Here is a 70,007-nt window from a genome sequence, read left to right on the forward strand (position 1 = left end):
TCGCCGTCGCCATTGCTTATCGCTGTCACCGCTGCTCGTCACCGTCGCCGCTGCCGTGCCGCCCAGCCAGCCAGCCAGGCCACTCGCCCAGAACGCCTGGCCGCCGTTGCCCGGCCGTGCCCGAGCCCATTGCCTGCGCCCAGCTGCTTGCCCAGGCCGTGGCTGAGTCGCCCAGCCCGTTTTCCAAGCGTCCCGGCTGCTTGCCCATTGCCCAGCCCGCGGCTGAGTCGCCCAAGCCGTTGCCCAGCCCGCGGCCAAGTCGCCCAAGCCGTTGCCCGCTCCTGGCCGAGCGCCACGCCGAGCGCCCTGGCCGTGGCCGAGCGCCTTACCGGCCATTTTTCCCATCGCACCCTCGCCGAGTTGTCACTGTTCACCCGGGCAATTTTGAGCACGTGTGGATTTTTCCCGAACCAAATTTAGGTAAGTGAGTTCCTAAAACCTACTTAGTATAATGAGTATTTTTAGACTTGTTTAGGGTGTGATTAGTACCGATTTAGTGATTAAACTTGGGTTAGGGCCAATTTATGAATGTGATTAATTGGTAGATTGAATTGCAATGATTATGTGGCATGTTTAGTGGCTAATTTATGTGGGTGTAATGATCGGATTGTCGTGGCGTTTATGGGTGAAATTGACGTGTGATTGGGCCGACTTGAGTGTTGAATTGGTAGGCTAATGTGATGAGTTTGTGATTGGAATTGGATTTGTACGACGTGTGAGAATTGTGAATTGTGATGTGGTGTATGTGCATGCGAAATGTCCAGTCAGGGACGAAGCCCAGATTGATTGGAGGGCTGACCTGAGGCATGTTGACGCGGATCGTGTGAAAGTGTGAAATGTCCAGTGAGGGACGGAGCCCGGATTGATCGGAGGGCTGACCTGAGGCGTGTTGACGCGGGTCGTGGGAAAGTGTGAAAGGTCCAGTGACGGACGGAGCCCGGCTTGATCGGAGGGCTAACCTGTGGAGTGTTGACCCGGGTCGTGGAAAGTTGCTCGGCCATGAATGCGAATTGAGTGTGATTGAATTGATTGAATATACGTGTGAGAATGGCGAATTGTGATGTGGTGTATGTGCATGCGAAATGTCCAGTGAGGGACGGAACCCGGATTGATCGGAGGGCTATCCTGAGGTGTGTTGATGCTGGTCGTGTGAAAGTGTGAAAGGTCCAGTGAGGGACGGAGCCTGGATTGATCGGAGGGTTGACCTGAGGCGTGTTGACGCGGGTCGTGTGAAAGTGTGAAAGGTTCAGTGAGGGACGGAGCCCGGCTTGATTGGAGGGCTGACCTGTGGAGTGTTGACCCGGGTCGTGGAAAGTTGCTCGGCCACGCATGCGAATTGAGTGTGATTGAATTGATTGAATATACGTAGTCATGGTGTTTGAGTGGCGATGTTGTATTCTTGAATTATTATTGCTTTATGGTGAATTGACTAATATGCAGAGTTGGCATGCAATTCGAGACGAGGTAAGTATGTTGTGTGAAAATTGATTGTGTTGGCTGGTGGATTGTATGTTAGACTCGTCTGGGTACGCATTGGCCTACGTGGGGTTTAGGTTGTCTACTTATTGAGATTTATCTCATCCCCCGTTGTTAAATATTTTCAGGTTTGGAGTGACGAACAGTCGTCACGTACGAGTTGGAGACCGGGAATGGTGTTGAATATTGATGCTTTATCCCTTTTGTGGATGTCCCCTTTTTGTATAGTGAAGTAGGCTACCCAATCACCGCCCCTTTTGATGAACGTGATTTAATGCTATGTTTATGGATGTTATAAGCAACCGTTTGATTTATGCAAGTGCTATCCCTTTGTCATTGTTGTTTGTCTGGGTTGATTTAAATTTGCTTCCGCTCGTGATTTAATTTGAGTGTTTTGTTTGGGTCGGCGACGCGTCCTGGGACGTCGCGTTCAATACGACCGTTGAAGGGGTGTCGCGAGCCCGTCGAGGTTCGGGGCGTGACATCCCTGTTGATTTGGTATCAGAGCAAGGTCAGCTCGATCCAAGTTGGTCGAAGCCCGAAGTGATAAGGAGCGATGACTTTGGGGTAGCCAGTTAGGGAGACTCGTGTGCCATGCGTACCCCAGACTGTGTGATTGTGGCTGCTGATTGATTTTATGCAATAATATGTGAGGTGCAGGTGCGTCAGGACTTGAGGTAAGTGCACGAACTCTGTTGGTTGTTATTGGGTGTTGTTTGTGATTGGCTGCCTGCTTAGTGAATTGTTGTTGTGATTCACTGCCTAGGGCTTTAGACTGGTATAGTTGGCCTAGGTTTATAATTCCTGTGTGGAATTTAGCAGGTGAGCATTTGTGAGAACCGGTAAGATGAGCAGCCGAGGTCGAGGTAGAGGTCGAGGTCACGTAACCCCGCTAACTGGAGTTATAGGGGATCCTAGGGTGGATGAAATCTGGAGGGTGCTGGAGGAAGCGGGAATATTATCGGGTAGACAGACGGGGAAAAGAAGCACTACTGTCGCCGCTGCAGCTGCCAGCGAGATTGTTGGGAATAATGGAGATCAGGGGAATAATGTGATTGGTGGAAATCCTGGTCCAGTGCGAGTAAAAGCGATTAGACCAATGTCCAAGCTAGTCGAACAATTTCTGAGGTTGAAACCCCCGAAGTTTGATGGGAGAGGCGATTTTAAGGTTGCACCAAGATGGGTAGAAGAGCTAGAGAAAGCTTTTGAGGTGCTGGGATGCACTGAAGAGGAGAAAGTAACCCTAGCAGTCTACCAGCTTCAGGAAAATGCAAGCGATTGGTGGAGAGCCACCATAGGTCAAGTGTTCCCCGCTAGTATTGCCCCGAATTGGACTGTTTTTACCGAGACCTTCAATGGCAAGTCTTTCTCGGAAAGTGCTCGAGAACAGAAATTGGCTGAATTCATGAGACTTCGCCAGGGTCAGAGGTTGGTGGATCAGTATGAAGCCGAGTTTGCAAGGCTGTCCAAATTTGCCCCCAGAATGGTGGAGGACCTAGTGGACAAAGCTAGGAGGTTCCGGGATGGGCTGAAGCCTGACCTTCGAAGTTAGATGATCTCATTGAACTTGAGGGGCTATCATGAGATCTATGAAAGGGCTCAGGCAATTGAGCGAGATCAAACGAATCGGGCAGCTGCTTCTGGATCGCGGTATGCCCTGGCTAGGGACAACCGTCAATTTGGGAAAAGACCTATGGCGGGAAATAGTCGTTTTGTCCCTCCCGTTCGGAGGAATATTGGGAAGCCAAACCGTTGTCAGAACACCCCGTGTAGGCTATGTGGAGGAAGACACGGAAATCGACATTGCCCGAATAGGGGTGGAGCATGGTTTACATGTGGTGGAAGGGGCCATCAGATGAAGGACTGTCCTAACAACAGGCAGGCCAGGCCACCTGCACTACTGCCACCGCCGCCCCGAAATGGAAATCAAATTAGAGCTATCCAACCGGCCAATCAGAATAGGCCACCGGCCCAAGGACGAGTGTATGCAATGGCAAGGAGGGAAGCTGAGGACGCGCCTGGCGTGGTCACAGGTACGGTCTCTCTCTGTGATCATACTGCATATGCCTTGTTTGATCCGGTGGCGTCGCATTCGTTTATATCTGAATAGTTCGTTAAATTATCTGGGATTGAGCCAAAGCCGCTTGAAGTTATGCTGTGTGTGACTACGCCGTTGAATGATAAAGTGTTGATTGCGTTTGGATGCCCTGATTGTAAGATAGTGATTGGCGATAGGAAAGAGAGGATAGATTTGGCAGTTTTAACCATGCATGACTTTGACGTGATTATTGGGATAGACTGGCTAGTCAAATAGAGAGCTATTATGGACTGTAGTAACAGGATGATCCAATTTAATCCGGTTGGACATCCTAGATTCGAGTTTGTGGGAAACCGAGGAGGAACCTCCATCCCTTGGATTTCGTCACTTGAGGTGACAAAGTTGTTAGATGAAGGGTGCCAAGGATTTCTGGCGTCCGTAGTTGACTCAACGGCCAGAGAGCCAAGGCTAGAAGACATAGCCGTTGTGTGCAATTTCCCCAATGTCTTTTCCCAGGAATTGCCAGGATTGCCACTTGATAGATAATTGGAGTTCGTGATTGAGTTAGCCCTAGGGACGGAACCGATCTCCAAGGCACCCTATAGGATGTCGTTGTCGGAGTTGAAGGAATTGAAGGTTCAAATGCAAGAGTTATTGGATAAAGGCTTCATTCGCCCGAGTGCATCTCCATGGGGAGCGCTAGTGTTATTCGTGAGGAAAAAGGATGGATCATTGAGGTTGTGTATTGACTACAGACAACTGAATCAGGTGACCATTAAGAACAAGTACCCACTACCAAGGATAGACGACCTGTTTGATCAGTTGCAAGGAGCATCGATATTTTCTAAGATTGACTTGAGGACGGGGTACCACCAATTAAGAATTAGGAGGAGGATATACCAAAAACGGCATTCAAGACAAGATATGGACACTATGAGTTTACAGTAATGCCGTTCGGATTGACTAATGCCCCTACTGCCTTTATGGATTTGATGAATAGGGTATTCAAAGAATTTCTGGATCAGTTTGTAATCGTGTTCATAGACGATATCCTAGTGTATTTGAAGAGTTTCGCCGAGCACGAGTTACATTTGGAAAAAGTCCTTCGGACCCTAAGGGAACACGCACTCTACGCTAAGTTCAGCAAGTGCGAAGTCTGGCTCTATCGAGTGGCATTCTTAAGACATGTGGTATCCAGAGAAGGAATTGCAGTGGACTCGACAAAGATTGAAGCCATCACGAATTGGCCGAGGCCAACAACAGTGACCGAGGTTCGAAGCTTCTTAGGTCTAGCGGGTTATTACAGATGCTTCGTGGAAAGATTTTCGGCATTAGCGACACCGTTGACACGGTTATTAAAGAAAGAAACGAGGTTTGAATGGACGGATAAGTGCGAAAGGAGCTTCCAAGAGTTAAAACAGAGGTTAAGGACCGCACTAGTGTTGACAATACCGTCAGGTCCCGGGGGATATGAAATCTACGGTGATGCGTCGCTGAGAGAACTGGGGTGCGTGCTAATGCAACACGGAAGAGTGGTGGCATACGCATCGCGACAATTGAGACCGCATGAGCAGAATTACTCGACGCATGACTTGGAATTGGCCGCGATTATTTTTGCTCTTAAGATTTGGAGACGCCACCTGTGTAGGGAGAAATTTCAGATTTATACGGACCATCAAAGTTTAAGGTACTTATTCTCCCAAAAGGAATTGAACATGAGACAACGTCGTTGGATGGAACTCTTTAAGGACTATGACTGCGAGATTATGTATCATCCCGGAAAAGCTAACAAAGTAGCGGATGCACTGAGCCGGAAATCGAGCATCGAGCATATGATGGTCAAGGAATGGACTCTGTTGGAGGGAGTTCGGGATTCAGAATTTAAGTTTGAAGTGAGTCATGTCTCAAGTCTTCTTGCAGCATTAAGGATTGAGCCGGAGATCCAAACTAAGATTAAGGTTTTACAGTCGACGAACCCGGAGATTCAGAAGATTCTGAGTATGGATGTCACAAAAAGGAAATCGGATTTTCAGGTATCTGAGGATGGGATTCTGAAGTTCCGTGGACGGTTGTGTGTACCCGGTGATGCAGAATTGAAGGAAGAAATTTTGTCAGAAGCTCACCGAAGCAATTACAGTATTCACCCGGGTAGTACAAAGATGTATTAGAACTTGCGACAACATTATTGGTGGAACGACATGAAAGTGGATGTAGCCAAGCACGTGGCCAAGTGTTTAACATGTCAGCAAGTGAAAGCGCAACATTGCAAGCCGGGTGGAATGTTGCAGCCATTGGAAATCCCTGAATTGAAGTGGAAACACATCACGATGGACTTTGTAATAGGATTACCAAGGAGTCAGAGGGATCATGATTCGATTTGGATGGTAGTCGACCGATTGACAAAGTCTACACATTTTCTGCCAGTGCGAAAGGACTTCGCCTTGGAAAAATATGCCGAGATTTATGTGCGACAAATAGTCCGTATGCACGGAGTAGTAGTGATGATCACTTCAGACCGTGATCCTAAGTTTACTGCCGCCTTTTGGAAAAGTCTTCATACGGCATTAGGAACGAAGTTACAATTTAGCACGGCCTATCACCCCCAAACGGATGACCAGTTTGAGAGGACAATTCAGACTTTGGAAGATATGTTGCGGGCATGTGTATTGGATTTTAAAGGTAGTTGGGAGGAACAGTTGCATTTGGTTGAATTTGCCTACAACAATAACTACCAGTAGAGTATCAAAATGGCACCGTTTGAAGCGCTGTATGGCAGAGCTTGCAGAACACCGGTTTGTTGGGATGAAGTTGATGAGAGGAGCATCACGGGTCCCGAGTTGGTTCAGCAGTCAATCGAGACAGTCAAGGTGATTCGGGACAGGCTTAAACCCGTTTAGAGCCGCCAAAAGAATTATGCAGACCGGAGACGTAGACCTTTGGAATTTCAAGTGGGGGACCACGTTTTCCTCAAGGTATTTCTTATGAGAGGATTGTCACGGTTTGGCAAAAAAGGGAAGTTGAGCCCGAGGTACGTGGGTCCATTCGAAGTCTTGGAGAGAATTGGCACTTTGGCCTATCGTCTCGCACTACTGCCGAATTTGTCACAAATCCACAACGTGTTCCACGTGTCTATGTTAAGGAAGTACGAGCCGGATCCGACCCACGTGCTGAATTATGAAGAAATAGATGTGGACGACAGAGTGTCGTACGTGGAAAGGCCAGTAAGGATCGAGGACAGAATGGAACGAGTGCTGCGGAACAAGACAATTCCGATTGTCAAAGTAATTTGGGAGCACCATGGAATCGAAGGTGCGACGTGGGAAAGCGAAAAGCTGATGCGACACCAATACCCCCATTTGTTCGAATGATTCAGTTGGGTTGTAAATTTCGAGGACGAAATTTTTGTAAAGGGGGAAGAGTTGTAACATTCCGAATTTCGACCCATTTTCGGGAATTATAAAACGTGTATTTCGTCAGTGTGCTTATAACAAAATCTCGCCCGGAACTGATCACTCTTGGGTTATTTCTTTTTAAATTAGAGATTTCGCTAGAATCACACTCGATCGAATTTGGCCATTATTTAGAGCCCGAAATTTGGTGTCAAATTTCTCGGAGTTTCGTGATGAATTTAATTGGACGGTGTCGATATTATTGTGGCCAGTGTCAATATTGCCTGGGATAAGTGAAAAGTGAAATTTGGATCGGGTGGATTTGGACTAGTAGACCTTCCTCGTAGTGTGTTTTATTTGATTATCTTTGGTCCTTTTTCCTAATTTATAATTAGGATTTTCGTAGACCGTCAGATCATTTTCGGATTCGAACGTGAGCTGTTGAATCGCGATCATTGCGTTGACTTTCTTTTTCTCTCTCTCCTTTCCCCCCTCTGCCACGCCACCTCACGCACGTTTCCTCCCCTACGCCTGTCCTTTCTCTCTCTCTCTCTCTTTCCCCATGCAATGTCCCCTCGCACATGTCCCCTCCTGCCCATGCAGGACCTACCCCCCGCCCCCTCTCTCTCCTCCTTTTCTCTTCTTCTTCATTTTCTTCTTCTTCCTCTCTTCTTCTTCTTCACTGGTCTCCCGCCCCGACTGTTTCTGCTTTTGCTCTGGCTTCCTGCTTGCTGCTCGCCCGGCGTTGCCCGACCGTCTCCCCAGCCCAGCCACCGCCTCCACCGTCGCTCTAGCGGAGCCGCACCAACCCCCGTCGCCCCTGCGACTGCCAGCCCGCAACCGCACCAACAGCTCGCTCAGCCGCTCGCCGGCCGGTCCTGCGTCGCCCAGCCACCAATCGCCGTGCCGCCCCGACCACCGTGCAACCTCCCCTCCCCCCGTTTTTCTCTTCTCCAGCCTCTCCCTGTTTTGGCCGAGCTCATCGCCGAGCTCGTTGCCGCCACCGTCGCCCGTCCCGCCGCCGTAGCTCATCGCCACCACCCAGCTTTCTTCCCCCCGAGCCACCGTCGCCGCTGCCTTGGCCGAACTGCTCATGCCTTGGCCGAGATAGTCATCGCCAACTCGTCAACCCACTAGCTTGCCGCCGTGTCGCCGTCGCCACTGCTCGTCGCCGTTGCCGTTGCTCGTCGCCGCCGCCGTGCCGCCCAGCCAGCCAGCTCGCTGGCTAGCCAGGCCACTCGCCCAACACGCCTGACCGCCGTTGCCAGGTCGTGGCCGAGCCCATTGCCTGCGCCCAGCCGCTCGCCTAGGCCATGGCCGGACTGCCCAGGCCGTGGCTGAGTCGCCCAGTCGCTCACCCAGCCCGTTGCCCGCCCGTCCCGGCCGCTTGCCTGTTGCCCAGCCTGCGGCCGAGTCACCAAAACGGTTGCCCGCCCGTGGCCGAGCGCCGTGCCGAGCGCCTTGCCAGCTATTTTGCCCGTCGCGCCCTCGCCCGCGCCAAATCGTCACTGTTCACCCGGGCCATTTTGAGCCAGTGTGGATTTTTCCCTGACCAAATTTAGGTAAGTGACTTCTTAAATCCTACTTAGTATAATGGGTATTTTTAGACTTGTTTAGGGTGTGATTAGTACCGATTTAGTGGTTAAACTTGGGTTAGGGCCAAATTATGAATGTGATTAATTGGTGGATTGAATTGCAATGATTATGTGGCATGTTTAGTGGCTAATTTATGTGGGTGTGACGATCGGATTGTCGTGGCGTTTATGGGTGAAATTGACGTGTGATTGGGCCGACTTGAGTGTTGAATTGGTGGGCTAGTGTGATGAGTTTGTGATTGGAATTGGATTTGTACGACGTGTGAGAATGGTGAATTGTGATGTGGTGTATGTGCATGCGAAATGTCCAATGAGGACGAAGCCCGGATTGATTGGAGGGCTAACCTGAGGTGTGTTGACGCGGGTCGTGTGAAAGTGTGAAATGTCTAGTGAGGGACAGAGCCCGGATTGATCGAAGGGCTGACCTGAGGCGTGTTGACGCGGGTCGTGGAAAAGTGTGAAAGGTCCAGTGAGGGACGGAGCCCGGCTTGATCGGAGGGCTGACCTGTGGGGTGTTGACCTGGGTCGTGGAAAGTTGCTCGGCCACGAATGCAAATTGAGTGTGATTGAATTGATTGAATATACGTGTGAGAATGGCGAATTGTGATGTGGTGTATGTGCATGCGAAATGTCCAGTGAGGGACGGAGCCCGGATTGATCGGAGGACTGACCTGAGGCGTGTTGATGCTGGTCGTGTGAAAGTGTGAAAGGTCCAGTGAGGGACGGAGCCTGGATTGATCGGAGGGTTGACCTGAGGCGTGTTGACGCGGGTCGTGTGAAAGTGTGAAAGGTTCAGTGAGGGACGGAGCCCGGCTTGATCGGAGGGCTGACCTGTGGGGTGTTGACCCAGGTCTTGGAAAGTTGCTCTGCCACGCATGCGAATTGAGTGTGATTGAATTGATTGAATATACGTGGTCATGGTGTTTGAGTGGCGATGTTGTATTCTTGAATTATTATTACTTTATGGTGAATTGACTAATATGCAGAGTTCGCATGCAGTTCGAGACGAGGTAAGTATGTTGTGTGAAAATTGATTGTGTTGGCTGGTGGATTGCATGTTAGACTCGTCTGGGTACGCATTGGCCTACGTGGGGTTTAGGTTGTCTACTTATTGAGGTTTATCTCATCCCCCGTTGTTAAATATTATCAGGTTTGGAGTGACGAACAGTCGTCACGTGCGAGTCGGAGACCGGGAGTGGTGTTGAATATTAATGCTTTATCCCTTTTGTGGATGTCCCCTTTTTGTATAGTGAAGTAGGCTACCCAACCACTGCCCCTTTTGATGAACGTGATTTAATGCTATGTTTATGGATGTTATAAGCAACTGTTTGATTCATGCAAGTGCTATCCCGTCGTCATTGGTTATTGTTTGGGTTGATTTAAATTTGCTTCCGCTCGTGATTTAATTTGAGTGTTTCGTTTGGGTCGGCGACGCGTCCTGGGACATCGCGTTCAATACAGCCATCGAAGGAGTGTCGCGAGCCCGTTAGGGTTCGGGGCGTGACATAAGTGGTGGAAAATGGTATTGCATTTTTCTTTCTTTTTTTTTTGTTGCTCCAATGGAGCTTTTGTGAGGAATGTTTTTTGTGTACTTTTATGTTTCCGAAGGGTCTGCTGTTTGTGTGTAAGGTCATTTCACAATAAAACTTGGAAGACAATTCAGCGATCCATTAAATTAGATTGCGCTTGCTTGGATTTTCCCCTGAAAGATGATCACCCCTTTGTCGTAATCAAGGTTTAATATTGCTCCACTTATACGAGAGTTGCTTCAAATATCCTAAATTTTCCACTTATGATTATCAAGAAGTCTCTAGTGAGGAGACAAATAATTGATATATGTAAGGCCGACGTGACTATGGTTGGTTATGGCATCTTGGTTTAGATGCCCATTGTGGGCCAACCATCCTAGTGCATATAAGTCCCGGGGTTAATTAGAATAGAAGCCAAAAATACATTTCTTAATAGGTTGAGTGTGTTAATGATGCTATTGTGCCTCTTCAAAGTCCCAAATCAGGTTATTAGTGTGGTCCAACTAAATATGTTGATGGGCTCAAACTTGAATTCCTTCTTGGTGATCTCCCTAAATTAAGGTATTGAGTTTCTTTTCTGTGCTCCCAATAAATGGTATCAAATCAAATGGTTGATTGGTGGCACTCGCAATGTGTTTTGGTGTTCAGTGAATATTTCAAGAAAGAAATATGACCAATGTAGTTTTGGGCAGCCTTCATGGTGCAGTCTAATGGAAGAGACCTATAGTGGAGGTGGGTGTTGTAGTGTAATAACTCGGTCCCGATTATAACCTTCAGGATTTGATCTATTGGAATGAAGGTGGGTGTTGGAGATATGAATTGGGACATGTTGCTGCAGAAGGATATATGAATTAAGGAGGGATGGACCTTAATACTAAGCTTGCACATGAGTGGGAGATTATTGAGATGCGCATGCGAGTAGTGTTAGAAAAGGCATATATTATAGAATTGTTATGGTGTGGAGCAGTTAATATATAAAATTGGCATATAACTCAAGAAATGGAACCGAGTCCAATTGGATATGTTGATGGATTCGGACTTGAGCTTTCTCTTGGCGATCTCCCTTAATGAATGTATCTAATTTCTATTGGGCGCTCCCAACAATACCCGTGATTGTAGCCACACTCAAGAGAAAGTCCACAGAAATGGTGATTTAGAAATTCAAAAGTCAATGATAGTTCAATCCAAACTAGTCACTTCAATAAAAAAAAATCCATAAATTTTAATTTTTATGTAATTTAATTGTAAATTGAATTGGGTTTGTTTCCTCACTCTACCTGCCATTATTTTAATGTTTTTTACTTGAAAGCTTAGTTGTTTATTTTTCTTATTTTTTTTATTTTTTTGCTTTCTTCAAACTTTTCTTTCACATTGTTTTGTAATCTTTGATATATTTATTAATGTGGTGCCACTTCAATGCCAACTATGCGAAATAATATTTAAAAATGCCGCGTCGGATTCCGGCATGTCATATCATCAAATTTGACTGCCACCTTGCAAAAAAGATCAAATTGCTCCCAATAAAAGACATTTATGATTTGATTGCACAAATTCAAGTGTTTAGAACTTCATTATATATTTGGACAAATGTTTACTACTGTTGCTGCCACTTTTCCAAATTTATATGTTGTGACTGTTGTTGGTGTTTTAGATAAATAAAAGTCAAATTGTGTTCACCGCAAGATTTATATTAAATGAAAGTTAATTTTAATAGTTTTAGAATTCTAGTTGTACCTCAGTGCATATTAACACGAAAACTTCTTTTAATGCAATACTGGAAAATAATATCATAGCCGCCTAACTTTTATGTCGATAAATCCAATTATGTGAATAGTTCGAACATCTACATAATTGAGCATACAGTAGACAACATGATTAAATGTTTGGAGAATCTTAAATGATGAGTTCGAACATCTATATAATTGAGTAACTAATATATAGAAGAATTCATTGTGGGCATGCTAAATAATCTATGAGATTCAATCTACATGTGAAGTTTATATCTCTATTAATATCGCCATTTTAAATTGTAGTCCGCCCGCCAAATTGGTGAACCCGACAGGGACAAAGAATTATAGTCCTTTATGTTTGATCTATAATGAACTTGTCCTTTTCCGTGAACTTCTAGATTCCTGGTGGCTCTGCCCCATGAAAAAGCTAGAAAGGCTTAAAAAGCAAGGCTGATTGGTCCAGTTCGGAGTGCTTTGAATTTTGAATGCTTATGGACTGCTAAACACCTAACTAGCCTATAAATACCAACTGGTTCTCTTCATCATTTCATCAGCTCAAGCCTTCTTCAACAGCAATCACACCAAACTCTTCCATTTCCTACTTGAGTTCATTTCTCTTTGCTTCTTACCAGGCAGACATGGGTGTCATCACTTACTCTCAAGAGTTCACATCTGCCGTCGCTCCATCAAGGATGTTCAAGGCTTTGGTCCTAGACTCGCACAACGTCATTCCCAAGATTGTCCCCGGGGGCATTAAGAGTGTCGAGTTCATTGAGGGAGATGGTGGAGTTGGCAGTATTAAGCAGACCAACTTTGGCGAAAGTAAGTCGGATAATAGATGTTTATCTACCATGTTAAGTTCATTGATAAACTGCAGAGCTAAGAATTAATCTTTTCACTTTGAATTCATGTAACAGGTGCTCACATCAAATACACAAAGCACAAGATTGATGCTCTTGATGTCGATAACTTTTACTGCAAATATACTTTGATCGAAAGTGATATCAAGTTCGACAAAATTGACTTCATTGTCTATGACGTGAAGTTCACACCAGCTGATGATGGATGCGTCTGCAAGATGACTAGCGACTATCATGTTAAGGAAGGTGGAGATCTCAAGGAAGATGACATCAAGCAGGGCAAAGACAGGGCTATGGGATTGTTCAAGACAGTTGAAGAGTACCTCTTGGCCAATCCCGGTGTTTGTGCTTAAATTGTCTTTTCAAAATCCTTTGGAGTGATAATTATTGGAAATTGAGGTGATTTGTTCTGTATGCTTCTTTCTGGCTCTAGCTTGGAGCTTTTGTGTGAGAAATGGCCTTTCTAGTGTCTTTCTATGTTCTAAAGGATTTGTTGGTTAAGTATAAGGTCGTGTCAGAATAAAACTTGAAAGAGCAATGAGCGATTGATGCATTGCCTCGAATTTTTCTCTAAAGTAGATCTCCCTTTGTGATTATCATTCATCAAGTCGAATTTGCTTGCGAATTTATTCTATTCCCACGTCAGTTGCCAAATTTTCTTCTAGCCCTAAAAGAAAAGTTATCCTGAACTTCTCTATCCAAATTATGATGCTCGAACATTTCGAATTATGGGACTGTTATTTTCATTGACTATAACTTCATTTCCAATCCCATCTAATCAAATTGGAAATTTATTGCAGCTTGAAAACTCAGAAATTTAACTGAATTGATGCGAATGAGTTGCTTGCGGCTTCCAAAAAGCAAAGCATTTGAGCCGAAAGGCAGGCAAAAAGAATTTTGGAGAGCATCAGAGAAACAGAGGACTCTGTTTTGGTGGTGTTACTTGGTCGGAGAGTGTGAACAAAGCACCCAATAAAAGTGAGATAAGATATCACCTGCTTAAGGATATGAAAAGCTAGGTTGATTCAAATCCATCAAATCATAAAAATCTAGTCTGTTAATAATATAATATTGGTTTGACGGGGACATATATTTCAATTTTCGTTTAGAGATTTTCATTTATCAATCTCAATGAATGTGGATTGTAGAGTCGTTTCAAGACAGGGACTTTTGTGCAATTGCCTCCCATGGCTAAATCCTAACACCAACAGCGAAAACTATTTGTACGGACGATAATTTCTTTTTCATGAAATATAACTTTACCTCAATGATTAGAAAGAAAAAAATTACCACCCTGAAAAACTAGTTTTTCATCATTCATCAACAAGGAAAATCTTTACATAAGCGTTTCTTTTTGCATAGTATTGAGATAAATATATAGGTAATTAAGCTGTTTTGAAGAACTAATTTTTAAACCAAGTTGTTAAATATATGCTAGTCGTGGAGCACTATCCACCATTATTTTCAATTGGTCAGCACATACTATCAAAGCAAGTACGCCCTTCGGTGTAAAAATTGTGATTCCAGATGAATCGAGACTGGTCTAAAAAAGGCAAGGATCGGAATTATTGCAAAGGGTAAGAGGACACAAGCAAAATATTGCTCTCCTCACTATTTTCACATATGTTCACCTTCTTTTGATTTCTCACATATTACCATTTCTTTTGAATTTTATTTCTCTATGTTAGATAGGAAAATAGGTTGTCTTCAGAGTAATTAAGAGCAGTTATAGCATATACAAATGTCGAGAAAATTTTATAATAAGCTGTATTATTTATTCTTGATTCGAAGGTTCTTACTATCACTCTCCCACTGACTATCAAATCGAGAATGGCCAAGGCCGTATGAGCATAAGTTGAACTTGAGAGTTGATGAGCATAAGTTGAACTTGAGAGTTGATAAGCTTGAGCACCGGTAGTCATGATCCTGAGATGACAATCATTCTTACAAATCCGTGTGAGAAGATCGCCCCTAAGCTTCACTTTTGTAAGTGAATTCAAATAGAAAAATAGTAACATAAAACTTTATTATCATTTCTCAAAGTAATCCATTTATTTCAATGTGCGAAACTGATGGACTTAGATCTCCCAAAGCAAATCCAATACATCATGCCCCGAAAGAAAAGATTACTGAAAAATCCTCACACAATGTTTTCTAGAAAACAAAAGGTCTAATTAGAATGCACATCAAGCATAAGCATCGGGATTGGCAGAAAGGTACTCCTCGACGACCTTGTACAACCCCATAGCCTTTTCTTTGCCTTGTTTGATGTCCTCTTCCTTAAGCTCCACACCAGCCTTTGCGTGATACTCACTGGACATCTTGCAGACACATCCACCATTGCTTGAAGCCTCAAATTTGACCTCGTAGACAACGAACTCAATTTTATCAAAGATCACATCGCCTTCAATCAAGGTGTACTTGCATACTAGGTTGTCACAGTCGAGAGTATCAATCTTATGTTTCAAACACTTCAAGTGACCACCTGGCATAAATTGAAGCTCTTGCTTAGAATCACTACAATAGGAATTAACAAGAACGACAAATTCAAGTATACGTATCACGGATTAAGGACGATAGTTACCATCGGCAAAGTTAGTCTGCTTGATGCTTCCAACTCCTCCATCTCCTTCAATGAACTCAATACTCTTGATGCCCTGGGGGGCAATCTTGGGGATGAGATTGTGGGAATCGAGAATCAAGGCCTTAAACATTCTTGATGGGGCAATTGGGGCTGTGAATTCTTGGGTAAAGGTAGTGATGTCCATGTTTGGTTTTGAGACTGAAGATCTGAAAATGGAGTAATGTGAAAAAGATTGGCTTGAAGGAAGAAGAAGACTGCTGAGTTTGCTGTGGAGATGTTAAGCAACAACTTGATGGGTATTTATAGACTCTAGGAAATGTGTGTGTAATGGTTTAGTTGTTTTCGCTGACGAAGAATTCGAGTTCAATCTATTCGTAGCACTCCTCTTTGGACTGGCCCCACTTCTAGATGGAAAAACCTATATAATCACACTTATGAGATGGACCAAAGTCTAAAATTCTAGAAATAATAGGCCTTCAAATGAGCCATCCTTGTCATTGACCGCCGTTGTACGGAAAATTCTATATGATAGCGAGATGGATGGAACACCATTGTTCTCCAGAAAACGGTGTTCTTTTCTTCTCTCTCTATCTTTCTCTCTCTCTCTCTTCACGATTAATTTAAAATATGGCTGGGTGACCGACATATGAGTTGAACAATCTTAAGTATATGCGATTTAGCTTTTGTTTGCTCGTTCGGTCAAGACATTCCATAATTATCAATTTTCTTTTGCATCCAACTTTTAGGATGATTTAACATGCATATATTCTGCGTTTTATGTACTATTATAATAGGGGCAAACAAAGAATTTTCCAGAAGAACCTAGCTATGATAGTAGAGATAAACCGGCTCAATTCATTCTCTACAAATCTAATAATCTTATATCAGCTAGTATTTAAGCATTACCATTTAGCATTAGGTTAAGTTACTCTCAAAGGTTCTTATATTGTTTCTATTACCGTTAATTGACAAAAAAAAAAAGTAGCTATCACCGACAAATATGACAGACACGGAGTTTGAAGTGGAAAAATTATTCACTACCTCATTAACAAACTATAATTTTATGCACTCGAAAACGGTTTGTTTTTTGTCTGATTAGAAAACTAGTCTAGCTTGGAGCTTTTGTGTGAGGAATGGTTTTGGATTTGTTGGTTTTGTGTATGGTCATGTCGCAATAAAACTTGAAAGAGCAATTGATCAACTCGACAATTGTTGCATTACCTTGGATTTTGCCCTCCCGTAGATCTCCTTTTGTGATTATCATTGCTTAAGTTGAAATTGTACGTGAATTTGTTCTATTTATACATCAGTTGCTTAAGCTATCATAAATTTCCTATGGCCCTAAAAGAAAGTTATCCCAACACCTCCAAGGTTATCCCTTCATGAACCTTGAATCCCGAAAGACCAAGTGGCCCAAAACTATCCTTGATGCACACTTATTTTGAGCTATATTGCCTTTCGCGGAGGACCTCTGGTGCCATATGTAGCTGGAGCAATATAATGCGGACATCGAGACATCTCTAGTCACTTTCCAAATCTATTATCCGATGAGTGATGCCCTGTTGATTGATATATAAGCTAACACCTACATTAAATAGTCGACAACTTATGTGATTATTTAGAATACTTCTTTAAAGGCTTGGCCCATGCGGACCGGCTCAAGTTGTTATGGTCGATATAAGAGGTGTGGTTTGAGGACAAACTAAACCCGTTATGGATCCAACAAGGCTATGTTCAGTGATACATAAGGAGGCCATCATCACACAAGTACTTCTAGGACTTGACCCATATGAATGGGATTGAGTCGCTCCATCACCCAGCTGACCACTACCGACTAGCAACGACTCTTGCCGGCGCCCGAGACCATTTTTGGTGTTAACCAGAAAAAAGGCCATTCCACAAATTGCAATACACAAAAATTTATGAATTCATGCATAGTTGTATTATTATTTTTAATTCAAAAGATATATCTGATCTGTATCTTAATATTCGAACGTGATGACTTGGAAGTCGACCAATTTCATTGTTCAGCGTTTACAATCTTTAATAGTTTTACTATTCTAGTAGTGCCTCAGGTAATATTATGTAAGGACTTCATGTAGTACAACAGTCTAATGTTGGTAGTCCTATTTAATCACGAGAATTGTTGCTTGAGAATGTAGTAGTTAGGATGATGAATGCCTTTAGATTCCTAGATAACAAACTGGGCATCTTATAAATTAACAAGTTTATAAGAAGATTATAACAGGTTAACTTACAATACAAGGTTGATTTTCATCGTGTTTGAAAAATGAAGTCTTCCTTCTTCATCTTCTAGATAACCGGTGGCTCCGCCCAATAGGAAATGCAGAAACGCTTTAAGCAAGTCACAATGGTCCAATTTGGAGTGCTTTGAACTTTGGATGATGATGGACTGCTGAACTATCAACTTGCCTATAAATGTAAAGTAATTCTCTTCACCATCTTCATCAGCTCAAGCTTCTTCCATAGCAATCACTCCAATCCCTTCTATTTCCCAGTTGAGTTAATTTCTCTTTGCTTCTTACAAGGCAAACATGGGTGTTGTCACTTACTCTCAAGAGTTCACATCTGCTGTTGCTCCATCGAGGATGTTCAAGGCTTTGGTCCTTGACTCTCACAACATCATTCCCAAGATTGTTCCCGGGGGCATCAAGAGCGTCCAGTTTATTGAGGGAGATGGTGGAGTTGGCAGTATTAAGCAGACCAACTTTGGCGAAAGTAAGTCGAATAATAGATCTTTAAATACCATGTTAAGTTCATTTATAGACTGCAGAATACATAATTAATCTTTTTACTTTTGTGAATTCATGTAACAGGTGCTCACATCAAGTACACGAAGCACAAGATTGATGCTCTTGATGTTGAGAACTTTTACTGCAAATATACTTTGATTGAAAGTGATATCAAGTTCGACAAAATTGACATCATTGTTTATGAGGTGAAGTTCACATCTGCTGATGGTGGTTGCATCTGCAAAATGAGTAGCGACTATCATGTTAAGGAAGGTGCGGAGCTCAAGGAAGATGACATCAAGCAGGGTAAAGACAGGGCTATAGGATTGTTCAAGACAGTTGAAGAGTACCTCTTGGCAAACCCCGCTGTTTGCGCTTAAATTGTCTTTTCAAAAATCCTTTGAGTGATAATCACTGGAACTTGAGTGAATTATTTTTATATGTTTCTTTTTGGCTCTAGCTTGGAGCTTTTGCGAGAGCAATGGTTATTCTAGTGTCTTTCTATGTCCAAAAGGATCTGTTGGTTATGCATAAGGTTATGTCAGAATAAAACCCGAAAGAGCAATGAGCAATTCAATAATTTATGCATCGTCAAACCGTTATTTTCACTGACAATGACTTCATTTCCCATCCTCGAATTTGAAATTTTTGGGGCTTGAAAACTTAGAAATTTGACGGCATTGATGCGAATGCTTGTGGCTTCCGAAAAGCATACAAAAGAATTTTCATGCGCATAAGAAAAACAGGGCACTCTATTTTAGAGAAGCTGAATACATATTTTGACAATTAATCCACTGAATAACATGGTGTGTTAGCACTTCCTTCAAATTGTTTCTTGACATCGAGAAAATGCTTCATGAGACAATTATTTCGCATCTTTAGTACTAAGAGCGATAGTGCTAATTTGTTTGTAGACCTTTTTGACTCGAACTTGATGTTTAAGCCTCTTTAAAGTAATAACGTTTGGACTAATTCTTTTTACAATTTGTTATTAACCCGTTAGGATTGGCACCTCATAGGATTTTTAGCTCGAAATTGTAGGTCATCTGTTCAAATTCTATCAATTGTGAGTAAATTGCTCTGTGTTAGAGCCACTTCCACTAGTGAAAAATTTACATGGGACTTTCAGGATGTTTCATAGGCCTTCATATATTCATATCTCTGTGCTCCTGCCTCTTAATTATTATAGGAAAGGAAGTACTTTTTTCCTAATAAATAATTGGTTTGCCAAACCTAATATCGATAGTTGCCATTCACACTTGGCAATCATGATGATTTGCGGTATTCATTCCTTGACATAACGAGCAATATAAATTAGGGGATTATCCAATCAATTATTGGATCCGGTGCAACCTGTTAGGATGAACATGAAATATCCAATAATTTATTATCGAGAGATTGTCAAAAGGGAACCAAAATTTGAACCCCACATGCCTAATTGGACCAAGTTTCAATTTAGAAAGTAAAGCCAATGAATTGTAAGCCTAATAGATATACCAACTACTCGATGATTCAACTGTTCGATGCATAATTTTATTGCACTGGTACCCATCTAGACTAGATGCACCTCAACATCGTCGATTAGCATCATTTTGTTGATTTTTTACATAAAAGAGCTTTTCTTTGGTTCCCACTCAACCTGGAGACAAGTTTAAAGTTGGAAGGGTTGAACAACGAATTCCAAAGTCTCCACTACACGGTCAAAGGATTAAACTACCGATGATGTTTTCATTGTGTATGATCTAAAATTAATCACTCACATTTTTAAGGCTGGTGGGACAAAAATTTAATAAAGATAATTATCCTCTCTTGACCCCATTCATGGGATATCCTCCAAATTTGACGACTACTGTTCAAGAGCTACTTGAACTGAAAGGTCGGTCGTCTTTGACTTTTTTGCCTCTTTTGTAAGTCAAGTACTTTTCATGATCTTCTAGATTAATGACGGTCCGTACAGTGTAGAAAGCGACAAGAGTTTGGAAAGTGGCTGCTTGTAGTCCAATGTGGAGCGCTCCTATGAATTCTGAATAGTACCAACAAGAGTGACAAAAATTTGCTTTCAAAATCAATAGGTCAATTTTAGATGACCAGTACAATCTTCACATTTGAATTTGTCTTTTTCAATCACCAAAATGACAAATTTTTTACCAGTGGAGAAATCAACACGTACAGAGGTCAAAGTCTATCCTCAGTCATTGTGTAAACTACTAATAGGGTTAACAAAATCACAGAAGTCAATCCCATAGATGTGGGGGTCCATCCAAATTAAATAAGCAGGTGTCATTGTATGACTTTAGTCAAATTTATCGGATAGCGAAATTGATGGGCGTTGCAACTAATTCATGGGTCCTCTTACCTATTTTAGGATTCTCAACCATTTCCATAAATTTGTATTTACACAATCGTGGGTCCATATACTATTTGGAAAGGAAGAAAAGTATAGGATGGTGGCTAACCTCTGACGAGTCGGTTTTGGAGCGCTCTCAGTATGAACTCTTGATAGTGTGAGATGAGTAGCAAAATCAATAAAGCCATTCATCTATAAATACCCATCAGATGAATACTCTTCTCGACATCAACAAGAACTCAAGCTTCTGCACTAAGCTGAGCATCACTGATAATCCTTTCAAATCCTTCATACTGCTGTTTCTTCTATTTTATCAGGAAAAGAAATGGTGGTCACTAGCTACACCCAGGAGCTCATAACTCCAATTGCTCCATCTAGGATGTTCAAGGCTTTGATTCTTGATTCGCACAATCTTATGCCCAAGGTTGTTCCTCAAGGGATCAAGAGCATCGAGTTCATCCAAGGTGATGACGGGGCGGGAAGCATTAAGCAAACCAGCGAAGCATTAAGCAAACCAGCTTCACTGAAGGTTAGTCTTTATGTGAATTAAAGTTGGTACCAAACATAAAAATATGTTTGCTGTTGATTGAATGTCAATTAGTGTGTTAACTAAAGCAGTTGAAATTTCAGGTGGTCATTTGAAGCAATTGAAGCACAGGATTGATGCCATGGATGCTGAGAACCTTGTGTGCAAGTATACTTTGATTGAGGGCGATGTACTTTTCGACAAGATCGAGTCTATTTCCTTACGAGGTAAAGTTTGAACTTCAAGTGATGGCGGATGTGTCTGCAAGATGACTAGTGAGTACCACACTAAGGCAGGTGCGGAGCTCAAAGAAGAGGACATCAAACAAGGCAAAGACAAGGCAATGGGATTGTACAAAGTTGTCGAGGAATACCTTTTGGCGAAGCCAAATGTCTATGCTTAAAACGTTTTCTTTGTGCTTCAAATGAATTGTACTTCACATATTTTGGCTATGGTGTTTGTCTCGTTCCTCTGCAGTTGCAAGACCGATACTTGAGTCATGAAAGATTTCTTGTATTCCCATATTATATTTATAAAGAAACGATTGTCATTTGATTTGAGATTCAGCTAAAACAAATCATGTAAGTGCAACTGACTGTCACTATCCAAATATGTGGTTAGGGTTGATTTTTTAAAGAGCTGAAGGACGGATAGGCGATCCATAGTTATCGGTAGCGGCACAAGTAGAGTTGACGGGCAAGGACTTGCTGCTGATGATCATTAGGGATGGTCTAACTGTCTTTAAGGACGACTTTGTTTGTCGCCTGTAGCCATTTTTCTTGCAGTCATATCAATCGTGTCTGAAGCCTGAACTAGTTTTCGCATACCATATATTAAAAAGGAGTAATTGGATTTTACACTTGGGAGGAATCTATCCCTCTGACATATACGTGCAGAAAAGAGGTTTCCTCAAAAGTTTTTTTTTGGTAAGGAAAAAAAAATATATAAGGTTTTATAGAACTTAATTAAGTTACGATATCTGTAAGGACCAACTGGTAAGTAAACCTATTGATGTGTTTCTAGTATGGGGCATGAATCTCCTGTCTCCAAATCGAACAGGAGCTTACCACTTAATTTCTTCGTAGATGAAAAAATGAAGAATTTTCTTATAATTTCAGCAGTAGCTAATTATATGTTATCTGCAGAAAGAGGTTCGAAACATTACTTTTAAAACATCAATAGACTGCGCTATATCAAAAGGACAGGTGTTTTAAACATGGGCGTCACTACCTTTATCCAAGAATTCACAACCCCAATTGCTTTTGTCAAGAATGTTCGAGGCTTTGATTCTGGATTCACTCAAGCTCATCCCCAAAGGCCCCTCAGAGCATCAAGAGCATTGAGTTCATTGAAATACATGGAGGAGTTGGAAGCATCAAGCAGACTAACTTTGCCGAAGGTATCTATCGTCCTTAATCAATGGTGCACGTACTTGAATTCATCTTTCTTATTGATTCCTATTGTAGTGATTCTAAGCACAATTTGGTGACTTATTTTGTGATAAATTCTCCCTTGACGAAGTTTAGGATTGTGCTTTCCCTTAGAATCACTACAATACGATTCAATAAGGAGGATGAATACGAGTATGCGCATCACTGATTAAGGACAATAAGAACCTTCAGTAAAGTTAGTCTGCATGATGCTTCCAACTCGTCCTTCTCTTTCAATGAACTCAATGCTCTTGATGCCCTGGGGGGCAATCTTTGGGATGAGATCGTGGGAATTGAGAAATCAAAGCCTTGAACATTATTGATGGAGCAATTGGGGTTGTGCATTTTTGGATAAGGTAGTGACGCCCATGTTTGTTTCCGAGAGTAAAGATCTGAAAATGAAGAAGTAATTTGAAATAGACTTGCTTGACGGTAGAAGAAGACTGTTGAGTTTACTGTGGAGATCTTGAGCAACAACGGATGGGTATTTATAGATTCCGGGAAAGTGCGTGTAATGATTTAGTTGTTTTAGCTGACAAAGAATTCAAGTTCAATCTATTCGTAGCACTCCACTTTGGACTGGTCCTAATTCTAGATGAAAAAACTTATACAATACATTTTGAGGCATTGAGTAAAGTCTAAAATTTCAAATATAATAGCCTGCAAATGAGGCATACATTGACGGCACAATAAATAATTTCTATGAGATTCTATGCACATGTGAAGTTGATATCTCTGATTATATCACCAATTTAGATTGTACTACACCCACCATTTCGGTGAACACGACATGAACAAAAGAAATCTAATCCTTCATTTTTGCTCTGTAATGAGCTTGTCCTTATCCTTAATCATCTAGATTACTGGTGGCTCTGCCCCAATGAGAAAGGAAGAAAGGCTTAAAGCAAGGCTGATCAGTCCAATTTAGAGTGCTTCGAACTTTGAATGCTTATGGACTGCTAAACAACTAACTTGCCTATAAATACCAAGTGCTTCTCTTCATCATCTTCATCAGCTCAAGCCTACTTCAATAGCAATCACACCATATCCTTCCACTACCTTCTCGAGTTCATTTCTCTTTGATTGCAAAATGGGGGTCATCACCTACTCTCAAGAGTTCACATCTGCTGTTGCTCCATCGAGGATGTTCAAGGCTTTGGTCCTTGAGTCGCACAACGTTATTCCCAAGATTGTCCCCGGGGGCATTAAGAGCGTCGAGTTCATTGAGGGAGATGGTGGAGTTGGCAGCATTAAGCAGACTAACTTCGGCGAAAGTAAGTGGGATCGCTTGCGTAGCTTTACCATGTCAAGTTCATCAATAGTATGTAGAACTTAGAATTAAACCATCTACTTTCATGAATTTGTGCAATAGGTGCCCATATCAAGTACACCAAGCACAAGATCGATGCTCTTGATGCAGAGAACTTCTACTGCAAATACACTTTGATTGAAAGTGATATCAAGTTCGAAAAAATCAACTTTGTCGTCTACGAGGTGAAATTCATTGCGTCGGACAACGGCGGATGTGTTTGCAAGATGACTAGTGAGTACAATTCCATTGACGGCACGGAGCTCAAGGAAGATGATATCAAGCAGGGAAAGGACAAGGCTATGGGGCTATACAAGACCGTTGAGGAGTACCTTTTGGCAAATCCTGATGTTTGTGCTTAAATGGCCCTTCCAAAATTCTATCGAGTGATGTGAGTTAAGTGGTGGAAATTTGTATTATGTTGTCTTTGTCCTTTCTCTTGCTCTATTGGAGCTTTTGTGTGGAATGTCTATTTCTATGTTTCTAAAGGGTTTGGTGACAATAAAATTTGAAAGATAAATGAGCAATCCATCAAATGGATTGCACTTCTTTGGATTTTCCCCTAAAGATGAGCACCCCTTTGTCGTAACAAGGTTAAATATTGCTCGACTTATAAGTGAGCTGCTTCAAATATACTAAATTTCCCATTCATCATTGTCAATAACTCTCTGGCTATGACTAATGAGACATAAATTCACGGAGGTCATAATTTCCTCTGACTTTTTTAAGGTTGAGATTATGAAATGAAATGGATATGAAGAAAAGATGGTGGTCTAGTGCGTACTTTTACCAGCAAGCATGGTAAAAACCAATGGCTAGACTAGAGAAAAATCATTTATGATCAGAGGAACTAAATGCTTGAAATGGTATCTGAAAAGAACAGAGCACGGCTAATTAAGCACGGGGAAAAAGGTGGGCACTTCAACAGGTTTAGTCATAATAGTTAGATTTGTTTCAAATTAGTACCCAAATAAAGTGGTAAATGTTAGCGCTGTCACTGTCATTAGAGAATTTATTCTCGCTGGACTACAGAAGTCAAATTTTATGAGAATAATTACTTAATATGATCATAAAAAAAATCATGTCCATAAAAATGTCGTTCAACGAAATAGAACTGATAAAACTGACTCACAAAGACAAAAAGGGGGTCAATAGGTCTATCAAAACCTTTTCGTGGAAGATTTGAATATATTCTTTCGTAGAATGAAAACAATTGTGCAAATGCAAATACTTCTATCAAATAGTGAATAACAAAGTTTAAGAGATAGAAGATTGGGCAAACAGATATATAGTTGTTTGACTCTAACCTTTTGTTTACATCTACTCTTCCAGACTAATAGCCACAAACTAGTAATCTCAAGAGGTTGCAGATTGTAGAAGGTGCTGCTTTTGCTCAAAGTTAAGTAGATAACTCTACAATAACAAACACCTCTAACACTATAAATACTCTCTTTTCAAACACTACGGCAACCATAATCCTTCAAAATGTTTCCTTTTACTAGCCTTCCAATGTTAATGAAACCGGTGGAAACTATTTCTCGGTCAAAAGATCCATTGGATTCATTCATCGCGGAGGACCACTGGTGACATATTTTGTTGATGAGAGATGCATTGTTGAGTGATATATAAGCTAACACTTGCCACAAATGGTCTACATCTTGTGCGATTACTTCGACTACTTCTTTTAAGGGCTTGATAGATGTGGACCGGATCAAGTCGTTATGGATTGTATTAGAGGAGGAGCCCTCTAATAGATGTGTGGCTTGAGGATAGACTAAACCCATACTGGATCCGACGACATTATGTTGAGTGATATATATATAAGTAGGTCAGGCCATCATCCCACAAGTACTTCTTTTGAGGCTTTGATCTGTTGGAATGGGGTTCGAATCGCAACATTACCCATCGGCTAGTACCGACTGTTTCCCCAGCTTTGGTGACTACTCTTGCCGGCCCCTGAGACCACTTTTAGTGAGAACCAGAAAAAGACAATTCCACAATTGCCGTAGAAAAAAATTTATGAACTCATGCTGTCAAAATAATTGATATACATTTAAAACCTTACGCATTTCTGATCTATATCTTAATATATGCTTTTGGAAAGCTCACCAGTGTCATTGTTCATCATCTACAAATTTTATAAACGTTTAATTATTCTATATATCTTTAGATTCCTACATAACAAACTGGGCATAAGAATATTATAACATAATAACTTATAATACAAGGTTTATTTTCAACGTGCTTGAATAATTAAGTCTTCCTTCTTCATCTTCTAGATGATCGGTGGCTCGGCCCAATAAGAAACGAAGAAACGCTTAAAGCAAGGCCGAATGGTCCAACTCGGAGTGCTTTGAAGTTTGAATGATTACGGACTGCTGAGCTATCAACTTGCCTATAAATATAATGTAATTCCCTTCACTATCTTCATCAGCTCAAGCTTCTTCTATTGCAATCACTCCAATCCCTTCCATTTCCTACTTGAGTTCATTTCTCTTTGCTTCTTACAAGGCAAACATGGGTGTCATCACTTACTCTCAAGAGTTCACATCTGCGGTCGCTCCATCGAGGATGTTCAAGGCTTTGGTCCTTGACTCGCACAACATCATTCCCAAGATTGTCCCCGGTGGCATCAAGAGCGTTGAGTTCATTGAGGGAGATGGTGGAGTTGGCAGTATTAAGCAGACCAACTTTGGCGAAAGTAAGTCGGATAATAGATGTTTATCTGCCATGTCAAGTTCATTTATAGATCACGCAACTCAAAAATTAATCTTTTCACTTACGTGATTTCATGTAACAGGTGCTCACATCAAGTACACAAAGCACAAGATTGACGCTCTTGATGTTGAGAACTTTTACTGCAAATATACTTTGATTGAAAGTGATATCAAGTTCGACAAAATTGACTACATTGTCTATGAGGTGAAGTTGACATCAGCTGATGGTGGATGTGTCTGCAAGATGACTAGCGACTATCATGTTCAGGAAGGTGCGGAGCTTAAGGAAGATGATATCAAGCAGGGAAAAGATAGGGCTATGGGATTGTTCAAGACAGTTGAAGAGTACCTCTTGGCAAACCCCGGTGTTTGTGCTTAAATTGTCTTTTCAAATCATTTGGAGTGATAATTATTGGAACTTGGGGGGGATTTCTTTTGTATGCTTCAGCTCTAGCTTGAAGCTCGTGTGAGGAATGCCTTTTCAATTGTCTTTCTATGTTCTAAAGGATTTGTTGGTCAAATATAAGGTCATGTCAGAATAAAGCTTGAAAGAGCAATGAGCAATTCAATGATTGGTGCGCATTACGAGGCAGTTATTTTCACTGACTACGACTTCATTTCCCATCCTAATGAATTTGCAAATTTTCGGCGTCTGAAAACTTGGAAACTTAACGGAATTGATGCGAATGCTTGTTGCTTCCGAAAAGCATAGCATGTGAGCCGAAAGGCAGGCAAAAGAATTTTGGAGCGCAAAAGAAAACAGTGCACTCTGTGTCGGTGTTTGTCACGTCCCGAACCCCATCGAGCACGCGACACACTTCTCTGGTCGATTAATGCGATGTCCCAGGGTATCGCCGACCCAATTAAACTTATCAGAGATTTAAAAACGATCAGCGAAAGCCACTAATACCCGGACAAATAAAAACTGGGGTAAACAAAGGAGAAGATACATATTCATTTTTCTTCCAAACTTATACAATATTCACAATTTACATAACCACCATACATATGCACCAGCACACCGAACTTATAACTATTAACCATCGACATCAAAAGGATCGATAGCCTGTATATCCTAACTTCCAAAAATGGTACACCTCAAAAGACCTACTCCCAATCCCTACTCTAGCCCCTACGCCCTCGAGATGGCGTCCACTCCAAATTCGACTCCTCAGAACTCGAGTCTGAATCCTCCTGAGCCTCCTGCTCGTCTAACGGGTACTCTACCACGTTATTGTCGATGTGCAACGGTATTGCAAAACGCTGCGGCGGCGGCGGAAGGTTCATCGCTCAGGTCGGGATTCTGAAATTGTTGATTGAAACAACCATAAGATCACATCTCAATAAGCACACACCCTAAACCCCACCTAGGCTATCACGTACCTCCAGACAATCACAAGACTCAACCACACACACGCCATCATCACATAACAGGCACATCAATTGTGCTTACCTGGCCTATCCTGCTTGCACCCTGCACGTTAGTCATATTCACACTATATGCAATCACACGCATGCTCAATTCACGTTTCACGCATTTCTGCTTGCCTCATCACATTCCTTTCCGTACCACTCGCCAGTGACCCGCGTTACAGTACACGCCTCAGGTTCACTGCGACCGATTTTCACAACACTTCAGGGCCCGCGTTACAATACACGCCTCAGGCCATGTTTCTCGCCCGCGTTACAGTACACGCTTCAAGCTCAACATCTACCACCTACTACACAACCCGCGTTGAAGTACACGCCTCAGGACGGCACAATTCCCACGATCGCACATGCCACACCACATTCACTTTCTTGCTCATGCACATGCTCAACAACCACTTGCCACTCAGTTGACCAATCACACGCAGCCCATGCACACAACAATTCACATACATTTTTCATGCTCACCAAGCATTCGATATGGCCTATTTGACAATTCATTCAGTTCGGCCCAAGCGTGCACACAATCAAGCATATTTCAATCCATCAAATCTCGGTACAATAAACACACAAGGCCACTCATGGGCCCACAAACACAGCCACGTTCAAAGGCACAAATTCAACATTTCCACGCATAATTCAAGTCATAACGGGCACCACAACACAGCCACATCACAGCCCATTCAAACCGACACAAATCGTCTCCAAATCAGACTATATGTCCGTCATTTCAATCCACAACGTCCGGCACCCTAATCAGTCTCACTCCAGCCCCGAAACATCCTCATTTCATCCTCAAATTAATTCATACAACACAAATTCAAGCATCAATTCCAGTCACGAGGGCAACAACCATTCAACCTCGACACCCCCGCCATTTCACTCATAAAAATGAACATCCAAAGAATCGGGGTAAAATTGGGCAGTTTACACAGTGACCGAAATCCCATCAAAATAAATAGTAAATGAATTCCAAAAATTCTAAATTTTGGATATGTTGCGTAAAACATCTTGATAAACATTTTCCGTGAGAACTCGAAATCCAGTTCCAACTGTAAACACCTCTTTTTATCACTTGAAATCAGATGAAAATCAACCCGTCCGGTCAGGCCACCTGACCATAAAAATGCTTCTCATCCAGTACACAAATTACTTTAGAAAACCTTGAAATTTCTATATGTCATAGTCACAAATGTCCCCAACAAGTTTTGTGAAGGAAGTATTTTGAAAATAGGTCTGGAAAAATTTATAAAAATTCGAACAGACCCGAAGGTCGGAGGAACAGTATTTCCAGCACACGAATTTCGGTCCAAAGATGGACTTCCGAATGGCCTCCGATGATTTCCAAAAATTCTCAAATTAAATTATGTCATACGTCAAGATGTTGGGAGCAACTTTCATGAAGATAACTTCCTCAAATTCGGCCCACAAAATTCTCCACAAAAATAGCAAACCGGACGGGTACAGTAACCGCGAATCAGAAATTCACCTCAAATTTCAATGATCCGAGCCTTAGTTGATATCCACCCAATTTCAACCCACAAAACTCACTTCACAATGCTCAAACTACCATCCAACAGCCACAAGGATATCCAAGAACACAATGAAAGATCAAGCTCTCCTTTAATCTACCTATAATCACCTCAATCAACCCCTAAAATCGACTAAACCGCGTCTAAACTAGTCCGTTAATACCCGATATCCTAAATAGGGTTTAGGGGGTGACTTACCGAGCCCTAGACTACCTCGGCTAGAGCGACAAGCGGCGGTGATTGACGGGGACGGCGGCGAACGGCGCGGCTTGGCACGGCGGACGGCGATCGGCGCACGGCGGTGGCGCGGCTTCCCCTGGCCAACCAGCTCACGGCCAAGAGCAAGAGAGAGAGAAAACCGAGAGAAGGACGGCTTGGGGTGGCGGCGGTGGTACGGCGGCCGGCGTACGGGTGGCAGCTCGGCGGGCGGTGAGCGGTGGCGCCGGCGTACGGCCAAGGGGGCAATCGGCGGTGAGGGAAAAAGGGAGAGAGAGGTTTCGGTGGGGGGGGGGGGGTGGCTGCCGTGAGGGAGAGAGAGGAAATGAGGAGAGAGAATGGGTCTTGGACTTAAATAGTCACATTTTGACCAAAAGTGGCAAATTACCATCTTGCCCCTCTCTCACAATCCAAATCGATGGCCCAGATTCGATCTTATCTCGAAATCGACGGCCGAGATCGAATCTTACCAAAAATATCCAAGGGCATTATGGGAATTTCATAAAATTCCAAGGGCAAAATTGTCCAATCCAAAAAGTTAGGGCAAAATGACCAAAATGCCCTTCTACCATAAAGCATGCCATTTACAAACTCTTAGGGGTAAAATGGTCACTTTCCTCATTTATTATCGAAATCGAATTTTTCCGAAGGAATCAGGACATTCCAAAATTGCACAATCCATTCACAACGTCATCCTAGCGCCTTGTTGTGACTTCCTAATTTTCCGGGTGTCCGATTTGAGCTCAATTAAATAATTAAATTTTATTAAACGCAACTCGATTGTTTCTCAAACTAACGGGTGGCTCGTTGGGGAAATTTGCATATTCGACCCGTGACCGATAATAAATCGAGTCACGTGAAGTTTTATTCGGTTTGCGACGACTTCGGTTGTCATTTAAATCGCGAGGATCGATCACTAGATCCGAGGGGTACGATCGTTCGGTATAGGTTTAGGATCATTCGTCAATTCATTTCGTGGTCTGGCGGTATCACCCGCGAGCCACTACTCTGACAGTGGCGAACTGACCCCTAACTATCCTTGGATCGGCCAACAGTGGCTCAAAATGTCACCTCGGCGATTTTATGGTCGAAAGTCAATTCACGATCGAATTTTCTCTTAGTCGTACGAATTTAGATCTCCGGTCAGCCTTTCCCTATTGGTTAGTATCCCAGGAATGATCAGTTCCGGGCGAAAACTAACTACGAGTACGTTCATAAAATCAAGCATTTCTTAAACCCCAAATGGACAAATTTCAGGATGTCACAACTCTTCCCCTCTTACAAAAATTTCGTCCTCGAAATTTACAAGTTCTACTACTACTCAAACAACTGGGGGTATTGACGTTGCATCATCTCTTCACTTTCCCAAGTCGCACATTCTGTCCCGTGATGTTCTCACACAACCTTGACCATCGGGATCCTCTTGTTCCTCAGAACTTGCTCTTTCTAATCCTCGATCCTTATTGGTCTTTCAACATACAACACCCTGTCGTCAACTTCTATTTCTACATAGCTTAACACATGAGTCGAGTCCGGTTCATACTTTCTTTCTCCAACTTCGTCCCAACATATGAGCGTTCTACATGCTCTGCCATACAACGCTTCAAACGGCGCCATCCCAATACTCTGCTGAAAGCTGTTATTATACGCAAATTCTACTAAGGGCAATTGTTCTTCCCACTTACCTTGAAAATCAAGCACACATGCCCGAAGCATATCCTCCAAAGTCTAAATCGTCCTCTTTGGCTCCTTGGTAGTCTCGTCACATAAATCATATTTATATGCTCCCATTTCTATTCTGGGATTCCTCAAAGTTCGCAAGAATCTTCCGGGCTTACAACGTTGCGCCGCCACTTGTTGGCATGTCAAACACTTGGCCACATTCCTTTTCAAATCACTCCACCGATAATGTTACCGCAAATTCTGATACATTCCTGAACTGTTCGGATGAATACTATGACTACTCCTATGAGCTTCTGCCAAAATCTCTTCCTTAAGCTCCACATCATCGGGCACGCATAACCATCCTCGAAACTTCAAAATTCTAACCTCGGACACTTGGAAATCCGGTTTTCCCTTAATATTATCCATCTCTTGACTCTTCTGAATCTCAGGGTCTGCAGACTGCAACGCCTTAATCCTTGCTTGGATCTCCGGTTCGATTCTCAATGCAGTCATTAGATTAGACATCAGACTCACCTCGAACTCAAACCCTGAGTCTCATACTCTTTCTAACAATGCTCATTCCTTACCATCAAATGTGCGATACTTAACTTCAGACTCAATACATCAATTACCCGGTTAACCTTTCCGGAATGATACCAAAGGTCACAATCATAGTCCTTTAACAACTATATTCACCGACACTGCCTCAGACTTAACTCCTTTTGCGAAAACAGATATTTGAGGCTCTAGTGGTCTGCATAAATTTGAATTTTCTCTCCACATAAATAGTGTCGCCACATCTTCAGGGCAAATACTATTACAGCTAATTCTCAATCGTGCGTCGAAATAATTCATTCCATGCGGCCTCAATTGGCGCGACGCACATGCAACTACCCTTCCATGCTGCATCAAACATATTCAAGTCCTATTAATGATGCGTCACTATAGACCTCAAATCCTCCTGATCTAGACGGAATAGTCAAGATCGGGGCAGTTGTCAGCCTATGCTTCAACTCCTGACAACTCCTTTCACATTTTTCATCTCACTCAAACTTAGTTTCCTTCTCACGCAATCACGTCAATGGCCTAGCTATCGACAAGAATCCTTCTACCAAACATCGACAATAACCGGCCAATCTTAAGAAACATTGAACCTCCATCACTAATACCGGTCTTGGTCACTTAGTCACGGCCTCAATCTTTGATGGATCCATAGAAATTCCATTTCCCAACATTATGCGTCCAATAAACGCTACTCTGCTAAGCCAAAACTCACACTTACTGGACTTAGCGAAGAGTGCGGGTTCTCTTAAGGTCCGTTGCACCTTACTCATTTGCACTTCACGCTCTTCCGAGCCTTTCGAATACACCCATACATCGTCAATGAACACTACGATGAAATGGTATAGAAACTCCTTAAACACCCGCTTCATTTGATCCACAAAGGCAGCAGGAGCATCGGTTGGACCAAAGGGCATCACGGCGAACTCATATTGCCCATACCGCGTCCTAAAAGCGGTCTTAGGAATATTCTCTTTCCTGATTTTTAACTGATGATATCCGGTCCGTAGACCAGTCTTAGAGAACACTGAGGCTCCTTGCAATTGTCAAACAAGTCATCAATCCTCGGCAGTGGATACTTATTCTTAATCATCTTCTGACTCAACTGCCTGTAATCGTTACACAACCTCAATGTCTCGTCCTTTTTCTTTACCAACAGGACTGGCGTTTCCCATGGAGACACACTAGGACGACTGAATCCTTTATCCAACAGTTCCTGTATCTGAACCTTTAATTCTTTCAATGGGAAGAGCCCTCTATTTGAGATCTTGTGCCTATGAAGAAAGTGATTTCCTCAAATCGCCCCTTCCATTATCCCTTATGCCAGAGATATCGGACACTTTCAAATGAAAAAGCATATCCTGAATTATGGCGATGGCGACGGCAACGGCGACGATCTGATGTGGATGAGTCACAACGGCGGCGGCGACACAGTGTTTAGGGTTTTTTTGGGTGGTTTGGGGAAGTTTGGGATCTAGGTCGGGTTGGGTCAATTAAGGTCCCTAGATCAGTCGCTCTAATACCATGTTAAAAATCTAAATGCATATCAAGAAGAAGAGGAGAATAACACAAGAATTAATGAGGTTCGGCAATTTGCCTACATCCTCGGATAAGCCTCCTAGACCCTCTTTTTTTATTTTTATTTTACTCATTCATCTTTAGTTACATTAATACATATATATGTACAGAGGAGATTCCCTATTTTAGGCTTGATACACAAATCCCCCTTATTGAGCGTTAAATACAACAAGATATTTATACAGAGGAGATTCCCTATTTTAGGCTTGATATGCGAATCCCCCTTATTTAGCCTTAAATACAGCAATCAACAACTCACACTAACAGGAGCATTGTCCCGAACTTCGTTGAGGGAGAATTTTCCACATACGACCTTATCCATTCTCGATCTGATAGTTGGTGGGAGAGCGATAGTGAGAACCTTCGAATCATGAATGGATAATGCTGCTTGTTATAAAATTTTCTTAACATTGGCATATGCTATAACTGCTCTTAATTACCCCTAAGACACCCTATTTTTCTATGTGACATAGAAATAAAATTCTAAAGAAATGGTAATAAGCGAGAAATCAAAAGAAGGTGAACCCAGGTGAAAATAGTGAGGAGCGCCATATATTGTTTGTGCCCTCTTACCCATGCAATTTTTCCGATCCTTGCCTTTTTTGTACCAGTCATGATACATCTGGAATCACAATTATTCTTCCGAAGGGTGTACCTACTTTGATAGTATGTGCTGACGAATTGAAAATAATGGTAGCTGGTGCTTCAGGACCGACATATATATTAAACAACTTGGTTTAAAATTTCTTTACATCGGTATATGTTATAACAGATCTGGTAAGGGCCTTCGCACCCTCACTAGCAGCCAACAAGGGCCTAGGCAAGGGCCACGACCGTCGCTAGCAACCAACAAGGGCTTGTTGGCTCGTGCCCAATGTCTATAAATTAAAGAAAAAAGAAAAAAATAATGAAAAAAATCAATTTTTTTAAGAAATTTCAAAAATTGTCCGTGTTAGCGCTAGCTGCTAGCCGCCAGCCATGCCGCGTAAGATGGCCGACGTCCAAATTAATAATTTATGGCCAAAATTTGCCGGAATGACTCAATTGACAAATTGTTTAAAAGTTTAGAACTAAATTGGCCAAATTGAAAGGTTTGTAATTTAATTGGCACTAGTGCAATAGATTTAGGGCTTTTTTGGTAATTTTCTCGTGCCAACTAGTAAGAAAAATGATGATGCTCAAAATCATATAAACAACAATTTATATTTGTATTCAGAGTTTCCTATTTTTTAGTGTAGTAGGCGTAGGCGAGGTTATACAGAATAAGATATACCATTGAATAATTTTCTTATTAACATTAGTTTTTAAATAAGGTAAACACGAATTTGACTGAATTTAATTTACTCTTTCCTTGTTAAAGTTGAAAAACTCGAGACCATATAAGGTACAAATCATTTTTAAGGAGGTAAGATTTTTTTCTAGCTGCTTTTGAAAATCAACAAATCAAATTCAGATGACAAGCACAATCTTCCCCCAGTAACTATGGCCAGGTTATAGCTAATTAGAGTTACCTATCGAAAATATCATTTTCAATCAACGAAGTGACAAACATTGTGCCAGTGGAAAAAATCGATCCGAAGATCAAAGTCTATCCTCAGGTCATTCAACATACCGATGTAAAAAAACAAAATTACAGAAGTCACCCCAGATGTGGGGGTCAAACCAAATTGAATAAGCATGTGTCATGCTATGACCTGGTCAATTTTATTGGTACAAAATGAAGCAATTCATATGAATTTGGCTTCCTATTTTTCAAATCCGCCGCACATAATTCAAGGTCGTCCTTTCTATTTCAAGATTGTCAGTAAATCAATGATGGGTCCATATAATGTGGAAAGGAAGAAAAGTATAGGATGGGGGCTAATGAGACCATCCTGGAATGCTCTAAATATGAACTCCCAAAGCGAGCAATCGGTAGCTAACGTGAGGCCTTCCTCTATAAATACCACTTAGATGGGTGCTCTCCGTCATCATCGAGAGCTCAAGCTTCTGCAACACTAGTAGTCCTCTCAAATCCTTCGTAGTTCGGTTTCTTCTGTCTTTTTAGGAAAATAAATGGCGGTCACTAGCTGCGCTCAGGAGTTCACAACTCCAATTGCTCCATCCAGGATGTCCAAGGCTTTGATTCTTGATTCGCACAATCTTATGCCCAAGTTTGTTCCTCAGGGCATCAAGAGCACCGAGTTCCTCGAGGACGATGGCGGAGTCGGAAACATCAAGCAGACCAACTTCACTGAAAGTTAGTCTCAATGTGAACTCAAGTTGATACTCAACATATAAATATGTGTTATGTTGATTGAATTTCGATTAATGTGTTGTCGCAACCCGCTAGATTTTCTTCGGAGAGGGAAAATGGCGTAGCCTGGTACACGCTAAGTCTAGATCTAGGACTTAACTTGGGCTCTCCCAAGCCCATACCATATCGCAACTTGTGATTTAGGTTTTTAACCTACAAGTGATTTTTATCTAGGAGTCGCCACTAATTAATTTGGGATGGATCGATTAGAAACTCAAGTAAGGTAATTGGAGAATTGCCTTACTTCTGCGAACCAGAGATTGAATGAGTTCGGGAACTTAGTCACACTAGTTGAGTGACTAGTGCCTTTTTGGTACCTTTCATCATGTTCATTTTAGAAAATATTTACCAGGCAGTTTGAATTGATTTTAGGATCTATCTCCTAACATGTGAAGTGATCAAGCAAGTGCACAATCATTAAAGATTAGCAGTCAAGGTAGATATCCAGGCTAAGGTTCTAATCCTAACTAAGGCGATAGTATTCAAAACATGACAATTTATGTAATTACATTCTAATTAGAAACAACATGCATAATAATAATACAACAGTAGTAAAGATAACACGTAAAATCCTACTGTATAGCTATAGGCTTATCCGATTTAGACATAATTATTAATCGAATAATTAACATAATTTAGAAAATTATTTAAAAATACTAATTTTCAAACTATTTCCTAATTTTTTTATATATATTTAAAAAGATAAAAAAATTAGAATTATAAAAAATTATAAAATAATAATAAAATATTCGGTCTAGGTTGCGTTATTGGATCCGGGTATGGACAGAACCGACCCGGATCCGTGAACCCAGCCCAAATCAGCCAATTTGGGCCGGACATTCGGATCCAGATCGGGCCATGACTGACCGGGGCCAATAAAATGGGTTTCGAACCAGATCAGGCCGGCCAGAGACCAGCCTGCTCGAAACAGACAAAATAGGTCGGTCCAATCGAGCCGATTCGATCCGGTCTACCGCGCCTCAGACGCGAGGGATCGCTGACCGGACGAAATTCCGTGATTTGCCGACTGTTTCGTCCAGCCAGTGGCTTCATTCTCTTCAGCACCCAAAGCTGAAGAGCCCTGCGTGCTGGTCGCCTGAGTACCGGCCAAGATGGTCGCCGGCCAAGCCTCGACCGGGGCTCATTAAACCCAAACGTTGGTCAGAGCTTGGCCGGCGGACCTAGGCCAAACTTTGGCTTCGTTTGGTCCCTAATGACCGCCACAAGACTATCCTAAACTAGCTACGTCAACATCTTACCATATTCTCGCCGGCAAAAACCAAAATCAAAACGGTCTCAGTGAAGCATTTTAACAAACAGTTGGCATGCATGAACAAAACGGGGGAACTCCGACCTATTTCAGGGACAAGGTCTGCTCCAGCGGCCACGAATTGCCTCCGACAGCGATTATGGATAGGGATCAGGGATGGTATGGGCCAGGATTTGCGCCAAATGGTCGGCGCGAGTCCTGGTCGACCGATAAATGAAAACAGGGCAAAAAAGGGGAAGTCGAGAAGCTTACCTGGTATGGCTCCGGTTGAGGGGTCGTCGGCCAGCTTGCAAGTGACGGAGAGGCTGGCTGGCTCTCTCTCTCTCGCCTTGTATTCTCTCACTCTCTTGCCCTTTAGCTCTCTGTCTCTCTCGAACTTACTGCCTCCTTCTCTCTCTCCTTTCTCGTCTCTTTTATGGCCGACGACCACTTGCCTCCGCCCCTCTTTCCTCTCCATTAACTCCTCTTAATTACTCTCTACTGTGTTGACTTTGGTGGTCGATTCTTGCACGGTGGAGTGGCTTCTCCGCTTTGTCCAGGTAGCGGCCAATGTTCGGCTCTTCTACGTCCACCACGAAGGAGAGAGGAAAGGGGGCGAGAGAGAGAGAGAGACTGGGCCGGGGAAACAAAGAAGAAGAAAGGGCTGGGGTAGGCCCAGCGGGAAAAGAAAAAGAGAGGAAAAAAAGGGCCAGACCCAACCAGGGGAAGGACTAGGGGGCCGGGTCGACCCGGCCCGATTCCCCTCCGGTTTTTTTTTTAAGAAATTTTTTTAAATAATTCAAAGAAGAAGAATACATTCTAATAATGCAAAATGCACCTAGTGTCTCTATGCAATGCAATTAGAATTTAAAATATTTTTTTTTGTTTTAGGAATTAAATTTAATTCCTAAATTTTGCATAATTAATTGGGCAATTAAAAAATAGGTGTCAACATGTGTTAACTTAAGCACTTGATACTTCAGGTGGTCATTTTGAAGTACTTGAAGCATAGGATTGATGCCATCGATGGCAATAACCTTGTGTGCAAGTATACTTTGATCGAGGGTGATGTAGTTTTGATAAGATTGAGTCCATTGCTTACGAAGTCAAGTTTGAAGCTTCAAGCGATGGTGGGTGTGTGTGCAAGATGACTAGCAAGTACCACACTAAGGCAGGTGCGGAGCTCAAAGAAGAGGACATCAAACAGGGCAAAGACAGGGCTATGGGACTGTACAAAGTTGTAGAGGAATACCTTTTGGCGAACCCCAATGTCTATGCTTAAGCCACACGCTTTCATGCTGCAATCGGAAAAAGTGCCAAAAAAAATCATAAACATTTTGCATTGGTGTCAATTTAGTCCTAAACCTTTTTTTGATACCAATTCAGTCCTAACCCTTTTGCATTTGTGCCAATTTAGTCCTAAACCTTTTTTTAGTACCAATTGAGTCATAAACCTTTTGCACTGGTGCCAATTCAGTCCTAAACCTTTTGTCTTTGTGCCAATTCAGTCCTTACGATCAATTTTGGCTGGATTTTGCTGACGTGGACGCCGACCGGCCGGCGGCCGGTCACCGGCGCTGATGTGGATAACTTTAATAATATTTTAATATTTTTTTTGAATTTTTATTAATTTTTTTCTTTTCTTTTTTTTTTCTCTCCCTCGCCAGCCAATGGTGAGGGCGGCCTTGCGTTGGGTGAGGCCCGACCACCGGGCTAGGCGCCCATTGGAATGCCGGGCCTAAGCCATGGCGAGGCTCGAGCCTCGCCGGGAGGCGCCGGCGAGGGCTCGAGTCCTCGCCATGGCCGGGTGAGCTCCGACCTCGTCGGATCCGGGAGGGCTCGAGCCTCGCCGGCGGCCGGGCGAGGCCCGACCTCGCCAGTGGCATGACTCGCCAATGGCCCGTGCGGGCGAACCTCGCCAGTGGCCGGCGTGGGCGAGCCTCGCCGGCGCCGGCCTCTGGCCTCTGGTCACCGGCCGGCGACCAGCTAGAGGGAGAGGAGAGAAAAAAAAAAGAAAAAAAAATTCAAAAAAATATTAAAATATTATTAAAGTTGTCCACGTCAGCGCCGGTGACCGATCGCCTGCCGGTCGGCGTCCACGTCAGCAAAATCTGGCCAAAATTGACCGGAAGGACTGAATTGGCACAAAGACAAAAGGTTTAGGACTGAATTGACACCAATGCAAAAGGTTTAGGACTCAATTGGCACCAAAAAAAGGTTTAGGACTAAATTGGCACCAATGCAAAAGGTTTAGGACTGAATTGGTACCAAAAAAAGGTTTAGGACTAAATTGACACAAATGCAAAAGATTTAGGGCTTTTTTGGCACTTTTCCCTGCTGCAATCCCGCTGTTCTCTTTGGCATTTCATTGTATTAAAAAATGTCTTTCAGTTTGATTAGAAAAAATTGGTCACGATGTTGTGTAATCTTATTATATGTCCAATAAATGAATAATGCTTTTGATTATTCTCCAATGTGTTCATCATAGCCATAGCGCCATCACAGAATTATAATGTGCCCATACTAGCATAGTTGGGCGATTGCATTACCCTTATCTGCGTATGGATGCAATTTTTACCAAGAATAAGGACCATTAGCTACTATTGGTCATTTCTTAGTTCCAGAAATGTAATAAAGTGCTTTGGTTAGTTTTTCTTTGTGGGGGCAAAAAGTTTCATGTTTGAATAATGCCACTCAGATATGATCTTGCATCTTGCCCCTTAAGCTCGATGAGATAGATATTCACATTAATTTTAGTTGTTATTCGACTTAAATGGACTTAATTATACTTTGTTGGGGTGTGATTCATACTCCCCAAACGGCTTTTATATTTCGAATCCGTGATTATATTAGTAGTTTGGATTTGGACTAGTGAATAGCTAATGAGTATATATATATATATATTCTCTTTATCTTGTAATTAAGAGATGTAACATAGACGTGCAAGATGCTAATTATAGTGGAATTATTTGTTGGACGTAACCTAGTTTAAGGATGAACTAGGATAAAACATTATGTCTCAATTTCTTTTTCTCGCTTTTACTCTCTATTTTGTTGTGTTTGTATGCCGAAATCTTACATACTTCTCTTCTTATTGTTAATGAAGAGAAAAATAATTAATGCACCTTTTGTGCTATTAGGTAAAAACAAGCCTTCTAATAAGTTGATCTCAAAAGAGCGATTACAGTGATTCCTATTTGATGGGCGAATTCCTAGTCCCCTGCCACCGAGATGATTGAGTTAACTAACACTTACTTCCAAGTGGTTTGAAGTCTTTCTTAACCACCATTTCGACTCTCCAAATTGTCTTGAGATCAAAGGAAATTTTGATTCTTCCATGACATTGCTTCCGCTAGTATTAGGCGTAAGAACAACTTAAGCTTCACTTGAACTTGCATTTGTCAATGTCGCGATGATGGGCTTGCTAGAAATGAGCAGCAACTATGGCATAAAACGAATATTCTGGCCATCCATGCGAAGCTACTATGACTACGTCTAAGAGGATCACTAATGCCAATTGCCCTTTTTTGCACCTCTTTAACCTATCAAAGGGAACTTTCAGTCCCTTCTAAAATAAGTTTTAGATGGGTTACCATCACGGATCGTCAATCAATGGTCGAATTGGCAATGATATCGAATGGAATGAGAAATTTTGGCACAATTAAGTAGACAAACAGAAAATTAAAGGTTATATTGAATATAGAAACTCTATTTACAATCCAGTCTTCGGAATAAAAAAACTGTTTTCACATGCATGCAATTATAGTTTTTTTTTTTTTTGTTAAAGTAAGTAGTATATAACTTTTCAATGCGCATTTTACAGCAAGTGAGGCCGAATACAAAAACCTCGTACCTAAAGAGACAAAGGTGTCCCGACAGGTAGAAAGGTGTTGCGGCAAACAAAGGAAGCACAAGAAGCGCTATACAGAGAAGGCTACCCGGCAACCAACATAAAACACCAACAAAGACTACAAAAGAAGGTCAGCTAAATATAGAATCAGATATGCCCCAACTGGCTTGAATCCTTCTATTCCGAGGATTGTCTTGAACCGGCTTGAGAGAAAGGCCTTTGTCTCTAACTACCTTAGCAAGATGATTGCGGAGAGCAGGCATAAAAAGGGTGCTATTTCTGAAAAGGATATTATTCCGTTCAACCCAAATGAGATGGCACAATGCCCCAAGAGCAAATCGAGAGATATGATGATAAAAGCTATCTCCACCAATGAAACGCATACCCCATCGGAGGTTCTCTTTCCAGGACCCATTACGCCATGAAAGATGACAATTGGAAGCCCAATATTGCGCTAGGGAGCCCGTAACATTGCATCCAAAGAACAGATGGTCGACGGAATCAGGTCTAATGCGACAGAAGGCGCATAGACCTTCAGATATTCTATGATAGTTCAGAAGGAATACCTGCGTGGGAAGCCTATTAAGGGTCATCAACCACATCAAAAAACCATGGCGCGGTACAATATGACAGTCCCAGATGAAGGTGTCCCAGAAAATCGCTTGTCCTCTTGCCCGAACCAATTCCCAAGCCGAGGTAATAGAGAAAATACCAGACGAATGTCCGAGCCAGACAAAGTGGTCTGGTGTATCAGTATTAAGTATTGGGAGAGGAGATGCCCAAGAGTTGAATGATTGCAATACATTCGAATGGTGCCAATCCGAAGAAAACAACTCACAAACCGAGGCCGAGCGTGGGATACCCGAATAGAAAATATCCCTATCCGAGAAGATCAAATGAAGTGGGCCTTTTGGATGCCAAGAATCAAACCAGAAAGAAACGGTCTTGCCATTACCTATTCGCCATTTGAATTGCGATTGGAATGTCTGGCGTAAATCCAGTATCTTTTTCCACGTCCAGGAGCAGAATGTCGGTTTGGACACAACCCAGAAATTCTTTGATTTGAGGAAATTTGAGTGAATCCATTTACACCATAGGGATTCTTTATCCGTGAAGAGGATCCAAATATGTTTGAGCATAGCCGCTTGATTGCAATCAATGAGCCTACGAATGCCCAATCCGCCTTCTTGCTTGGGAAGGCATACCCGACTCCAGGATACCTTGGCCCCACCAACCCCTAAATCAGGACCTTTCCAAAGGAACTGTCTGAGAATCAGTTCTATCCTCGCTATGACCGAACGGGGGAGGGTGAAAATGGAAGCCCAAAAAACATGTATGGTGTGGAGAACAGATTTAATCAGCTGTAGGCGTTCCGCAAAAGAGAGAAACCGATGGGCCCAGGATCGAGCGCGAGCCGTAATGGAATTGACAAGCAATGTACAATCGGCATGCAATTATAGTTTGTTCATGAGATATTGAATAATTTCTTCCACGTCAACTCCATGCCTGTCTTATTTTTCGGTGATATTTATTTGTTTTTTTTTTCAATCAGCGTATATAACCAATATTATTTATCTAATAGACTTGGTACAATTTGGCAATAATGTCGATCGCTAACCATTTCTTAAATTAATCTAGACGTGCACGTTTATTAAGGCTAAGATATTAGCATCACATGAGCAAACAGGCAACAAAAGAGAGAAAAGAAAGTAATAACGTTTTCTAGGAAGGAATGGTTGTTAGTGGTATGTCCTAGGAATCAATCAAGGTTGATACTCTAATATTAGTTGTGGATTAGATTGTGTCGAAAAACCGATCTTCACTATACTTAGGTAGTCATAATGTGTTGCGAGAGACCGCTTATGACTTGTGGGCCAAAAGAGTTTTGGGCACACTGCTAATGTTTAGTGAACCTACATGGTCGCACAAAATACCGAACGGACTTAATATTGTCTATGCGCCTTGATCTACTTAAGAAGTAGATTTTAATTTATTCTCCTATTTAAATTATCTATGCGGTCGTACGCGTTATGAGATAACGATTAAACGTACGATTGAAGGTGGACAGTTTGGCGGGCCCAAATAGCTCGGCCCACTTCTTTTAATTCCGATAGATAATGAGGCTGTATAAATAGATAGAGAATCGTTCTCTGTCTAGGGTTTTTCGATAGAGTATCGAAAATCAAAAGGCGTTCAAGAAAAAGGAACTTCAAGATCTTTCGCTAGCACATGGATCGTTGGAGAATTCCGTTCGTGTGTGTGGATACCGGTAGAGGCACAACACTTGGGGCGCTAATCCAGATATAATCGGTTGCCGATTTATCTTCGATCTGCAAAAGGTATGTATCGAAATTCCTTTTCGATTTCAATATACACATGGATCCTGTCTAGGGTTCTATATTCCGCTGCGTTGTTTTCGTTGATGAACCCTACAGTGGTATCAGAGCTGCTTGTGATATATTGAAGTTGAATTGGAAACCCTAATTGTTGATACATATGATGTATGCCTGAAGTGAGTCTAAATTAGGGTTAGATGAATTTGAAATACGAATTGATATGATCAATTGAGAAGGAACGAAGCAGCGATGGGTCGATCCTGTTCCACTCGCGTCGAGGCAGAGACGGTGTCGCGCCTGGGTTGTTGCCCGAGGCGGAGACCGCGGGCGGAAACGGCGTCGCGCCTGGGTTGTTGCCCGAGGCGGAGACGGCGACGTTTCTGGGCCTGTTGCCCGAGGCGGAGACGGCGGGCGAAGACGACGGCGCGTTTGGGTCTGCTGCCCGAGGCAGAGACGGCAGCGCGCCTAGTCATCCGGCGCGTCAAGGACTCGAGGTGTCCGGCCAGATGCGTATGGTGAGTGCGCGGGAGGCGGCAGCAACGGATAGTCTCCCGAGAACACAGAATTGAGAATTCTGTCTAGTTTTCGGGGACTCTCCTCAAAAAACAGAATTGCAAATTCTGTCTAGCTTTCGGGGGCGCTGCCCCTTCGAACCCCGCTCGCTGACCGGTCAGCGAGACCACCACAAGGGGCTCTGCCCCTTGACCCCGCGAGGGGCGCTGCCCCTCGACCCCGCAAGGGGGCGCAGCCCCCTTGACCCCTGCATGGAATTGGTCGTTCCCGTATGATTGATATATCTTTGTTATTATAAGTGATGCTTTGTTGATGTTCAGAACATGCATACATTCACCACTACATAATTATTAAGAGTCCCTCATAAAATTAAGTAATAATATGATGCCTTTCCAATCATACACCTATTAAGACTTGAATCGTCAAAAGATGGGCCTGCCAAAGCAGGGTGTCTTTAACTATTTGAGTAAAATAGGATGGATAATGGTTATCCATATGTTAAGATTGGTTTACTTAACGAGGCTATCAAAACGGTTTTGGGCTTTGAGGCATAGTGTTTAGGGATAAGATATGAGATGTCAACCCCAATAACCAAGAGTTGTATTCGATACAATTGACAAATAGTTGTCTACCTAAATAACTTAGTCTTGAGCGGTAAGCCAAAGTTTACTCGAGTCTTGGTAAAATATGGATCTTGGTTCACTATACTTATTGGGACACATGTTATAAAAGTATAGTGGGAGTTTATTATTTATAATATTAATGAACAATTCACTTTGCATATTTGTTGTAGATAATGGCAAATAGCTCTGCATCATACTTTTCACTGCGATCTGTCCTTGAGAAGGACAAATTGAATGGTTCGAATTTTTTGGACTCGTATAGAAGCTTGAGAATTGTTCTCAAGCAGGAGAAAAAGGATTATGTCCTGGAGAAACCAATCCCTCAAAAGGCACCTCCTTCCAACGCTCCCCATGCTGAAAGGAATGCTTATCAGAAGCATAAAGATGATGCGTTGGATGCATCATGTCTAATGTTAGCTACTATGAACTCAGACCTTCAGAAGCAGTTTGAGAACGTGGATGCCTATGATATGATCATGAACCTGAAAAATTTGTTTCAGGAGCAGGCACGCACTGAAAGGTACCAAACGGTAAAGACGTTAATTGAGTGCAAGCTAGCAAGTGGGAGCTTAGTTAGCCCACATGTCATAAAGATGATAGGTTATATTGAAAACCTGGAGCGACTGGGCTCTCCCATTAGCCAAGAGTTGGCTACTGACATTATTCTTCAATCATTGCCTCAAGATTATGACACGTTTGTTATGAACTATAACATGCATAATCTGAATAAGTCTTTGATTGAACTGCATGGGATGCTCAAAACTGCTGAGCAGAATATCAAGAAGGACCCTACCCCTAATGTTCTCATGGTTCAAAAGGGGAAAGGCTTTAAGAAGCCAGGTAAGGTCAAGGGTAAGGGCAAGGGCACTAAGCCTAAACCCAAATCCAAGACCAAACCGGGTCCGACTGCTGATGCTATATGCTTCCATTGTAGGGAGAATGGACATTGGAAGAGGAATTGCAAGAAATATTTGGAGAATCTGAAGAAAAAGGGAAGTGAGACTTCCAATTCAGGTATTTATGTTATAGAAGTAAATGTTACTACTAGTTCTACTTCATGGGTATTGGATACCGGTTGTGGTACTCACATTTGTATGAATGTGCAGGGACTAAAACGAAGTAGAACACTTACAAAAGGTGAAGTGGAGCTACGTGTTGGGAATGGAGCAAGAGTTGCTGCATTAGCCGTAGGAACATATGATGTAGCTTTACCTTCTGGCATGTTTTTAGAACTGAATAATTGCTACTATGTACCTACTATACGCAGAAATATTATTTCTGTTTCTTGTTTGGACAAGGAAGGTTTCTGTTTTGATATAAAGAACAATAGTTGTTCGTTTTATCTTAATAGATTATTTTATGGTAGCGCCCATATTGTGGATGGGATATATGTTTTAAGTCTTGATGTGCCAATCTATAATATAAATACAAAAAGGTTTAAATCTAATGATTTGAATCCAACCTATGTATGGCATTGTCGATTAGGCCACATAAACGAGAAACGAATTCACAAGCTTCATAGCGATGGACTATTAAATTCATTTGATTTTGAATCATTTGATACATGTGAATCTTGTTTAGTTGGAAAAATGACAAAAGCTCCTTTTACTAATCAAAGTGAGAGGACAAAAGAATTATTGGCCCTTATACATACTGATGTGTGTGGACCACTAAGTTCTACAGCCAGAGGAGGTTATCAATACTTCATTACATTTACTGATGATTTCAATAGATATGGATATGTTTACTTGATGAAACATAAATCCGACTCCTTTGAAAAGTTCAAGGAATTTCAGAATGAAGTACAGAATCAACTTGGCAAGAATATCAAGGCTCTTCGATCTGATCGAGGAGGAGAATATTTAAGCCAAGAGTTCAATGACCATCTCAAAGAGTGTGGAATTGTTTCACAGCTCTCTCCTCCTGGAACACCACAGTGGAATGGTGTCTCTGAGAGGAGAAATCGAACTTTGTTAGACATGGTTCGATCAATGATGAGTCATTCAGATCTTCCATTATCTTTCTGGGGATATGCACTCGAGACAGCTGCGTTTACACTAAATAGAAGTCCATCAAAAGCTGTAGAGAAGACACCATATGAGATGTGGACAGAAAAAGTTCCTAGTATATCTTTTCTAAAGATTTGGGGTTGCGAAGCTTATGTAAAACGTTTACTTTCTGATAAGCTTGGACCCAAATCTGATAAATGCTTCTTTGTGGGATATCCTAAAGAAACGAAAGGATATTACTTTTACAATCCATCAGAGAACAAAGTGTTTGTTGCTCGAAATGGTGTCTTTTAGAGAAAGAGTTTCTTACTAAAGGAACCAGTGGGAGTAAGGTAAACCTCGAAGAAGTTATTGTGCCACAAGAGGGTGTTCCAGTTCATGAGGAACCTCAATTAGATCTACAAAGAGTTGTAGAGTCTACTCCATTGGCACCTATAGTTCGTAGGTCTGAAAGAACACATCGTGAGCCTATGAGATATGGTTTTCACGTGATAGAACATCGTCATCTATTATTAATAGAAAATGACGAACCTACGACCTATATAGAAGCTATGATAGGCCCAGACTCCGATAAATGGCTTCAGGCCGTGAAATCCGAAATGGACTCAATGTATCAAAACAAAGTTTGGACTTTGATTGATCCACCCGAAGGTGTCAAACCTATAGGGTGCAAGTGGGTTTTCAAGAAGAAAACTGATATGGATGGAAATGTTCACATCTATAAAGCACGGCTAGTAGCTAAAGGTTTCAAACAAACTCATGGTATTGACTATGACGAGACCTTTTCGCCAGTGGCCATGCTTAAGTCCATTCGGATTATCCTAGCGTTTGCTGCATATTATGACTATGAGATATGGCAAATGGATGTAAAGACAGCTTTCCTTAATGGAAAACTAGAGGAGGATGTGTATATGACACAACCTGAAGGCTTTACATCACCAGATAACACTGGGAAGATATGCAAGCTTCAACGTTCTATTTATGGATTGAAGCAGGCATCACGGAGCTGGAATATTCGTTTCGATGAAACTGTCAAAGAGTTTGACTTCATTAGAAACAAAGAAGAAGCTTGTGTATACAAGAAGTCTAGTGGGAGTGCAATTGTGTTTTTAGTGTTGTATGTGGATGACATACTACTCATTGGAAACGACATTCCTATGCTTCAGTCAGTTAAGACATCGCTAGGAAAATTTTTCTCCATGAAGGACATGGGAGAAGCAAACTATATCTTGGGGATCAGGATCTATAGAGATAGATCTAAGAGACTTATTGGACTGAGTCAAAGTACATATGTTGACAAAGTCATCAATAGGTTTAATATGCATGATTCCAAGAAAGGTTTTCTCCCGATGACACATGGCATAAGTCTTAGCAAGACTCAGTGTCCTTCAATACAAGATGAGCGAGACCGCATGAGTAGGATTCCTTATGCATCAGTTCTGAGATCCATCATGTATGCTATGTTATGCACTCGTCCTGATGTTGCTTATGCATTGAGCATGACAAGTAGATACCAGTCAGATCCAGGGGAACCTCACTGGATTGCTGTCAAGAATATCCTTCAGTACTTGAGAAGAACTAAGGATTTATTCTTAGTCTATGGAGGTGAGGAACAGATCACTGTAAATGGTTACACTGATGCTAGTTTCCAAACCGACAAAGACGACCTTCGATCGCAGTCAGGTTTTGTCTTTTGCGTGAATGGTGGAGCGGTGTGCTGGAAAAGTTCCAAGCAGGAAACTCTTGCAGATTCTACGACAGAAGCTGAGTATATTGCTGCTTCAGAAGCATCAAAGGAAGCTGTTTGGATTCGAAAGTTCATAGAAGAACTGGGAATCAGTCCCACTAGTTCGATTCCAGTGGACCTCTATTGTGACAGCAATGGGGCCATAGCTTTGGGTAAAGAGCCTAGGTCTCACCAGAAGACCAAACACATACTCAGGAAGTATCATCTCATTCGAGAATTCATTGAAAGAGGTGATGTCAAGTTGTGCAAAGTTGCAACGGAGTTGAATACAGCTGATCCGTTGATGAAGGCTCTTCCACAACCTAAGCATGAGCGTCATTGTAATGCTTTAGGCCTTAGACACATTAGTGATTGGTCTTGATGTGAGTGGGAGTATATGTGATATACATTTTCATTGTTCATTAATAAAAAAATATATATATTATATTTGATTTCGATTTAATTTGAGTATATAATTGAATTCGAAATCTTTATCCCCTGAATATTGAATATCCTTAATAGATAATCAAATACGTGATTTGATCTTGAAACTCTATTAATAGAGTAGATATTAATATTCTAAATGTCCCTAGTCAATTGCCATTGTGCATTGGGACGCAAATGTCGTTTGAGACTAGTATGTGAGTCAACTGATGATCAAGTTTCACGGGTCATGAATATAGAGATATAAAGTTGATCACATGGAATACATGTTGGAGAATATTGTATTGGACTGACCCGCTATGAGAATACTGTAGGATTATTATATAATGTCATCAGTATTTCTCATCACAGCTATAGAGTATAGTCCTTTGACCTGAGTCTGCCATGGTTTCCTAGACGTGGATTGGCGTGCTTTAACATTGCCAAACGTCAGCCGTAACAGGTGATTATAAAGGTAATGGCTGGGTATGTCATGAAGCGTGCTGAGTGATGTGAGTAGACAAGATGGGATTTGTCCCTCTCATATAACGAGGGTATGATTTCCTGGCCTCCCGTAGAGTTGAGACTGTGAAATGCATGGCCATGCTCAAGTGAGTTGAAGAGTCAACTACTTGTTTTGACAGTCTAACTGCGGTATCGGAAAAATGAGTTTAAGCTATATAAGGATGACACTTGTCCTGCCTTATGCTTAACTCGGAAATCAAGTGACAAAAGAGACTTAGTTTATATGATTGGTTCTAGTGCAAGTGGGAGATTGTTAGTGGTATGCCCTAGGAATCAATCAAGGTTGATACTCTAATATTAGTTGTGGATTAGGTTGTGTCGGAAAACCGATCTTCACTATACTTAGGTAGTCATAATGTGTTGCTAGAGACCGCTTATGACTTGTGGGCCAAAAGAGTTTTGGGCACACTGCTAATGTTTAGTGAACCTACATGGTCGCACACAATAGCGAACGGACTTAATATTGTCTATGCGCCTTGATCTACTTAAGAAGTAGATTTTAATTTATTCTCCTATTTAAATTATCTATGCGGTCGTACGCGTTATGAGATAACGATTAAACGTACGATTGAAGGTGGACAGTTTGGCGGGCCCAAATAGCCCGGCCCACTTCTTTTAATTCCGCTAGATAATGAGGCTGTATAAATAGATAGAGAATCGTTCTCTGTCCAGAGTTTTTCGATAGAGTATCGAAAATCAAAAGGCGTTCAAGAAAAAGGAACTTCAAGATTTTTCGCTAGCACGTGGATCGTTGGAGAATTCCGTTCGTGTGTGTGGATACCGATAGAGGCGCAACACTTGGGGCGCTAATCCAGATACAATCGGTTGCCGATTTATCTTCGATCTACAAAAGGTACGTATCGAAATTCCTTTTCGATTTCAATATACACATGGATCCTGTCTAGGGTTCTATATTCCGCTGCGTTGTTTTCGTTGATGAACCCTACAATGGTGTCGCTTCCAAGTTCCATCTTACCATATGAAAACTATAAAATATCCAGGATTTCCCGTACTACGGCGGTCAATGACAAGTATGCCCCACTTGAAGGGTATCAACTTTAGAATTTTAGACTTTAGTCAACCTCTCAAAATGTCATATTATATATGCTTTTTCATCTAGAAGTGGGGCCAGTCCAAAGTGGAGCGATACGAATAGATCGATCCCGAATTCTTCGTCAGCAAGGACAACTAAACCATTACACACACATTTCTTAGAATCTATAAATACCCCCCAAGTTGTTGCTCAACAACTTCACAGCAAACTCAGCACTCTTCTTCTACCTTCAAGCAAATCCTTTTCAGATTTCTCCTCCATTTCCAGATCTTCGCTCTCAAGAACAAGCATGGGCGACACTGCCTTTACCGAAGAATTCACAACCCCAATTGCCCCCATCAAGAATGTTCAACGCTTTGATTCTCAATTCCACAATCTCATCCCCAAGATTGCCCCCAGGGCATCGAGAGCATCGAGTTCATCCAAGGAGATGGAGGAGTTGGAAGCATCAAGCAGACTAACTTCGCCGAAGGTAACTATGATCCTTAATCGAGTGATGCACATACTCGAATTCGCCCTTCTTATTGATTTCTATTGTGGTGATTCTAAGCAAAAGTTTTGATTTATGCCAGGTGGTCACTTGAAATGTTAGAAACATAAGATTGATGCTCTTGACTCTGATAACCTCGTCTGCAAGTACACCTTGATCGAAAGGGGATGTGATCTTTGATAAAATTGAATCCGTTGTCTACGAGGTCAAATTTGAGGCTTCAAGCAATGGTGGATGCGTCTGCAAGATGTCCAGTGAGTATCACACGAAAGCTGGTGTGGAGCTTAAGGAAGAGGAAGTCAAACGAGGCAAAGAGAAGGCTATGGGTTTGTACAAGGTCGTCGAGGAGTACCTTTCGGCTAATCCCGATGTTTATGCTTGATGAGCCTTTTAATTAGACCTCCTGTTTTCGGCAAAAATTGTCTGAGGATTTTTCATTGATCTTTTCTTTTTGGGCCATGTTGTATTGTATTTGCTTTTGGAGATCTAAGTCTTGGGTCTTAAGCTCTCCCGGGATTTTATCAATTGGAATAAATGAATTTCTTTGAGAAGTTATAATAAAACTTTTGTGACTACTTTTATTATTTAATTCACTTATGATCCGTGAAGTCAAGGGCCAAACTCCCGACACGCAATTATCAGAAGATGCCCAAATTGTTGAGTGGGAGAAATTGACCAGCAATGAGAGAAAGTGCCTTTTGCTTTTTTATAACCAAATTCCAGAACAAATGGGAACTCGCAGCAAAAACGATGTAATGAGTTAAATGTTAGGTATGTTTCTCCATAATTCGGGTACCTTTCAGTTCCAACGTTATCTCGACTCGAATCTCCAATCATCAACCGGTGCTAACATGTCTTTTACCCATAATCTCCTTCCGGACTCAACAACCGCAAAGATCCATGGGATTCGTTATTAAGTCCAGGATACGCATACACATTGGAGACCAACCATCCATCGATTTGATATAACTTGTTTGGACGCGCAGCAGAAGCCGGATACCTTCACCTAAGGAGAAGACTCACCTTGCTGTGACTCACATTCCAACAGGTTGTGAGCCAACTAGAATATGTAATTGCTCCACACCATATTAATTCTCTAATGTGAAATTTTTTTAACACAACTCATATGTACATCGATAAGAAGACATCTACATCTAGTAGGGCCAAAACAAAGCGTTGAGATTGTGCTAAGTGGTTGAGGAGTACGTTTTGGCAAATCAAGATATCTATGCTTCAGTGTTGTGATGTCGTGCTTCGCTTTTGGGGTTTAATTTGGAGGTTTGAGTTAGAGTAATTAATGTCTTTCTTGATGTTTTTTAGTGAAAAATGGTTATGATTGGGCGAAAGTCAATGATTCATATAAATAAAGTTGATGGGTTTTCTACGTTATTTTCTTCAACAACGTGGGCCATGAGTTGATCCAAGAAAAGAGAAGAAAAAAGAAACAGAAAACAAGCGAAGCTAGAATTTCAAGAGATTTACACATTGTTCGGTACAACTTCTCGCCAATAGCTTTTGCTGTAAAAAGGGGTGCTGTAACTTTGAAGTCTTTGAAAAACATCCCCTAGCTGCAGCTCCTCCAAAACTACACTAATTTATATGAACTTAATTTTATGAAACCAATTTACCCAACTTTTAGATGTTGCAGTTTTAAAACATGTATTACCAAATATAAAAGTTACAACACTTCATAACACGACGACTACAATTCAGGTACAGCTATATACAAGCAGGTTCTTATTATAAGGGGTTTTGTTGCTACGTATAGCAGAATTCCTGCGCTCCATGCACCAAAAAACAGAAAACTATCTCATATTGGAAATTTTATACAAAACGTAATAAATTACTATTTTGTTGGTAGCAAAAAGTGACTGGTTTGTTCATTCCGATTTGCCAACTTTTTCTAATTACTAACCGACTTTTAGCCGAAAAAAAGGACCGGTATATTGTTAATTCCGGTTTTCCAAATTTTTCTAATAACTAGCCTACTTCTAGCAACTGTCGCGTCAAATTTCAATTTTCAAGTATTGCCTCAACCACATGAATCGGAGTGATTGCCAAAATATAACCCTGATCTTCAATTTGTAAAGGCTAAAATTCTATAGAATATGTATCTTTTTGGGCTCTTGACCTGGGCAAACATTTCTATTCATTCCTAGATTCTTACTCTCACTTCAGAATTCATATACCTTGCTCGGCCTTCTAGCTAAAAAAGATTAAAAATTCATGAGAAAAGTGTTGTAATAATGTCCCCGTAACTTGCTTTTTCAGAATCAGATATCTATATTATATATGTTTATGTCGTCATAGACACAAGTATATACAAGTCCAGTACAGGCCATGCATGTGGCAATTTGGCATCGAACGAGTCCCGATATTCCCTCTAAAGTTTGTCTCCATCGAATGAATCAAACATCATGCCATTCATATTGGACCATATCCTATGAATCCATACCTAAAAGTTGTGTGATAAAGCTTGTCATCTTCCCAACACGAAGTGGTTGCGATGTCTCTGTGGGACTTCCATGAACCATCACATGGCAAAATTATGTATGCTCGACCCATTTTTTTATGAAGTCCGAAATGGCAGACTATTCAACACGGTCTCGAGTTATTTTAAAGTAGCATATTTATTACCTATGTTGTTTTTTGTCTATTAATATATAGTTAGCCTCCCGACATATAATTTAGTTTTTTTTCTAATACTTTTCAGATTATCAATACTCGACCACAAATGTTTTAAAAACCTAAACTGCTACACGAGATATAGAAGTTATCATGCAGTTTGTCCTTAGGCTTTTACGTGATCTAAGAATTAAGTAAATCAAACCACTTAATTGAGCTTCCAACCAAGGTCCAGGTACCATAGCGATTGTTGTCTTAATCAGTTACATGTGGTAGCTAGAAGGACAAGGAAAGAAAAAATGCATGATTTTTCTTACATTGACTTCGGGTCAACTTTCTTAATAGAGGAAAATGGTTTTCTTGAAAGTCACTTTTCTAGGAAAATGACTGGCTTTCGATTGTTTGGTGGTGCACTTGATAGTGAGACAAAAAAAATTTCGATATTTTGATCTTACTATAAAATTTTATTCTCTCTGTTATTTTGATCCTAATGTAAGATATTAAGATGTTATGGATACCCTTATCTAACATATTACTAATATAAAGTATGAGTTATAAATTTTCTTATTATATAAACTCAGATCTGAGGTCGCCTAAGGCTGACAATTCACCCGCCACTGTTCTATCGACGCTAATCTTATAACATGCATGGAATTTCATCCAACTTTTTGCAAATTACTTCCAATTTCTTATTTTTCCTTTTCCTCTTCTACGTGGAGCAGCTTCTCAATCCAAAAGTAAAATTGGTACCGCCTTGCCAATTGCAATTCAAGAATTTTGCATCATCGACGTATTAGTTAAGTCAATAGTTCGGTCCAAGTCGGCGGCAAGTGGGAAGGGGCTATTTTTCTCCCCTTGTGCTGTGACTCTCTAGAAAATGGCGGGTCAATGCCAATGAAGAGAAGACTATCAAGAAATTAAAAAAAGAAGAATAAGAAGAAGAAAAACAAAGTCTTGGTCGGTCAGTCCACCATGGAGTGCTCTGAACTTAACGTGAATGTGAAGGCCCCAAAAGCTAAGCCCCCTTTCAGGAGTCTATAAATAGCACCGCGGTTCTTCATCATCTGCAGCAAACTGAAGTTCTTGCACTAGTAAGAAGCAATTACACATATTTCTTCACATTCTTTCTCTAGTTCAATTCTCTTTGCTATTCCAAGATAAAAACATGGGTGTCACCACATATGCCCAAGAATTCACAACCCCAATAACTCCATCGAGAATGTTCAAGGCTTTGATTCTTGATTCACACAACTTAATTCCCAAAATTGCCCCTCAGGGTATCAAGAGCATCGAGTTCATTGAAGGAGATGGAGGAGCCGGAAGCATCAAGGTCACCAACTTCGCAGAAGGTTAGTTTACATATCAAATGATGCGTAGAGAGTTCCATTCGTTTCACAATCTTATGAATATCTCTCTTTTTGTGTATGTCCTATATAACATTATGTGATTTTTCCGTGGGATTATAGGTGGTCACTTGAAGTTCTTGAAGCACAGAATTGACGCTCTTGACACCGATAACCTAGTTTGCAAGTACACTCTAATCGAAGGTGACGTCATCTTCGAGAAAATCGAATCAGTCGTCTACGAGGTTAAATTCTTGGCTTCGAGCGATGGTGGATGTGTATGTAAGATGACCAGTGAATACCACACTAAGGGTGATGTGGAGCTCAAGGAAGAAGACATCAAACAAGGCAAAGAAAAGGCTATGGGACTCTACAAAGTTGTTGAAGAGTACCTGTCGGCGAACCCTGATGCCTATGCTTAAATTGCAACTTCTTGTGCCGTCTCCGTCATGCGTCATTTTGCACTAATTTCCCTTATCTGTCACTATAAGGGATATGCAAGTGTATTATATTGTAATTTTGAGTGCGATTGAATTGTAATTCTGAATGTGATTGAATAAACTTCCATTGAAATGGTTGATGCTTTATGAGTAAATTGGTCTAATATCGGATGGGAGTGAAAAGTTCTCATGATTGACTTTTCACATTTTCATTTTCATGTTTCCTTAATTGATGTCCCGATCAAAGCATATGTACCAGAAATAGGACAACATGCAGGAAACTTCGTAGCGACGTCCACAACACATAGGTCCAGTTCATGTAATTCATTGATCTCGGGGATCCCTCACGGGAACCACATGATCCAACGGATGATGTGCGTTGGACCAATGTTACTCAATGCACCCAATAACTTCTCCGGCGGCAGGTGAGCCTACTTCTTGCTATGATTCGCAGAAAGGTCCATCTATGCGAATCGAGAGTTTAGAATGATGTGCTAAACATCCGATCCATTTCCATCAAATATAATAGACAACACAATTCACACCCAACTGTCTCCTGATGTGTACGTATATCCTGCTTTCGTTCCTCGATTCCTGATCGACATTCTAAGCTTATTCCAAGGGCTTATTTGGAAATTCATTTTCCTGGATATGTTTGTAATGGCAATTGCTTGGTTCTTCAAGCTAGGGTTGACACAACATATGGGGTCAGTTTGCGATTGCATATGTATCTTTTGGACTAGAGCATACGATATAATGAGGTAAATGAGCTTCTTATTGCTCAATGCACAAGACTCTATTTTGATCAAGGGAAAAAAAGTAAGCACGACATTAAGGCTATTGACAAAGACTCGAATTTCGCGGCTGACCCAAACTGATTAATGCTCCATTTTTCGCCTGCATCTCTATCTAAATCTATCTTTTCTTTAATGTCATATGTGGGAAAAATGCATCTCTATCTAAATCTATCTTTTCTTTAATATCATATGTGGGAAAAATGCTAGTCTCGATGGAGTTTTCGTTTGTTTCATGGAAAATAGATTATTTGGAAAAAATTATGCTGACACAGACTCAAATTTCGCCACTAACCAAGACCAATTAATGTTCCATCTTTCGCGTGCATCTCTATCTAATTCTATCTTTTTGTAATATCATATGTGGGAAAAATGAAAGTCCCGATGGAGTTTTCGTTTGTTTCATGGAAAATGAATTATTTGAAAACTATTTTCCAAAAACTGATTGCTTGTATTACTTACAAAAATGAATGAATGAAAAATATATTAATCGTTCACGAAAATATTTATACATAATTTGCTATCAATAACGAAAATATTTTTCTTTGACTAATTATTTCAAACGATATAATTGATCATTTTTTGGAAAATGTTTTACAAAATATTCGGGGAAAGTACCAAAAAAGTCTTAAACATATTGCACTGATGCTAATTCAGTCCTAAACCTAGTACTTAGTTTTGTCGGGGATGGACACCCCGAAAATCTAATGGGTTGCTGGCTAATGCAGCCCCTTGAACCACGCTATTGTTTTTATTAATATGGAAAAAATGCAAAAATTATGGTCAACTTTGCTTCCTATATTATCCCCACATTTCTAAATCTACATTTTACATCTCCCACAACCTCAAAAGACACATTTTCCATAATGCACAATCCAATTCTACATCCAAAACCTTCTCTCTCTCTCTCTCTCTCTCTCTCTCTCTCTCTCTCTCTCTCTCTCTCTCTCTCTCTCTCTCTCTCTCTCTCTCTCTCTCTCTCTCTCTCTCTCTCTCTCTCTCTCTCTCTCTCTCTCTCTTCGCACAAGCCAACCGAGCCACATCCACAACAAATTGTTGTAGCCTGACACCGACCCTGCCATCGCAGCCCGACTCAGCCGCCGACAAGGGCTGTGACTGGCCACGCGATCCTCTATGAGAGAGCTCAGCCATGGCTACTGGCAACCTCGATCTAGGCGTCGGCACGCATGATAGGGAGACCAAAAATGGGTCCATGGTTTGAGTCAGTCCGGTTAAGGAGGAAGATATATCTATATATTTTTGGGTTGGGGTGTGAGTAATTTGAGAGATATAATGGTAACTTGATATATTATATATGGATGGTATATGCAACTTGAAGTTCAATGCAGAAAATGATTATAGTAATTGTAGGTTTTGAAATATGAGGAAAATATTTAATATGGGAAGCAAAGTATCTTGATTCTTTTTGTAATTTTTTCTATTATTTTTTCAAAATATTATCTTTTATACTTTTTTATACAAGTTAATCACAAATTATCTAGATTATTTCTTATAATTACACCAAACAAAGATTATTCTAATGATCTTTCTATGACTAAGGAAACATATATCTCTTCATAGCAACAGTAATTATATAAAGTAAGGACTCAAGATTTCTAAAAAGATTAATTTTTATATTAAGTGAAAAATGCTAAGATATTAGTTTTAGGTGTCTTCAAGAAAGGAGAAACTCATAACATACATCAAGAATCAGCAATCACATTTACTTAATAACACTATTTATTGTTTTTATCTCAATCAAAATTCAAAACGCATTCTGTTCTCTCTTATTGTTTTGATGCATGGAACAGGTCAAAAGTGAACCTATCACGAATATGTACCGGCCGTTATCTAATCTTTAGGTTCGCAATCATTTAGGAAAAACCTTATGCGTGGCCACTATGTAATTTTATTATTATTAATCCTTTTAGTTCTTTTAAAAAGTGGGGCGGTCTGAGGTCGATCCATCAATGATACTTTGACTAACGTGATATCAACGTCGAATCACACTATGGTTAATGTTAGAATTATCCTCTTATTGATCTGGATGATTCGAAGATGAAAATTAAACGAAGCGTACGCACAATCAAGTGTATTGGAGAATATAAATTGAATGGTCCATGTTATCACCACTATCATGATTAGCTGATGCTGGAAAATTCTTTATTAGGGAATCATTTTCAAGCGAGGTCATGGATCATTCATGATATTTCATGGGTAATAACACATAAATGTGCAATATATACAAGGTAGATCATCCTTAAAATGGATTCAAAAGAACAATTGCTAATTGTAGAATCTCTGGACCGAACGATCATATGGGCAAAAGGTAAAAGGAAAAAAAAAACGTATAACGTTTTCTAGAAAAGAGATGATGTTGGGATTTTCCGTACTACGGCGGTCAATGAAAGGTATGCTTCATTTGAAGACTATTTTGTTTAGAATTATAGACTTTTGTCAGTCTCTCAAAATGTGAACATGTATGTTCTTTCATCTAGAAGTGGGGCCAGCCGAAAGTGGAGTACTACGAATAGATCGAACTTAGAATTCTTCGTCAGCGAAGACAACTAAACCATTACACACACATCTCCTACAATCTATAAATACCCATCAAGTTGTTGCTCAACATCTTCACAGCAAACTCAACAGTCTTCTTCTACCTTCAAGCCAATCTTTTACACATTACTCCTCCATTTCCAGATCTTTACTCTCAAGAACAAGCATGGGCGTCACTACCTTTACCCAAGAATTCACAATCGCGATTGCCCCATCAAGAATGTTCAAGGCTTTGATTCTCGAATCCCACAGTCGCATCCCCAAGATCACCCCCGGGGCATCAAGAGCATTGATGCGATTCTAGCGAAATCTCTAATTTAAAAATAACCCAAAAGTGATCAGTTCCGGGCGAGATTGAACTATAAGCGCACTGACGAAATACACATTTTATAAATCCCAAAAATGGGTCGAAATTCGGAATGTCACACGCCTTTTAATTAGACCTATTGTTTTCGGCAAAAAACTCTGTGAGGATTTTTCATTAATCTTTCCTTTTTGCGCCATGTTGTATGGTTTGCCTTGGGAGATCCAAGCCATGGGTCCTAAGCTCTTCGGGAATTTATCAATCGGAATAAATAAATTTCTTTGGGAAGTAATAATAAAGTTTTATGTGACTACTTTTATTTTTGAATTCACTTATGATCCGTCAAGTTTAGAGCCAAACTCCCAACAAGCATTTATCAGAAGATGCCCAAATTGTTGATTGAGAGCTATTGATCCGCAGTGAGAGAAATTTAGAACCATATTCCAGAACAAATGGGAACTTGCAGCGAAAATGAGGTAACACAAAACAAAATTAATAACCTTATATGTCAGATCAGCTTTAGGTATGAGAGCATACCTATAATTTGGATACCTTTCAGCTCCAACATTATGCCAACTCGAATCTCCAATCATCACCAATCAGTGCAAACACGTCTTTCATCCACAATCTCCACGCGCACTCGACAACCATGAAGATGCGAGATTCCTTATCAAGTCCTGGATACCGATACACATTGGAGACCAACCAATCAACCATCGATCTTATACCGCTTGTTTGGATGCGCAATAGAAGTCTACTATTTTCACCCAAAAGATCAGCTGGTGAGAGCTCAACTCCAAGCAGGGGAACATATCCAATTCGACTCACATTCACTCAAAAGTTAGAGTAAATAAGTTGGGGGCCAATTAGATTATTTAATTGCTCCACACCACATCAGTTTATTGATGTGAAATTTTTCTAACAAAACTGATATGTGCATCTCAATAAAAAGACATATGATAGGGCAAAAACAAAGCGATGGGATTGTGCTAAGTGGTTGAGAAGTATCTTTTGGCAAATCCAAATTTCAATTTTTAGTAGAAAAAAAAAGGACCGGTAAATTGTTTATTCCGGTTTGCCAAATTTTTCTAATAATTAACCTACTTCTATCGATTGTCACGACAAATTTCAACTTTTAAGTATAGCCTCAACCAAATGAGTCGAGTGATTGCCAAAATATAACCCCGATCTTCAATTTGTAAAGGCTTAAATTCTATAGAATATATATCTTTTCGGGGTCTTAACCTGGCCCAACATTTCTGTTCTTTCCTAGATTCCTACTCTCAATTCAGAATTCATATACCTTTCTCGGCTTTTTAGCTAAAAAAGATTAAAAATTCATGAGAGAAGTGTTGTAATAATGTCCCGGTAACTAGGGATGCCAACAGTTCGGATCGGTTCATGTTTTCATGATACCCGACCCGGACGTATTTGGTATTTTTGTGTTCGCAACCCAAACCATAACCGAAAACACAGGTCGGGTCGGGTCGAGGTGGAAATGACAACGGTGAAGGAGACTTTCATGCAGGGCGTTCTCTAGGAGGAAAACAATGTATGGTTTAAAGTGTTTCAATTCGGTTCTGTCCCGAACTGAAACTGTTTATGTACCCATTTGTTTATCTATTACCCAAATAAGAAGGAACCCGACACGCAAAAATTTCAGTTCGGTTTGGGTATTTTTGACACTCCTACCCGTAACTTGCTTTTTCAGAGACAGATATATGTATTATATATGTTTATGTCCCAATAGGCACAAGTATACAAATCCAGTACAGGTATTCCCTCTAAAGTTTGTCTTCATCGAATAAAATCAAACATCATGCCATTCATATTGGACCATATCCTATGAATCCATACCTAAAAGTTGTCTGATAAAGCTTGTCATCTTCCCAACATGAAGTGGTTACGATGTCTCTGTGAGACTTTCATGAACCATCACATGACAAAATTATGTATGCTCGACCGATTTTTTTATGAAGTCCGAAATGGCAGACTTCAACACGGTCTTAAGTTATTTTAAAGTAGCATATTTATTACCTATGTTGTTTTTTGTCTATTAATATATAGTTAGCCTCCCGACATATAATTTAGTTTTTTTTCTAATACTTTTCAGATTATCAATACTCGACCACAAATGTTTTAAAAACCTAAACTGCTACACGAGATATAGAAGTTATCATGCAGTTTGTCGGTAGGCTTTTACATGATCTAAGAATTAAGTAAATCAAACCACTTAATTGAGTTTTCAACCAAGGTCCAGGTACCATAGTGATTGTTGTCTTAATCAGTTACATGTGGTAGCTAGAAGGACAAGGAAAGAAAAAGTGCATGATTTTTCTTATCTTGACTTGGGGTTAACTATTTTTTTAGGTTAATTAATTTCAAATAGTAAGTTAAACTTTGGTGCATTTATTTCACAAAACAAATAATTCTTAATAGAGGAAAATGTTTTTCTTGAAGTCACTTTTCAAGGAAAATGACTGGCTTTCAATTGTTTGGTGGTGTACATGATAGTGAGACAGAAAATGCTTTTTGATATTCAGACCTTACTATAAAAATATATTCTCTCTGTCATAATTATAGTTTGATCCTAATGTAAGATATAAAGATGATATGGTTATCCTTATCTAACATATTACTAATATAAATTTTAAATTTTAAATTTTCTTATCATATAACCTCAGATCTGAGGTCGCTTATGGCCGTCAATTCACCCACCGGTATTCTGTCAATACTAATCTTATAACATGCATGGAATTTCATCCGACTTTTTACGAATTACTTCCAAATTCTTATTTCTCCTTTTCCTCTTCTACGTGGAGCAGCTTCCTAACCCAAAAATAAAATTGGTACCATCTTGCCAATTGCAATTCAAGAATTTTGTGTCGTTGACGTAGTAGTTAAGTCGATAGTTCGGTCCAAGTCGCTGCCAAGTGGGAAGGGGCTATTTTTCTCCCCTTGTGTTGTGACTCTCTAGAAAATGGCGGGTCAATGCCAATGAAGAGAAGACTGTCAAGAAATTAAAAAAAAAAAAAAAAAAAAGAAGAAGAAAAACAAAGTCTTGGTCGGTCAGTACACCATGGAGTGCTCCGAACTCTCTTTAACGTGCATGTGAAGGCCCTAAAAGGTAAGCCCCCTTTCGAGAGTCTATAAATAGCACCCTGGTTCTTCATCTTCTGCATGAAACTCAAGTTCTTGCACTAGTAAGAAGCACTCGCACATATTTCTTCACATTCTATCCAAACTCTAGTTCAAATCTCTTTCCTCTCCCAAGACAAAAACATGGGTGTCGCCACATATGCCCAAGAATTCACCACCCCCATTGCTCCATCGAGAATGTTCGAGGCTTTGATTCTTGATTCGCACAACCTAATTCCCAAGATTGCCCCTCAGGGTATCAAGAGCATCGAGTTCGTCGAAGGAGATGGAGGAGCCGGAAGCATCAAGGTCACCAACTTCGCCGAAGGTTAGTTTACATATCAAATGATGCGCGGAGAGTCTCATTCGTTTCACAATCATATGAATGTCTCTTTTTTTTTGTGTACATCCTATATAATGTTATGTGGTTTTTCTGTGGGATTATAGGTGGTCACTTGAAGTTCTTGAAGCACAGAATTGACGCTCTTGACACCGAGAACTTGGTCTGCAAGTACACTCTGATCGAAGGTGACGTGGTCTTCAACAAGATCGAATCGGTTGCCTACGAGGTTAAATTCTTGGCTTCGAGCGACAGTGGATGCGTATGTAAGATGACCAGTGAATACCACACTAAGGGTGATGTGGAGCTCAAGGAAGAAGATATCAAACAAGGCAAAGAAAAGGCTATGGGACTCTACAAAGTTGTTGAAGAGTACCTGTTGGCGAATCCCGATGTCTATGCTTAAATAGCAACTTCTTGTGCCGTTTCCGTCATGCGTCATTTTGCCCTAATTTCCCTTATCTGTCACTATAAGGGATGTGCAAGTGTGATCTATTGTAATTTTGAGTGCGATTGAACTGTAATTTTGGGTGTGATTGAATAAATTTCCATTGAAATGGTTGATGTTCTATGAGTAAATTGATCTGATATCGGATCAAAGTGAATAGTGAACAGTGACTCTTCACGTTTTAACTTTCATGTTTCCTTGATTAATGTCCCGATCATTCAAATCAACATATCATCCAGCTCAAGATGTATACATTGATTTAGTTAGTGATGGACCCATTACAAGGCCCAGAAGTAAAACGACAACAGATCGAGCACTGTTACTGATTACTTAAGAATTCAACGAGTCAACATGTGTTGAAATCCAAATTTAGGCTCCGTTTATTTCAAAAAAAAAATTTCAGGAAAAAAATTTCTGGATTTTTCAGTATTTGGTTCACAGAAAATAAATTAATCAAGGAAAACATTTTCGATCAATGAAAAAGAACACCTTCAAAAGTAAGATAAATGAAAGAGGAAATCATTTTCCCTTCTCTTTCTTTTACCCAAACCCAGCACGTTCTACTCTGTGGACTGTACTCCTTCACTTTCCTCCTCTCGCCTGTGCACTCCTTCACCTTCCTCTTCTCGCTTGTACACTCCTCATCTCTCTCCGACTCTGGAGTTCCTCCTTCGCCTCTCAGCCTACGTGTTCCTCGTCTCTCTCTGGCTCCAGAGTTCGTCCTCCTCCTCCATCTCTCCGCCTCCAAAGTTCCTCTTTCTCCCTCACCTTGTTCCTCTGCCTCCAGAGTTCGACTGGCTTCAGGCAAGGGACAAGCTCGCCAGCCTTGGGCAAGGCTTTGACACCGTTACTCACCAAGACTTACCAGCTCGTGGACAATCCAGCGATGGACAATTTGATTTCGTGGAATGAGGACGAGACGACGTTCATTGTGTGGCGGCCAGCGGAAAATGCGAAGTATTTGCTCCCCAAGTATTTCAAGCACAACAATTTCGCCAGCTTCGTTCTGTCAGCTAAACACATACATAAGTCTACAATTACAATTCCTAAAATGCGATTTTGCATGGTTTTGGATACGATTTCTACGAAATCTTATTCATGTCGATGATCATAATCGATTGGCTTCTAGGGATTCAGAAAGGTAGTGCCGGATTGGTGAGAGTTCGTCAATTATTGATTCGAGAAAGGCAAGAAGGCCCTCATCCGCGACATACAATAGAGGAAGATCTTTACCTCACCAGATCCAGCAAAACTCGAGCTCGCCGGAGCTCGCTCGAGGCTGGTGAGGCTTTAGCTTGTTCGAGGCTGGCAAGGTTGAGCTCCCCGTATCGAGCGAGCTTGTCCCGACAGCTGATGACCAGCTAAGGAAGAAAGAAAAAGAAAATGAGGGAAAAAATAATTAAAAATTCAAATTTTTTTATAATTTTCCCCAAAAAAATCATATTAGATTTTTCATACCAAACGGCAGAAAACATTTTCTAGTTAATTTTCAAGTTTCAACCAAATATGGGAAAATAATGTCTTGAAAAATGACTTCTTAGAAAATATTTTTCAGAAATGTCACATTTTTCTCGAAACAAGTGGAGAATTATTTTTATTTCAACTTCCGCATAAACGGTCCCTATACAATTGAAAACTTTTACGTGTCTATGTGTTATGACACTTTGGATTGGGACGGATGTACAGAGGATTGTTAAGGATTACCAATTTCTAATGCATGGGGTAGTAATTACTTAAGTATTGTACAGGGTACACCTTCAATCTTTCTACGGGACACCCTGCACAGTGTACATGATATAGGATACAAGGTGGGAATGACCCCAAACCTTCGAACTAAGGGATGGGCATAAGGCGGGGCAGGACCGGAAAATAGTGACACCGAGGAACTAAAAATCAAAGCATATGCACCAGATATCGAATGACATGTAGGAAAATTAGTAGCGACGTCCACGACACAAAGGCCCAGCGCATGGGATTCATTGGAACTCGTGGATCCCTCACGGGAACCACATGATCCGACGGATGATATGCACTGGACCAACTCTACCATATGCACCCAATTAACTTCTCCGGCATGTGAGGCTACTTCTAGCTATGATGCGAAGAAAAGTCCATCTATGCAAATTGGGAGTTTTAAATGATGTGCTAAATAATTTTCCGTACTTCGGCGGTCAACTCCTATAATGTGAACATATATGTTCTTTCATCTAGAAGTGGGGCCAGTCGAAAGTGGAGTGCTACGGATGGATCGAACTTAGAATTCTTCGTCAGCGAAGACAACTAAACCATTACACACCCGTCTCCTACAATCTACAAATACCCATCAAGTTGTTACTCAACATCTTCACAACAAACTCAACAGTCTTCTTTCTACCTTCGAGCAAATACTTCACACATTTCTCCTCCATTTCCAGATATTTACCCTCAGGAAGAAGCATGGACGTCACTACCTTTACCCAAGAATTCGCAACCCCAATTGCCCCATCGAGAATGTTCAAGGCTTTGATCCTTGATTCCCACAATCTCATCCCCAAGATTGCCCCCCAGGGCATCAAGAGCATTGAGTTCATCGAAGGAGATGGTGGAGTTGGAAGCATCAAGCAGACTAACTTTGCCGACGGTAACTATCATCCTTAATCCGTCATGTGTGTAGTCGAACTTCTGCCCTTATTAAAGATTCCAATTGTAATGTTTCTAAGCAAGAGTTTTAATTTATACCAGGTGGTCACTTGAAATGTTTGAAACATAAGATTGATGCTCTCGACTCGGACAACCTCGTCTGCAAGTACTCCTTGATCGAAGGTGGCGCGATCTTCGACAAAATTGAATCCGTTGTCTACGAGGTCAAATTTGAGGCTTCAAGCAATGGTGGATGCATCTGCAAGATGTCCAGTGAGTACCACACGAAAACCGGTGTGGAGCTTAAGGAAGAGGATATCAAACAAGGCAAAGAGAAGGCTATGGGTTTGTACAAGGTCGTCGAGGAGTACCTCTTGGCCAATCCCGACGTCTATGCTTGATGCGCATTTTAGACCTTATGTTTTCTGCCAAAATTGTGTGAGGATCTTTCATTAATCTTTTCTTTCTTTTGGGCCATGTTGTATTGGATTTGCTTTGGGAGATCTAAGTCGATGGGTCTTAAGCTCTTCCCAGAGTTGTCACGTTGAAATAAATGGATTACTTTGAAAGCTTATCATAAAGTTGTATGTGACTATTTTTATTTTTAAATTCACTTATGATCCGTAACGTAAGGACAAACTCCCGATGCGCATTTATCAGATGATGCCCACATTGTTGAACGAGAGAAATTGATCAACAAGGAAAGAAATTGACGACCTGTTGAGTTTGATTTCTTCACTCATGATAAATGGGTTCGGAAGAGCAAGAGGGTCTAGGGCAGAATCTTGATCGATCACGGCATTTCATATTGCAAAAGCACGAGAAACTCTTGACCTCGCCGGCACTGCCGAGGGCAACGATCTCGCCGTTGCTGCCCTCGTCCAACAATGCTAGCCCTCGTCCAGCAATAGAGAGGGCGAGCCTCGCCATGGCTGGGTGAGCTCGACCTCACCCAGATCTGGCTAGGTCAAGCCTCGCCATGGCCAACCTCTCCCACAACCATGACGAGGTTCAACCTCACCACGGCTAGGCGAGCTCAACCTGGCCTAGATTTGGCGAGATCGAGCCTCGCCATGGCCGACCTCGCCCATAGCCGTGGCGAGGCTCGATCTTGCTCACGACAGCGAGGTCGATCTTGCTGGCCCTAGCCTTTGGCCTGTCTAGTGACCAGCCAGGGGAAGAAAGAAAGGAAAAAAAAAAGGAAAGAGAAAGGAAAGAAAATGTAAAAATTCAAAAAAATATTTAAAAATTGTCACGTCAGCACCGGCCGTCATCCACGTCAGCTTTGGCCAGCCAAAATTGGCCGAATTGACTAAATTGATACAACTGTAAAAGGTTTATGACTAAATTGGCAAAAAAAAATATTTAGGTTTGAATTGGTACAATTACAATAGGTTTAGGACTGTTTGGGTAATTTTCCCAAATATTAAGTACACTCTTAACTAGGGGTGTGCAAAACGAACCGCTCGGACCGGAAACAGCCTAGATTGGATTGGACCGGTTGGTTTGATCCAGTTCCCGGGAGTATCGGCCCGGTTCTCGATTCCTAAAAGTGGAACCAATGGCCGAGGGTCCGGTTCCCGGTTCCAAGGGGGAATCGAACCGGACTGACTACATATACTTTTTTTTTATTTCTTTAAAAAAATTAGTAAAATGTGAAGTACATCCATGTACAATGCTTTTCCCTTATCATCGCACCACAATAACTCTTCACTCATCATCGCTTCCGTCAATATGTTGAAATTTGTCACCCTCTCTCGTTGTATTGGGGAAAAAAATAAAAAAGTGACCGGTTCCATTGGACTTGACCAAAATCGGATCAGGAATTGAACACCCCTACCCTCAACCCAATGAATCAAAATGACTGCCAAAACATAAGCCCAATCTTCGATTCGTAAAGGCCTACATTCTATAGTACATACATCTTTTTGGGCTTGTAACCTGGCCCAACATTTCTGTTCGTTGCTATATTTCATATATATATTTTCTGAAAAAATATTAAAAAGATCAATGAGAAATGTGCTGTAATAATGTCCCCATAACTTTCTTCTTCAGACAGGGATATCTGCATTATCATATGTTTATCTTGTCATGGGGACAAGGGTCACAGGTCATGCATGTGGCAATTTGGCCTCGAAAGGGCCCCGATATTCCCTCTAAAGTATTGTCTTTATCGAATGAACCAAACATCATGCCATTCATTCAACCATGTTCTGAGAATCCATACCTAAAAGTAGTCTGATAAGCTTGTCATCTTCCCAACATAATGTCGTTTGCGATCTTTCTGTGAGACTTCCATAAACCATTCACATGGCAAAATTATGCATTCTCAGCTTTTTTTTTTTTATCGAGCCCGAAATGGCAGACTAATCAAAGCCATCTTTATGTTATTTAAAGTAGGATATTTATCATGTATGTTTTTTTTTTCCATTGATATATAGTTGGCCCCGCGACATATAATCAATTCTTGTAATGTTTTTAAGTATATTGATGTTACCATATAATCGGAAAAATCATCCAAAAAGTCTTAAACTTTTTGCCAATTTATTCATAAACCTTTTAACGATTTGCTAATGCCATTGGCCGAAAAATGCTTGCGCGAATATCCAGTCAGCGTCGACTATCCTACATGACACGGCCGTGCCGATGTAGACAGTTTTGGGAATTATTTTAAAATTTTCTGATTTTTTCTCTTTATTTTCCATTTTCGTTTCTTTCTTTTCGTTTTCAATTTTTCCTTTATCAGATTTCCAGCTATCGCCAGGGCCGGCGAGGGCACGGAAGCCTTCACTTTTGCAGGCCAGAAATTGGATGAAGAAAAAATAACAAAAGAAAAAAATGGAAAAATGGAAAAAAAAAAAAGAGAAAAATTTAGCAAATTTAAAAAACCTGCAAAAATCGTTCACATCGGTGCTGCCTGACACTAACCAGGCATCCACCTAAGTGTTTCTAGCCAACATTGACAAATCGATAAAAGGTTTAGGATTAAATCGACAAAATTGAAAAGTTTAGGACTAAATTGACCGTCATACGATAGGTTTAGGACTTTTTCAACGAAATACCACTGATATAATCATATGCGGGTGCCTTTCTTGCTGGTGTAGTCTGGACACGAAGTGTTGCAGTGGGAATTAGATTTCGAAACTGATATGTTAAGCAACTATTATTCATGAGATACAATCTATAAACTGGCGGAAAAAAAGAGATAAATCGTTAACAATTATTATATTTCTTAAAATTTGATTAACTGAGGGAAGAAAATATTCTTCAGTTTTGATATCAATTTATTTGAGATATTAAAAGCAGGACCAATTATCATTTGCAGTTTGTCGGTGGGCTCTTAAATGATCTAAGAATAAAGTAATATCAATCCACTTAATTAAGTTTTCAGCGGAGGCCCAGGTACCATAGTGACTGCTATCTAATCATTTGCGCTTGACAGCAAAAAGGACAAGGAAAGTGAAGATGCACGATTTATCTCACATTGACTTGTGGTCAACTATTATTAGGTTAATTGATTTCGAATAATAAGGCAATGTTTTTTTAATAGTCGGAAAGTTGAATAACTTGTAATTGAAAAACGTCTTATTGCAACGATCAACATCTACTTTTATTGACATAGGATCGTTGTCCAATTATCGTGTCCATCTTCTTGATAAGACCTCCGACCTAAACATGTCTTTAAAGGTCTTATCTCGGTTCTCGTTTCGATTTCGAGATTATCGAGATGTAAAGCTTTCAAAGGGTATTCTCTCTTTCTAAAAAGAAAAAGATTCAATAAAAATTAGATGTGCGAGGCGTGTTGGTACTATCATATTAAAATAAAGATCACATCCGTGGAGCCTGCCCCATAGGATGGGGACAGGCTACGGATACCCTCGTAGGAGCAAAAGCTCTTTTTCTTTCATAAAGTTATCTCTTAATCGAACATCAAAGATCCAAGGAAAGCTCCTCCATCTTCTTGATAAGGCCTCAACCTTGATTGTTTTGTACAATTTTTCACAACAATTTCAATTGTTGAAAGGTGGTGTTGTGGCTTCAATTATAACTTTCGTAGGATTGCCATCTTCTATATTTAAAGGGTAAATTTATGCCGTAAATTAACCCTATTAATAGAAGAACCCATGAGCATATTAAATTTCGATGACTGAGATGTGTTCTCATTTTCTTTTTTCCATTTTCCATTTTGCCTTTCCTCTTCCTCTCTTTTATCCTTCTTCCGTGTTCCTCCTTTCTCTTTGCTCGTTCTCTTTCATGTACTCGTGGTCGTAATACCGCTCTAATTAATCGTCACCGCCATTACTTGGGCCCTCTCTACGTTCGCCATCGAATCCTAAATCGGAAGTCGCCTAAGTGAATGGTATTTCATCCAATTTTTAGAAGTGAATTTATTCCAATTTCTTGTTTATCTTTTTCCTCCTTTACGTGGAGCAGTTTCTTAATTCATCGAAATAAATATATCTCGTTCTGAAAATGAAATTCATACCATCTTGCCTATTTCATTCCAAGAATTTCGCATGATTAACGTATTAGTTAAGTTGACAATTCGGTCCAAGTCGCTGGCGAGGGCTATTTCTTTCCCCTTGTGACTCTCTAGAATATGGCGCGTCCACGGCACGGAGTGGAAACATCAATTTTTAAACCAGAAAAAGAGGAACAAAACAAATTCTTGGTTGGTCACCATGGAGTGCTTTCTAACTCCCTTAATGTTAATGTGAAGGCCTTAAAAGCTAAAATGCATTTCAAGAATCTATAAATGGCACCGTGGTTCTTCCATCTTCTACATCAAACACAGTCCTTGCACAAGTAAGAAGCACTCGCACACATTCCTTCATGTTTTCTCCAAATCTCTAGATCAATTCTCTTTCCTCTCCCAAGACAAAAACATGGGTGTCACCACATTTACCCAAGAATTCACCACCCCCATTGCTCCATCGAGAATGTTCAAGGCTTTGATTCTTGATTCCCACAACTTAATCCCCAAGATTGCCCCTCAGGGTATCATGAGCATCGAGTTCGTCGAAGGAGATGGAGGAACCGGAA

General features: G+C 41.0%; 9 protein-coding genes and 2 pseudogenes across 9 annotated transcripts in view; 10 read left to right on the top strand and 1 right to left on the bottom strand.

The window, feature by feature from the left end:
• Window positions 1–12,290: 12,290 nt before the first annotated feature.
• LOC115682860 (major strawberry allergen Fra a 1-3-like) lies at window positions 12,291–13,192 on the top strand. Its single transcript, XM_030607219.2, has 2 exons — window positions 12,291–12,579; window positions 12,675–13,192. The coding sequence occupies exons 1-2, from the start codon at window positions 12,396–12,398 to the stop codon at window positions 12,968–12,970; spliced, it is 480 nt and encodes a 159-aa protein (XP_030463079.1). The 5' UTR covers window positions 12,291–12,395; the 3' UTR covers window positions 12,971–13,192.
• Window positions 13,193–14,629: 1,437 nt separating this feature from the next.
• On the bottom strand, window positions 14,630–15,466 carry LOC115682852 (major allergen Pru ar 1-like). The gene is made up of 2 exons (XM_030607213.2): window positions 15,202–15,466; window positions 14,630–15,102 (listed from the first exon to the last, which is right to left on the bottom strand). The coding sequence occupies exons 1-2, from the start codon at window positions 15,383–15,385 to the stop codon at window positions 14,804–14,806; spliced, it is 483 nt and encodes a 160-aa protein (XP_030463073.1). The 5' UTR covers window positions 15,386–15,466; the 3' UTR covers window positions 14,630–14,803.
• Window positions 15,467–17,653: 2,187 nt separating this feature from the next.
• On the top strand, window positions 17,654–18,542 carry LOC115682858 (major strawberry allergen Fra a 1-3-like). The gene is made up of 2 exons (XM_030607217.2): window positions 17,654–17,940; window positions 18,039–18,542. The coding sequence occupies exons 1-2, from the start codon at window positions 17,757–17,759 to the stop codon at window positions 18,332–18,334; spliced, it is 480 nt and encodes a 159-aa protein (XP_030463077.2). The 5' UTR covers window positions 17,654–17,756; the 3' UTR covers window positions 18,335–18,542.
• Window positions 18,543–20,539: 1,997 nt separating this feature from the next.
• On the top strand, window positions 20,540–21,382 carry LOC115682863 (pathogenesis-related protein STH-21-like; annotated as a pseudogene).
• Window positions 21,383–23,347: 1,965 nt separating this feature from the next.
• Window positions 23,348–24,015, top strand: LOC115682855 (major allergen Pru ar 1-like). The gene is made up of 2 exons (XM_030607215.2): window positions 23,348–23,531; window positions 23,630–24,015. Exons 1-2 carry the CDS (start codon window positions 23,348–23,350, stop codon window positions 23,926–23,928), a joined length of 483 nt encoding a protein of 160 aa, XP_030463075.1. The 3' UTR covers window positions 23,929–24,015.
• Window positions 24,016–26,011: 1,996 nt separating this feature from the next.
• LOC115682859 (major strawberry allergen Fra a 1-3-like) lies at window positions 26,012–26,875 on the top strand. Its single transcript, XM_030607218.2, has 2 exons — window positions 26,012–26,267; window positions 26,367–26,875. The coding sequence occupies exons 1-2, from the start codon at window positions 26,084–26,086 to the stop codon at window positions 26,660–26,662; spliced, it is 480 nt and encodes a 159-aa protein (XP_030463078.1). The 5' UTR covers window positions 26,012–26,083; the 3' UTR covers window positions 26,663–26,875.
• Window positions 26,876–35,318: 8,443 nt separating this feature from the next.
• On the top strand, window positions 35,319–38,090 carry LOC115682857 (major allergen Pru ar 1-like; annotated as a pseudogene).
• Window positions 38,091–54,041: 15,951 nt separating this feature from the next.
• On the top strand, window positions 54,042–54,920 carry LOC115682854 (major allergen Pru ar 1-like). Its single transcript, XM_030607214.2, has 2 exons — window positions 54,042–54,331; window positions 54,449–54,920. Exons 1-2 carry the CDS (start codon window positions 54,148–54,150, stop codon window positions 54,745–54,747), a joined length of 483 nt encoding a protein of 160 aa, XP_030463074.1. The 5' UTR covers window positions 54,042–54,147; the 3' UTR covers window positions 54,748–54,920.
• Window positions 54,921–61,601: 6,681 nt separating this feature from the next.
• On the top strand, window positions 61,602–62,534 carry LOC130134383 (major allergen Pru ar 1-like). Its single transcript, XM_030607210.2, has 2 exons — window positions 61,602–61,885; window positions 62,005–62,534. Exons 1-2 carry the CDS (start codon window positions 61,702–61,704, stop codon window positions 62,301–62,303), a joined length of 483 nt encoding a protein of 160 aa, XP_030463070.1. The 5' UTR covers window positions 61,602–61,701; the 3' UTR covers window positions 62,304–62,534.
• A 2,143-nt stretch (window positions 62,535–64,677) lies between these two features.
• LOC115682851 (major allergen Pru ar 1-like) lies at window positions 64,678–65,545 on the top strand. The gene is made up of 2 exons (XM_030607212.2): window positions 64,678–64,965; window positions 65,067–65,545. Exons 1-2 carry the CDS (start codon window positions 64,782–64,784, stop codon window positions 65,363–65,365), a joined length of 483 nt encoding a protein of 160 aa, XP_030463072.1. The 5' UTR covers window positions 64,678–64,781; the 3' UTR covers window positions 65,366–65,545.
• A 4,198-nt stretch (window positions 65,546–69,743) lies between these two features.
• Window positions 69,744–70,007, top strand: part of LOC115682866 (pathogenesis-related protein STH-21-like) — an 850-nt gene continuing 586 nt past the window's right edge. Inside the window, exon 1 of the mRNA XM_056312644.1 lies at window positions 69,744–70,007. This exon is cut by the window's right edge and continues 586 nt beyond it. The gene's annotated coding sequence lies outside the window, so the exon portion shown is untranslated.

The sequence above is a fragment of the Syzygium oleosum genome, unplaced genomic scaffold (assembly GCF_021117445.2).
Source record: "Syzygium oleosum isolate NSW1041296 unplaced genomic scaffold, Sole_v2.1 Sole_v2.06, whole genome shotgun sequence".
NCBI classification, from domain to species: Eukaryota; Viridiplantae; Streptophyta; class Magnoliopsida; order Myrtales; family Myrtaceae; genus Syzygium; species Syzygium oleosum.

What these genes read in the sequence shown, in the direction of transcription:
- LOC115682860 (XM_030607219.2), top strand. Translation starts at nt 12,396, where the DNA reads ATGGGTGTCATCACTTACTCTCAAGAGTTCACATCTGCCGTCGCTCCA. An exon ending in GCAGACCAACTTTGGCGAAA is followed by an intron (nt 12,580 to 12,674) that starts GTAAGTCGGATA and finishes TTCATGTAACAG; the next exon opens with GTGCTCACATCAAATACACA.
- LOC115682852 (XM_030607213.2), bottom strand. Translation starts at nt 15,385, where the DNA reads ATGGACATCACTACCTTTACCCAAGAATTCACAGCCCCAATTGCCCCA. An exon ending in GCAGACTAACTTTGCCGATG is followed by an intron (nt 15,103 to 15,201) that starts GTAACTATCGTC and finishes AATTTATGCCAG; the next exon opens with GTGGTCACTTGAAGTGTTTG.
- LOC115682858 (XM_030607217.2), top strand. Translation starts at nt 17,757, where the DNA reads ATGGGTGTTGTCACTTACTCTCAAGAGTTCACATCTGCTGTTGCTCCA. An exon ending in GCAGACCAACTTTGGCGAAA is followed by an intron (nt 17,941 to 18,038) that starts GTAAGTCGAATA and finishes TTCATGTAACAG; the next exon opens with GTGCTCACATCAAGTACACG.
- LOC115682855 (XM_030607215.2), top strand. Translation starts at nt 23,348, where the DNA reads ATGGGGGTCATCACCTACTCTCAAGAGTTCACATCTGCTGTTGCTCCA. An exon ending in GCAGACTAACTTCGGCGAAA is followed by an intron (nt 23,532 to 23,629) that starts GTAAGTGGGATC and finishes TTTGTGCAATAG; the next exon opens with GTGCCCATATCAAGTACACC.
- LOC115682859 (XM_030607218.2), top strand. Translation starts at nt 26,084, where the DNA reads ATGGGTGTCATCACTTACTCTCAAGAGTTCACATCTGCGGTCGCTCCA. An exon ending in GCAGACCAACTTTGGCGAAA is followed by an intron (nt 26,268 to 26,366) that starts GTAAGTCGGATA and finishes TTCATGTAACAG; the next exon opens with GTGCTCACATCAAGTACACA.
- LOC115682854 (XM_030607214.2), top strand. Translation starts at nt 54,148, where the DNA reads ATGGGTGTCACCACATATGCCCAAGAATTCACAACCCCAATAACTCCA. An exon ending in GGTCACCAACTTCGCAGAAG is followed by an intron (nt 54,332 to 54,448) that starts GTTAGTTTACAT and finishes GTGGGATTATAG; the next exon opens with GTGGTCACTTGAAGTTCTTG.
- LOC130134383 (XM_030607210.2), top strand. Translation starts at nt 61,702, where the DNA reads ATGGGTGTCGCCACATATGCCCAAGAATTCACCACCCCCATTGCTCCA. An exon ending in GGTCACCAACTTCGCCGAAG is followed by an intron (nt 61,886 to 62,004) that starts GTTAGTTTACAT and finishes GTGGGATTATAG; the next exon opens with GTGGTCACTTGAAGTTCTTG.
- LOC115682851 (XM_030607212.2), top strand. Translation starts at nt 64,782, where the DNA reads ATGGACGTCACTACCTTTACCCAAGAATTCGCAACCCCAATTGCCCCA. An exon ending in GCAGACTAACTTTGCCGACG is followed by an intron (nt 64,966 to 65,066) that starts GTAACTATCATC and finishes AATTTATACCAG; the next exon opens with GTGGTCACTTGAAATGTTTG.